The sequence below is a fragment of the Silene latifolia genome, chromosome 1 (assembly GCF_048544455.1).
Source record: "Silene latifolia isolate original U9 population chromosome 1, ASM4854445v1, whole genome shotgun sequence".
In the NCBI taxonomy this organism is placed as follows: domain Eukaryota; kingdom Viridiplantae; phylum Streptophyta; class Magnoliopsida; order Caryophyllales; family Caryophyllaceae; genus Silene; species Silene latifolia.
This window is the reverse complement of record NC_133526.1, coordinates 98,215,785-98,279,589: the sequence shown is the minus strand read 5'-3', so window position 1 is coordinate 98,279,589 and position 63,805 is coordinate 98,215,785. Positions and strand designations below refer to the sequence as shown.

At 36.7% G+C, this 63,805-nt stretch overlaps 2 long non-coding RNA genes across 3 annotated transcripts; one reads left to right on the top strand and one right to left on the bottom strand.

The window, feature by feature from the left end:
• The first annotated feature begins 4,579 nt into the window (after nt 1-4,579).
• Nucleotides 4,580-41,860, top strand: LOC141598854 (uncharacterized). Its single transcript, XR_012523654.1, has 3 exons — nt 4,580-4,711; nt 4,787-4,929; nt 41,778-41,860. It is a non-coding gene; the product is annotated as an uncharacterized LOC141598854 (long non-coding RNA).
• On the bottom strand, nt 41,257-43,397 carry LOC141598777 (uncharacterized). 2 transcript variants are annotated; one of them, XR_012523633.1, is made up of 4 exons: nt 42,849-43,397; nt 42,438-42,568; nt 41,989-42,349; nt 41,257-41,518 (listed from the first exon to the last, which is right to left on the bottom strand). It is a non-coding gene; the product is annotated as an uncharacterized LOC141598777 (long non-coding RNA). The 2 variants fall into 2 exon arrangements; XR_012523630.1 differs by lacking the exon at nt 41,257-41,518 and having other exon boundaries at nt 41,669-42,349; nt 42,849-43,390.
• Between the last annotated feature and the right edge of the window lie 20,408 nt (nt 43,398-63,805).

The following is a 63,805-nucleotide window of genomic DNA, read 5'->3' as shown; positions in this document are numbered from 1 at the left end:
ACAAGGGTAACTTTGATGTTTTATGTGTGTAATTTTGATTTTTTTATGAGAGAAAATTTGAATTTATATAATTTTAACATTTTACGAGTGTAACTTTGATGTTTTACGAGTGTAAATGTAATATTTTAAGAGTGTAAATTTGGTTTTTTTTAGGTAATTTTCTATATAAAAATTGAAATTTATATAATCTTAATATGCTACGACTGTAAATTTGATGCTTTATGAGTGTAAATGTAGTATTTTAAGTATAAATTTGAAGGTCTACGAGTGTAAATTTGAAGTTTTACGAATGTAAATTTAATGTTTTACAAGTGTAACTTTGCTCCTTTACGAGTGTAACTTTGGTCCTTTATGATGTAATTGTAGTCCGACCACCGACAAACTCAGCCACCGTCCTCCACCACCAACCCACCCTCATAAAAAGGTAGACCTTTTATAAAAAAAAACCCGAAAAATAAAGCCAAAAAACTAGATCTGAAACCAAAAAAAGTAGAATACAAGTGTAACTATGAGGAAATACGAGTGTAACTCTGATGAAATATGAGTGTAAATCTTAAAAAAATATATATAGCAAGATGAATTTAAACAAGTTTAAAAAAAATATAATACAAAAAGAGATTTGAAAAAAATATAAAACTAGTTAACTTTAAGGAAATACGAGTGTAAATGTGAGGAAATACAAGTGTAAATTTAAAGAAATACGAGTGTAAATGTGAAAGAACACAAAAAAAAAAAAAAAAAAAAAAAAAAAAAAAAAAAACCAGATTTGAAACCACCACAGTGTAACATTATAGATCTAGAAAAAAAAAAAGACGAGTGTAAATGTGAGGAAATACAAGTGTAAATTTAAAGAAATACGAGTGTAATTGTAAAAGAACAAAAAAAAAACAGATCTGAAACCACAACAATAACAAGACGAAATTTAAATACAAAATCTAAAAAAAAAAATGAATATATACTGACACGAGCCACCAACTAAATCAAATCTGAACACATAACTGGTCGTACTCACTTAGGAGGTTTAGTTTTCGGCACTTGTCGTTAGGAGTACCTAGACCAAAACAATATTTATATGTTCACAAACAACTCTACTATTAGTAAAGGGGCAAGTAAAGGTCGGATCCCAAGGGACGGGTATTGAAGTAAGATTTTCAATTGTAAGTAGCGGTGTCTAGGGGTGTCACAATTTGGGGTTGGAATAGAAGATCACTAAACTAAATAGCAATAAAAGTAAACAAGCAAGATGATTAAAAAGGGATGTAAACAATTGATAAAAGGCACTAGGGTGTCATGGGGTCATAGGGGATTCATGGGAATTGATCATGCAAACATATTCTCAAATAATAAGCAAGCAATTGTTGTTGTGATGGATCGAGTTGGTTTATATCTTACAATCCTAGGAAAGTTTGGGTCCCGGAGTCGAATCGATTAGATTGTACAACACCTACAAGTCGACTTAATCTTCCCTACTCAACGATATGCATGGTCTAATGAGACTCGAGTTGGTTTATGTCTTACAAGTCTCATTGAAAAGGTAAGTGATGGGTAAAAAAAAATGCAAGAATTCATAGGCTCGCATTTCATCAAACATAACATGTGCATAAGTTGAGATCACAACAAGCAAGCAAATAAACTATGAAAACATATTAAATTAAGCATGAATCATTCCTCATGTTGGTTTCCCCTAAATACCCATTAACCCTAGTTAAGGAAACTACTCACTCATTATCAAGTTTAGGATGTTAACAAGGTTGTCAATCACATTAACAAAGCAAGACATGATGAATAAATGAAGATGATTAACAATAATTAAAAAGGGATTAAGAGAATTATACCTACTAATGATTCCAATAATAAATCAAAGAATAATAGAAGTACTTGATGATTGATTGGAAGGTTGTCAATCTCCCAATAATAACCCAAATAATCTTCAATTACCCAAAATAAAAGATGAACAAAAGAGAGATTGAGGAAATGAGATTTGTATTAAGACTTGATTCAAAGTTGATTACAAGATTAAAGAGAGATTAGATTGATATAAACTACACTAAAGATTGATAAAGAGAACATGATTATCTAATTAGACTAATGGGGTATTTATAGTGGGGATTAGGTACACAAATTAGGGTTTACTAAGGGCTTAAATGACGATTAAGTCCTTGAGGAATCGTTGTACTCAAAAGATATGCGAGTCTCCTTTTTGCCGGTCTTTCCGAGATATGCGCATCCTTCATAGAACAAGGAGAAAACGGAATGGCTGTAACACAATCCGGGCGTCCAAGGCACGGGACGAGCGGATTCTCTGGCTGTTGGACGAGCGAATTCATTGGCTGGACGGGCGGATTGTGGTGCTTTTGGACGAGCGTCCCACTGAAGAAGACACTCGTATTCCTGGTCTTGGACGGGCGTCCAAAGGGCAATCCGCTTGGATTCTGAGTCAGCTTCTTCCTTTCTTCTTTTCTTCCTCTTTCTTCCAACAATCCTCGGGGATCTTGTCGGAGATGCAAGGATCTTTTCTCATCATTTCCCAACTACTATAATATGTACAAAGGCCTTCTAGTCTTGTCTTCTCTTTGATACTTGGTCATTGAATTCAATCAATTTAGCTCTATTTTGCCATGAAAATGCAAGGTTTGCACTCATTTCCTACCAAGGGAACAAAACCTCAAAGAATATGCAAAACAAAGGACTAAAGACAATAAATGACCCAAATATGCACTAAAAAGTATGGGAACAAGGCTAATTCGAGAACTAAATATGCTCAAATAATGGTCACATCAATAACCATCCCCCCTTTTTTATAAAAAATTAAAATTAAAATCAGAAACTTAAAAAAAAAAGAAAAAAAAAAGCTAAAACAAATCTGAACACGACACCGACAATACCAAAACGACCACATCCACCACCACTCCCTAAAGCCGCGGCAGAGGAGGAGGCGTGCTCTGGTGGTTGTGGGTGACGGAAAAGGAGGGCGGCAAGGGTCAGTTTTTTGGTGGTGATTGTGGGTGACGGAAAAGGAGGAAGGACCAAGGTGAAAACGTAGATCTGATTTTGGTGGCGGTTGTGGGTGACGGAAAAGGAGGAAGATGGTGATATAGATCTGATTTTGGTGGTGGTTGGTGAGATATGGTGGTTGTGCCGGCTGATTTGGGGTGAGTGGGGGGATTTGGGTGGGTGGCATGGTTGTGTGAGAGAATTGGTTTCGTGGTGGCAAGTGGGGAAGGTGGGGGACGGTGTCGGGGTGATGGTGGAGTGGTGGTGGTGGCGACGCAGTAGTGGAGGAAAGAAAGGAGGGTGGTCGGGTGGTGGTGGTGTCGGGTGGCATTGAAGTGGAGGGTGGTCGGGTGGTGGAAGAGAGGGAGGGTAGATTTATTGGGATTTTTTTTGGATTTATTTGTGTTTTTTTTTTTTGGAGGATTTTTTTTTGGGATTTTAGAAAGAAGAAATGAAATGAAATTGTGTGGGATGAGAGAGAAATGGGTGAGGGGAAACTATATATACTAGATTAGTGGTTAATTAGGTTGAATTAGTAATTAATGGTGTGATTATGAGAAAGATGATTAAAATACTAATGACCATGAGTGTAAATGTAACCTTAGCCCTCCATCTTCCTCATCCAATGGCTTGGATGCGGACTTATGGACTTAAGGATTGTAGGTGGACTCATTAGATCTCATTTATATATATATATATATATATATATATATATATAATAAATTATTATAATATACCGCAAGCACTAGGTAGTATCCCGCACTTCGTGCGGCCTGTTTTAAAATTATATTATTATAATTGAAGAAAGATAATATAATTTATATATGACCTTTAATATTTTTACTTATAAATAAAAATAAAATATTTTTTCTCAAATCTAATTTTCTTAGGTTAACTTCAATACATTAAAATAAAATACATACAATTTTAATTAAAACTACAAAGTGATAACTAATTATGCATGATCAACGTTTTATAAATAAATTTGTGACTGATCAAATATCATATTAATTAAAATAAAATTTATTCGAATAATGCATCAATCAACATTAAGTTCTCACATTATATCATTTTACGATACGTTAATGTTTCAAATCAATTAATATTTGTTCAAAATAATGTGAATATAATTTTATCTAATTTTTAAATTTTTATTTATAACGTGTGATATTTATGTATCAAACATATAAAGTTTAAACTCAACTTATTCAAATGTTTTAATTGTGTCTGTATGCGCTATGTGTCAAACATATCTATAACCATTTTTTGGTATTTAAACAACTATATATAATGATGTTTAAGAGTTTACCTGTAAATAAAATTATAATAATATAATAATATAATAATATAATTATATATATATATATATATATATATATATATATATATATATATATATATAGGATCATATAAGTATAGCTCATATATTTGAGGATTGAGGATCAATGTAGGCCGTCAGATCTAAGAGATCCAATGGTCATCATATCGCGCTTGTCATTAAGGGTATTCCCGTCATTTTGGTTCTAACATATACAACTCCATCTCATCTTTTTTTTTTTTGTTCATTTTCTCTTCTTCCATTTATCTCTCTAACGTCTCTCTTCAGTCAAATGCTCCAAATTTCCCCCAAATTTTTGTCCTACTTCAGCTTTGGATCATTATTGCTCTTATTGATCTTCAACTCTGGGTCATATTTCACCAATTCAAGATTTAAATGGTTAGTTTCATATGCTTATATGTAATTATGCTATAATTTTTTTAGGTTTATGATTCATTTGTATTTTTGCTTTAGTCGATCTGTTCGAGGTGATCAATTAAAATATGATTTGCGAAGTATAATTAATCTTCAGAGTCGAACTTATAAAGATCCTCGTCTGTCGCGGTTGTGATACTCTGATATATGATTAATATCCTCTTCATACTCCGACATGTAAGGTGCATTTTCTTCACTTCAATATTTTTTCGCCTTTTCAATTTCGATTTTTAAGGTTTATGTGTTCATAAGGCTTTGATTGCAAACGATTGTGACGCCTGGCATGATTCGATGTCAAATAAGTGAACAATTGTAGAATTTGTTCGTAATTAACTTTTAAGGATCAATAAACTTAACTAATTAAGATGTTGGCTTATAAAAGTTTTTATGACTATCAACCTAAAGATGAATATTATTCATACGATATACATAACGATATGATAATTTTACAATATTGGTCAATCTGTCTTACTTTTTCGGCTGTGGTGGTGGTGTTATGGCGGGTGGTGAAGGGAAGTCAAGGGTCAGAGGGTTTTTTTGGTGAGATTTTACGGTTTACGGTGGTGGTTGGTGGCGACGGGGGCGGGGTTGTTCTTAGTGTTGGTGTCGTGGAGGCGGTTGTGGATCTGTTTTTTTATTTTTTTAATTTACGGTTGGTGGTGGCGGTCACAGGTGGTTTCACGACGGGTTGGGTGCTAGTGGTCGTTATTCATTAAATTTACAACGCTAAATGACTAAAGTTACGCTTATATGGACTGGAGTTACACTCGTAACACGATAAAATTACACCTATATTGACTAAACTTCCACCCCCTAGCTAAAGTTACATTCTTGAAGGACAAAAGTTACACTTGAAAGGACTAAAGTTACAATAATAATGTATATTAATTCAAGTTTCTACATACAAACCACTATATAACTAAAGTTACGGCTCCAACGACTAAAGTTACACTTGAAAGGGGTAAAGTTACACTCGTAAAAGTAATTCAAATTTATGTATAAAAATCATAATACGACTAAAGTTACACCCAAAACAACTAAAGTTACACTTGTAGGGCAGTAAAGTTACACTCCTAAAATTAGATAAATTCAAATTTATTTATTTAAAATTACATTTTTATAACATAAATAAAAAAATTTTTAAATAAAATGGCCTGAAAAGGTTAAAGTTACACTCCAAAAGTTAAAGTTACACTAAAAAGTCATTAAATGAATAAAGTTACACTCATAATGCAGTAGAGTTACCCTTAAAAAATGTGTGGCTGAGAATAGGACTTAGGGACTCAACCAAAATGAAGGATATACAACCATATATATATATATATATATATATATATATATATATATATATATATATATATATATATATATATATATATATATATATATGGTTGAGATCCTATGAGAATCCTCTTTTTATGAGAACCTCATGTTCAGAATCTCTGTACTAAAAGTTTAGAATTTATATACCATAGGTTCATAACCTTTGTACTAAAGGTACTAAAAAACTATGGAGTCAAAATAGTAGATGTAAAATGATACAGTTACCAGGTTATATTACAGAGTATGTAATTCACTCAACTGAGTTTGACAATACTATTCTTAACATTTTGGTTTGATTATATTTATTTTAAGTTGTATCAAAATTAACGTGGTTCATAGTATACTTGCATGCTTTACATGCAAACACACTATTGGTTCTTAACATGTGCAAACAATGGTGAGCACCGCACATGTAATTAGGGATGGCAGTGGGTCGGGGACCCGACCCAGACCCTGAGGGTCGGATCCTAATGGGTCAGATATTGGTCTCATTTTTTCAGATCCAATGGGTATTGGCCGGGTATGGGTCTTAAGAAAATATTTCGGGTCCGGGTCCGGGTCTAAGTTATGAGACCCATACCCGACCCTTAGACCCTTTATTAAAAAAAAAAAATCACAACTTCTCTGAATTCATACTGACAGACCGTAGAAACCAAAGCAACTAAAGTTTCTTCCTCTTCCCTCATCCCAAAAGTGATAAAACCCAACCAAACTCTTCTGACAATACCACCACTCCACCACTGACACAGGGAAACCACCACCACAGCACTGATACGCCACTGGCAACCATCTCTCTAATAGACGGCGACCGGCAACCACTATTAACGGCAACCAGTGACGGTCAGATGGAGACGGCTATCAAGTACGGTATTGATTTTAGGGTTCCGAGCATTGTTGTCAGAATCGCGATTCGATCCAACGATTTTACGATCCAAAAATGCTCGACCGATCCTGGATCCTACGATTTTATCATAGTTGTAGAATCTTTCGATCCTATTAATTTGAAAATTTCTAGAGATGGGATCATAATACGATCCTACGATTTTACGATCCTACGATCCGATTCTATAATAAAAAAAATTAATATATATTTATATATAATGACACCGTAAAACTCAAATTTCGTGTAAGTTGTTCATACAATGATACTAAAATCATTAATTACCAATATTTGATGAATAAATATTAATAAATAAGTGTTTTGATTTTCAATTATATGTTTTTACCAAATAAAAAATTATATGTAGTGAGTTTGTAGAATCTTGCGATTCTATGATCCGATTCTACCGATTCGATCCTACTCTCCCCATCGATCCAAAGTAGAATCCCGATCCTGACAACAGTGGTTCCGAGTTTGATTCTTTCACATGTATATGGAGGTAAAATTAATTTAGGTCTTCTTTGTCTTTCTTAATCTCTTTGGTATGTATATTGGATTTGGTAGTGTACAATAGAGATTAATAAACTCATAATGTTAAAGTAGTATGAATTTTATTTTTTTTAATATTATAGACTCCATAACTGTTAATTCTGCTATTTAAGTGGCTAAAACTCAGACCCGCGGGTAGACCCAGACCCTACCCTTACCCATAGGGTCCGGGTATGGGTCCTCAAATTTTAGACCCTTGCGGGTCTGGGTCAGGTACGGGTCCAAATGGAAAATCTCGGGTCCGGATTTGGGTGGACCTTATCCAGACCCTACCCATTGCCATCCCTACATGTAATCATTGTACTTATCATATCACTTCACTGCTGGAATATTCGACTTGAAGCCACAAAACTTAATAAGTGCTCTGTAATGGTAGTCTCACAGTTATCAGAAGTACTGATATATTTTGACAGAAGTTGGCGATCGAGACAAGGTTGATAGTTCTTTGATGTATACAGCAGTATGCATTTTAAGCAGTTTTGAGTTGAGATAATAAAATGATATAAATGTATAAGAGATGAATGTGAAGTTTTGAGCTGAGATAATAAATAAAGTAATGTCTATTACTTACACGCTTCAATATGCATTTTAAGAAGTTAGAATTCCTGTATTGCAAAGCAATATTTTGAGTACAATGTTGTTCAATTAGTTTCAATAAAAAAAATATATACATCAAGATATAAAACTAAACTTACATGGCTTTCATGTGAACATTTATACCAAATGTTCTCAACCTTTGGTATAAAGGTTCTGAACCTTCGGTATAAAAGTTCTCAACCTTTGGTATAAAGGTTCTGAACCTTCGGTATAAAATTCATGTAGGCATTCTAACTTACCTAGGGGGGCCTAGGTAAGCAACTTCCTCCATTGTGGAGAAATTGGAATTCATGGGAACTTCCAATTCATGTGAATTGGGGTAACCAAACAACATACCCATTTTGCAATTCACATGAATTTAAGTTCCTGCATTATTTAGTGGGAAAAAATGATATATATATATATATATATATATATATATATATATATATATATATATATATATATATATATATATATATATATATATATATATATATATATATATATAGAGAGAGAGAGAGAGAGAGAGAGAGAGAGAGAGAGAGAGAGAGAGATAGGTTCAGGTAAGTCCTTCATTTTGGTTGAGTCCCTAAGTCCTATTCGCAGCCACACATTTTTTGAGTGTAACTCTACTGCATTATGAGTGTAACTTTAATCATTTAATGACTTTTGAGTGTAACTTTAACTTTTATAGTGTAACTTCAACCTTTTCAAGCCTTTTTTTTTTACAAAAATTTTAATTTATGGTATAAAAATGTAATTTTAAATAAATAAATTTGAATTTATGTAATTTTAGGAGTGTAACTTCACTGCCTTATAAGTGTAACTTTAGTCGTTTTAATTGTAACTTTAGTCGTATGATGGTTTCTATGCATAAATTTGAATTTATATACTTTTACCAGTGTAACTTTACCCCTTTCAAGTGTAACTGTAGTCGTTGGAGTCGTAACTTTAGTTTTTCAAGATTGTAACTTTAGTCTGGAGGTGAAAAGTTTAGTCAATAGAGATGTAATTTTATTGGCCTACGAGTGTAACTCTAGTCCTTGAATTTGTAACTTTAGTCTCCGGAATTGAAACTTTATACTAATAAAACTTACTTTTATCAACCACCTCCTACCCCAACTACGACTGCACCACCACCACGGTCCCACCACTACCAAAAAAACACGACAACCAATACTAACCACTTATTATCTCAGAACTGAAATAAACAAAAAAAGAGAGAGAGAGAGAGAGAAGGAGAGGAAGGCGGCAGACCCACCGCGCACCACCAGCCGCATCTCCCACATACCGCAACAACCAACCCCAACCACTAATTTTCTCAGATCCGATTTAAAAAAAAAAAAAGGGAGGCGGCAGACCCACCGACCGCATTTCCCACATCCACCACTACCACCAAAATGCAACAACCAAAAACAACACCAAACTCTTAGATCTGGAAAAAAAAAATGAGAAAGGAGAAGGGGACAGAGGCAGCATAGAAGGAAGGTGTGGCGTGGTGCGGCAGAGGAAAGGAGGTGGAGGAAAGGAGGCGCGGCAGAGGTGGTAGAAAGGAGGGCGGTGGAGGAAAGGAGGTGCAGCAGAGGTGTGGCATGGTGCGGCAGGGGCGGACGAGGGAGGCGGCAAGGGATGGGTTTTTTCAGATCTGAAAAAAAAAAAGGATGGTGGCGGCGGTGGTGATGCGGTGTGGGCGACAGGAGAAGAAGAGGTGGTGGTGGTGGTTGATTTAGGGTTTGTTTAGAGAGAGAAGAGGAAGAGAGAAATTAGGGTTGGTGTGTTGTGAGAGGAGTGAAATGAGAAAAAATGAGAGGAATTAGGGTTTATATTCAATTCATTCTCAGCCACATATTTTAATCTAATCTCAACCCTTCATTCCTTCATTTTGATCTAATCTCAGCCCTTCCTTTTTCCCATCCAACGGCTTAGATTAGAACTTATGAACTCAACCAAAAAAAGGTGAACTTACATGATCCTCTCTCTCTCTCTCTCTCTCTCTCTCTCTCTCTCTCTCTCTCTCTCTCTCTCTATCTATCTATCTATATATATATATATATATATATATATATATATATATATATATATATATATATATATATATATATATATATATATATATATATAGGCGGGATCTCATGAGTTTGGTTCTTACGGTGAGTTGTGAGTTTGGAAAATCTCAACCATTAGATAAAAGAAAATAGATGGCTGAGATTGAATCTAATATAGTAATAGAAAAACAAAAAATTACTCCACTGACATCTTGACGAAACAAATCCACAATTAAAGATTCAAAGCTACCCAAGTACACTACTCTCTCTAAACCCAAAAAAAATCCCCAAATCATACAATTAAACCCTATAATTGCAATTTAATTTGCAGCAACGACAATTTAATTGTCCTAAAAGTTTAGAATTAAATGATGAAATAGTTCGTTCCAATGAAATCTCGCCTATTTGTCTTCGAATTTATATCCATTTTTCATCCTAATTGTTCTAAGGAATCACAGTAAATATTCCTCAAAATTCTAGAGATTTAGCCTAAAGTTTGTGCAAAATAGTAATAAAGTTTCAGCCAAGGTATTTAGATAAAAAAAATAAATGGAATAACTAGTGATGTTGATGAGAAAGCTATCGTAGACCTCCTAGGATCTTCTCGCCATTAAATTTGTTGTTTTGTTAAGTTCTCTTATGTGATTTCTCTCCTTTTCATCTTCACATTTTTCTATCGTCTTGCATGTAATTTTATTAGCCAATGAAATCTTGTGGCATTAAGATCGCTGGTTTTGATTATACTTTTTGTTAATCTAGGGAAAATAAGAAGAGTGTGAAAAATTTGCAGTCGGTATCGAATTCGGCGATTATTGAAACGAAGTCGTCATTTGAGTTGACTTCGTCTCAGCCGAGTTTTGTTAATTTGGCTCTGTGATGATGATGGTCGCATTAATTGATGTGGTGGAGCATAGGAGGTGCGGAATGAACGGTTGCTGATCGAATTAGTGGTGGTTTGTGTGGTGAGCTTGATAATGGATGGTGAATGGTGATAATGGAGGTGTGCGAGATGCCAAATGATGATATTTTAGTTTATATTGGATTTTTTCTTAGGCTTTGACCCTGTTTATGATGTTTTTGTCGATGATGATGCTCAATTCAAACATACGTATATGAAGAAGAAGGACGGACGAATTGATTCAGTCTTAACATCGACGACTCTGAAGTGGGAACAAAACGGTCGCCTCGGAGGTGACAATGACCAAGGTGGTGGTTGCAGTCTATTTAGTGGAGAAGAAGGACGGACGAATTGGTGAGAACTAGGTGGTGCTTGGTTGCTGCGCTGATTGGAGTGAATTGGTTTCAAGTTCGCCGCCGCATCGAGGCTAGTTCTCTGCTTGAGTGAGATGCTGCCATGGTACCATGTAACATTCAGGTTTAACAGCACAATAACAATAGAATAACAACACAATAACACGTGGTAAAAAAAAGAAAAAAAAAATCAAAGTCGTAAAAAAAATCAATGTGGCACCGGAATAACATCACAATAACATCACAATAACAGCACAATAACACGTGGTAAAAAACATCAAAGTCGTAAAAAAATCAAAGTTGCACCGGAATAACATCACAATAACACCAGAATAACAGCACAATAACATGCGGTAAAAATAAGAGTAAAAAAATCAAAGTAGTAAAAAAAATCAAAGTAGTAAAAAAATCAAAGTGACACCGGAATAACATCACAATAAATGTTAGAATAAAAAGAGAATAAAATGAGAATAACACGTGGTAAAAAAAAAAAAATCAAAGTCGTAAAAAAATTCAAAGTGACAGCAGAATAACATCACAATAACAGCGGAATAACAATAAGCACAATAACATGTGGTAAAAAAAAAGAGAAAAAAAAAATCAAAGTCGTAAAAAAAATCAGTATAAAAAAAGTACAATAACAGCATAATAACACGAGGTAAAAAAAATAAGAGTAAAAACATTTCAAGTAAAAAAAATCTGGTACAAAAAGAAAAAAAAAATGTAACATAATGAGAAAATTAGAGAAAAACATAAGAGGAAAAAAAAAATCAAAGTTGTAAAAAAAAAGCATAATAATACGAGGTAAAAAAAAGGAGAAAAAAAATTAAAGTAAAAAAAAAAAAGAGTAGCACTAGAAAAAATAGAAAATAAGTAAATGACAGTGATTTTATGTGACAGGTAATATTAGATCTTGGTCATTCATCTCTAATATAATCTAGTGGCTGAGATTTTCAAGCACAAACTCACGACTCACCATAAGAAACAAAACTCACAAGAACCTAACTCTATCTCTCTCTCTCTCTATATATATATATATATATATATATATATATATATATATATATATATATATATATATATATATATATATATATATATATGCAAGATCCGGTGAGTCCACCTAAATATTTGAGTCTCGTGAGTCCACTTATGTATCACAGTGTATACACAAGAATATCAAACACTACACGAAACAATATCACTGCTTATACTGAACAATATCACGCAAAATATACAACGAAAACAGTAAAGAGAAGGCTTAAAACTATAGTCAGTGACACTAATCGTCGACGGCAACAACCCACGGCCCACCACCACCCCTTCACCTCCCCAACAACCACTACCCACGACCCACCACCACACGTTCACCTCCACAACAACCACCACCACGGCGCACAAGTCCGTCTCACGACCATCGCTACCACCCCTCACTAACATACAATCAACGATCCTTCTTCCATTAACCTCCATCAAAGAACAACGCCGCCGCTGTTAAATTAGGGGTCTCATCGCCGGCGATGAAGGAAATAGGCAAATATAAAGAGAACAAGAGAGGAAAAAATATAAAAGAAGTAATATGCAATAACTCCGACGAACACGCCGCCAAAATCGACTCACCGGCGGGAAAGTGCGTGAGGATGGTATTTGTTGGAGCTCCGACCCTAGCACTGATGGGTGTAAGAAAAAGTATGAGAAAAGAAGTTAATAACGGATGACGAACGGTTCAAAGAAGAGTGATATTGTTTAATATGACGCGTGATCGTTTAGTATAACTTGTGATATTGTTTATTTGGACTCACGGACTCAAAGAGATAGGGTAGACTCATGTGATCCTAATTCATATATATATATATATATATATATATATATATATATATATATATATATATATATATATACAGTATTAGGATCAATAGAGTCCTCTTACATACTTGAAGTCCATAAGTCCTCATCCAAGCCCTTGGATGACGGAAATAAAGGGCTGAGATTAGATCCTAGTAAGTGAATGAAAGGCTAAGATTAGAATAGAAGATGTGGACTAGAATGAGCCTTTAAAAAGAAAAAACTCACCCCTTTGTCTCATTCTCAGCCTCCCTCTCTCTCACTCCTCCCTCTCTTAAAACACACTTCCCCCTACTCTCTCAAAAAATTTCCCCTACCGCCCCATCATCCTGTCACCGCACCACCGCACCACCGCACGACGTCCACAACACCTTCCCACACACCCACACACCCTCTCTCCCTCCCCTGCCTACCACACCACCTCCACCGCACCACCCGAGCTTCACAACATCACCACCTCCACCACCAAACTCCGACCAAACACCTAAACTAAAACCTAGATCTACACAAAAAACCATCACCGCCACCCATAAAAAAACCACGCACCACCTCCTTCCTCCTCCCGCCGGCCTTTATTTTCCTCCATTTCGCCTTTACCATTCCTCTTGTCCTTTTTTAAATATACCACATGCCGCAACCACTGCCCACGCCGCCACCGCCGTTCTCTTTTTTTTTTTCAGATCTATTTGTTGTACTTTTTTCAGATCTCATGTGGAGAATGGTGGTGATGTGGTGGTCGTGCCTAGTTGCCGATGGTGGCGATGATGTCGTGGCTACTAGTTGTTGGTGGATGTAGTATTTGTTGGTGTTGTCGTTTGGAGGAGGTCGATGGTGGTAGTGTGGTGAGTGAAGGATGAAAGGGGGGATGTTGTGGGGACGATTCCAGGCTAGATCTACAATATTTTGATATAAAAAAACTAGGTAGTGGGTCTTGGGTGGAGGTAATGGCGGTTGGTGGTAGTTGTGGTTGTCTGGGTTTGCCTGACGGTGGTGAATGGAGATGGAGGCTCGTGGTGTTCCGGGGGGGACTGATATGGTTGTGCCGGTGGTGATGTATGGTGGTCGGGGGCTGACATGGTGGTCGGAGGACATTAGGGGGTAGTTAAATATGATTAACAACTAAAGTTACACTATTAAGGATTAAAGTTACAACGTCAAGGGTTAAAGTTACATCCGTCAAAGACTAAAGTTGCATAAAATTAGACTAAAGTTACATCCTTAAGGATTAAAGTTACACTCGTAAATGACTAAAATTACATAAAATTGGACTAAAGTTTTATAAACTTATCCTAAAATTGCCAAAATTTAAATTAATATTAAAAAAACACATTATATAACTCCAAAATTCAAATTATTGTCTTTATTAAAATAAAGTTACACCCTTAAGTAACTAAAGTTACATAAAATTGGATAAAAATTTTATAAACTTCTTTAAAAATTGTATAAATTCAAATTAACATATTCAAAAACATATTGTATAACTCCAAATGGCCATGTAACTTCAATTCTGAAAATGTGTAACTTTAACTGTTCATATGTACCTTCTGTAACTTCTTAACTGTTCATGTGTATCTTCTGTAACTTCAAGACAATCCCGTGTAACTTCAAGACAATCCCGTGTAACTTCAAGTCTGTGTGGCTAAGAGAAGGACTCATGGACTCAAAAAAAGTTAGGGACTCATTTGAACCTTGCTATATATATATATATATATATATATATATATATATATATATATATACATATATATATATATGTACATATATATATATATATGTACATATATATATATGTACATATATATATATATGTACATATATATATATATGTAATATATATATATATACATATATATATATATATATGGGTTAATTGATAATCACTACCAACTTTAACCCTCTTTTTCATAATCACTACCAAGATAAAAAAAAGTTTCAAAATCACTACCCTAAAATCATCTCCGATCTAAAAACACTACCAAATAGCCGAAAAATCTCAATAAACTCGTGTTTTTCAAATTTCCAGCCCAAAATCTTCTTTTGTATTCCCATTCTACCCCTCCCCTTCTTAATTAAAGCTTCCATAACTTTCCCTTCATTCCTCTTTTTTTTATCTCAATTTGCTATTCCCGACCAGCAACAAGCCAACAAATCAACCATACATCATCTCACAAGGTTTTATAATCGAGCCATAACACAAACTCGTTTTTGAAGACTCGGATTTAACCACTAGACTTCACCATTACGCGGGGCAGGACAATCTCACTCTTTCTGATAATCTTCAACCTTAACATTGCCGCCATTGTTGTCTCACCTTCCAAAAACCATATGTATCAATCCATTCCTCCAGATCAACCAATGCGGTATTACTACAATACTACCTCGAATTGACAAAATGATATTGGTAATGTAGTTCTGAAAACCGCATTAATGGCATCCAGAAATCAGGCGATCTTATTTAAGAAGCATACAGAAGAGTGTTCGTGCTCCTACGTCAAGTATTGAATTAGCTGCGACGTCGTTGATTCGTCCTTCTTATACTCCTCTTAGTACTCATGATCCCGCTACTTCGTCCATGTTTCCCCTAATTCAATTGATTTTTTAGGTTTTTTTTATCTCAATTTGTTATTCCCTCCTTTGCGCCTCCGACCACCATTATGCACCGCCAGAAATTCCTACACGCCACCATTACACTTCTCTTTGTCGCCTTCGATTACCATAAACGGAGCTCCGGGGCATTATGGTGAAAAGAAAGGAAAAAATATGGGAGGAGAAGAGGACATCACGATCGTCGGCGAAGATAAGACGTGCAGACGCGTTTGGTGTATTATCGGCTTAATCGGGACGGCGGTTTCGATCGGCTTGTGAGAATGGGAATAGAAAAGAAGTCATTATCTTGGTAGATTGAGAGTACAGTATCAAAGTAATACAATTAATGAAAAAGAGGAATAAGAAATGGAGTAGAAAAGAGTTGAAGAGTTGTAGAAGTAAGGGGCAAATTGGTCATTATTTTCTTAAATTTGACGGAAAGGGACAATTGGTAGTGTTTTTAGATCGGAGATGATTTTAGGGTAGTGATTTTGAAACTTTTTTTATCTTGGTAGTGATTATGAAAAAGAGTGTTAAAGTTGGTAGTGATTATCAATTAACCCTATATATATATATATATATATATATATATATATATATATATATATATATATATACATATATATGAAGGAAATGTAGATTCATATACATAAATAACATACTCATATATGCTAAACTAATTTGTCATAAAATTAAAACGGATTTTATGCATGCAAACAATAATATAAATAGAGGAGAAATCATGTCCTTACATTGTATATTTCGGCTATTAGGGCACAAGAGAGATCACCTTTCTCTTCTTGTTCTTGAGCTTTTCCAATGGAAGAACAAAGATCTAAGTGTAAGATCTCTCCCTATGCTTTATACCCAAGGCTTTCACTTAATCTAATTATTATTATGAATACTAGTATAATATTAATCTTATGAAAATTGAACCAAAATAGTTGGTATTTTAGCTCCTAAAACCGGGTAGAGGAGAAGAGATTTGGAGTAAATAATCTCTCTAATTTATCATAAAATGTAGAGAGGAAATTATCTTTCTAACTCTAGAAAAATAAAAATGTGAATTGAATGAATAAAAATTAGAGAGAAAACTCTCTAAAAGCCCCTAGGAAAACCGGTGGGTGGGGTGCTTTTTGGGGAGCCAATGCATGCCCATATTGGTCTTCACAAGGAGAATAGGGTTGCATGGCTACTTAGCTATTTCATCATTATGTTTTCTATTAAGATTTATTAACACAATTCTAGCTAATGCACCTCCAATATTTCGGCACTTTACATATTATGGTGTCCATATTATTTTTGTCAATTGTCTATATGTTACATGTCACATGTCACATATATTTGATATGTAATTTTTATCATATTAAAAATCAACGTATTAATAAAATACGTCACATACAAAAATTGACTTAGTAATCTCATAATTACTTGTGCCAAAAATTTTACCAATTTATAAATCACAATTGATTGTATTTATAACAATTCATTCAATTTAATTGTTACATTAAACAATTATTTCATCCGAGTAATGATACAATTCAATTACTCAGACCGTATCTTATTTAATCACATTTCAATATGATACGTAAATTTTACTTCCAAAATCGTCCGTCAATTTTCAAGTAATTTAATTAACTCGCAACATTATACGATCAATTAAATAATCAATTAAGTGTATTGCCCTTTAGGTATGACCTAGGGGGTCAACTGATCACCACCGTCACACGACAGTAATGTCAAACTCTAGTCAGCCAATCATTACCGATATATGTTGACCGGTTGGCGGTAAGAATAATATTACTTCCCAATTGTATTCTTTAGAATGAGATTTAATGATGATATTAAAATCACATGATCGCACTATTGTTGAGGACACATTTCCCAACAATCTCCCACTTGTCCTCGACAAGTGTGCGTCACCAATTCTCTTGTCATATTACTATCTCCCACTCAATGCAAGGTGTCTTTCAGGTCGTACTTGCAAGTGATCATATCGAGAGTGGTTTCCTCGATCTGGAGAATAACTGATTGACCGGATTTATCCACTCTGGATACCTTCCGAGCGTGGCCACGCATTTCCAGTTCATTGCTCCTCGAGTGGCCCTGAGATATTGTTATAACCCCGACAAGGGGTGGACAATTCCTATCGCACTTATTCCCTTCGACTAGCCCACGACCATCATAACCCAAAATATGCCCATTTGACCCCATTTACGAAGGTCGTAGTAACACAAATCAAAGTTAATCAAACTGTGCCATCTTAGGTGAATAGTCTTTAGTCAAAAGAATCGACTCATTTGAATACTATAGTAGCTCTCGCCACGACCAGGCTATATAAATTTGCGAGAACTCTATAAGCGGTCATTAGGCCCGACAAAAAGTTCCTTGATCCGCCTATGTGATCGACTAGTCATCTCACATGACTCTATGGCATTTGAACTTGCCATCAATCGCATCACACTCTAGTCACTTCGAGACGTCACCTCATACAAGTAACTATGGGCAAAACAATGTTAATCCATGTTCACTTTAACGGGGTTCAATTGTCTCTACAACCCGTTTGGATGTAACAAAGTATAAATTAAGGATAAAAGACAAATGCGATTATGAACATGAACAAAAACAACACTTTTATTTCATTTCAAAATCTAACAAAAATTTGGTACACGTTTAAGTCCCATGGACGCAACATGCCCATCATGCTAAGCCTGCGATAAAGGCTTGGTGAGCGGATCGGCTATGTTGTCATCCGTCCCAACCTTACAAATCGCAATTTCCTTTCTTTCAATGAAATCTCTTATTACATGATACTTTCTAAGTACATGTCTAGATCTATTACTAGACTTTGGCTCCTTAGCTTGGAAGATCGTCCCACTATTATCACAATAGAGAGTGATGGGATCATCGGCGGTAGGTACTACTTTTAGACCTTCCGTGAATTGCTTGATCCACATAGCTTCCTTGGCGCCTTTCCGATTCGCTATGTACTCACCTCCGTTGTCGAATCCATGATTCTGACTTCCTTGAAGCTTCTCCATTTACGGCACCACCATTGAGCATGAAAACAAAACCACTTGTGATTTCATGTCATCTCTATCTGTTTGAAAACTTGAGTCCGTGTATCCTGTAACACGCAACTCGGTGTCTCCTCCAAACACAAGGATAGAGTCCTTAGTTCTTCTCAAGTACTTAAGGATGTTCTTGACAACAATCCAGTGACTCTCACTTGGATTTCCTTGATATCTACTCGTCATACTCAAGGCATACGAGACATCGGGACGTGTGCATATCATGGCGTACATGATTGATCCAACAATGGAAGCGTAAGGGATCAACTTCATGCGTTCAACATCATGGGGTTCGGAGGGACATTGAGTCCTGCTCAATATCGTTCCGGTTACCATAGGTACCAAACCCCTTTTGGATTTGTCCATCTTTGAATCGTCGAAGAATCTTATCAACATAAGACTCTTGACTTAGTGCCAATATCCTCTTGGGTCTATCTCTATAGATCCAGATACCTAATATGCGTTGTGCCTCTTCTAAATCCTTCATTTGGAAGTGGTTACCTAACCACTTCTTAACAGAAGACAACATTGGAATATCATTTCCAATGAGTAGTATGTCATCGACATACAAGATTAGGAACACAACATTGCTCCCATAGAATTTCATGTATAAACATGGTTCCTCAACATTTCGAGTGAAACCATTTTCTTTTATAACATGATTGAATCGATGATTCCAACTTCTAGATGCTTGCTTAAGACCATAAATGGATCTCTTAAGCTTGCACACTTTGTTAGGATTTTTAGAATCAACAAAACCTTCGGGTTGTATCATGTACACCTCCTCTTCTAAATGCCCATTTAGAAAAGCGGTTTTGACATCCATTTGCCAAATTTCATAATCATGAAATGCGGCGATCGCTAACAAAATCCGTATGGATCTTAGCATGGCTACGGGGCGAAGGTCTCATCATAATGGAGACCTTGGACTTGGGTAAATCCTTTTGCCACTAGCCTAGCTTTGTAGACATCGTCATGTCCTTCTATGCCATTTTTGACCTTGAATATCCATTTGCATTGGAGGGTCTTGCCCCTTTAGGCAAATCTACCAAGTCCCAAACTTGGTTTTCAAGCATAGAATCCATTTCGGATTTCATGGCTTCAAGCCATAAGGTGGAATTAGGACTAGAGATTGCGGCCTTGTAGGTGGCGGGCTCGTCACTTTCCATAAGTAACACATCGAGTGTTCCATCTTCTTCGATAAGTCCCACATATCGATCGGGATGGCGAATTACTCGGCCCGTCCTTCTTAGTGGAGGAGGTACAACCGCGTTAGACGACGAAGGAACATCTTCTTGCGTCTCTATCTCGGTTTGTGGCTCTTGAACTTCATCAAGTTCAAAATTTCTCCCACTCTGTCTTTTAGAAATAAATTCTCTTTCTAAGAAGACAGCCTCGCAAGACACAAACACTTTATGATCTTGAGGTTTGTAGAAGTAATACCCTCGAGAGGTCGAGGGATAACCTACAAAGATGCATTTTTCGGATCTTGGGGCTAGCTTGTTGTCGTTCTTAGTTTTGACGTAAGCATCACATCCCCAAATCTTCATATAGGATATATTTGGGATCTTACCCGTCCACATCTCACATGGAGTCTTTTCGGTGGACTTTGTGGGACTATTATTCAAAGATCGAATTGCGGTTTGTATCGCAAATCCCCAAAACGAGTTCGGTAACTCGGTTTGACTCATCATGGATCGAACCATATCTAGTAAGGTTCGATTTCTCCTTTCGGCAACACCATTAAGTTGAGGTGTTACGGGTGGAGAAAGTTGTGATATAATACCACGACTTTTCAAGTGTGAATCAAATTCAAGGCTAAGGTATTCACCACCACGATCGGATCGTAGTGCCTTAATCCTTTTGTTCAATTGGTTCTCTACTTCGTTTTGGAATTCCTTGAATTTCTCAAATGCTTCACTCTTATGTTTCATTAAATAGATATACCCATATCTACTTAAGTCATCGGTGAAGGTTATAAAGTAGTCATAATTACCACGAGCGGTGATACTCATTGGTCCGCATACATCGGTGTGTATGAGTCCTAATAGCTCACTAGCTCGTGTCCCTTTACCGCTAAAAGGATTACGAGTCATTTTGCCAAGTAGGCAATATTCGCATGTACCAAATGATTGATAATCAAATGGTGTAATCACATTAGTAGAAATTAATCTTTTGATGTGATTCTCGTTTATGTGACCTAATCGACAATGCCAAATGAACGCTTCACTTGGGTCACTTGTTTTGAGTTTCTTTGATTGAATGTTATAAATATCATTAGTCGGTTTTGAGGTCTCTAAAATGTAAATGCCATTTATGGAAGAAGCTTGGCCAATAACCAAATCATTCCTAGAAATAGAGCAACGATTGTTCTTAATGACAAAACAAAAACCGTCCATGTCTAGCATGGCGATTGAGATAATGTTTTTAGAGAGCGTAGGAACATAAAAACAATTATGCAAATACAACTCAAAACCGTTTGGCAAAGCTAGAACATAAGTTCCTTTGGATTCGGCCGCTACCCGAGCTCCATTTCCAAGTCGAAGATCCACATCTCCCTTGCTAAGCTTCTCCACATCTCTTAAACCCTGTAAATGATTACAAAGGTGAGAACCACAACCGGTATCTAGTACCCATGTCGTAGTGGAAGTATAATTTATATCAATAACATAAATTTCTTTAGGAATTGTACCTTTTGGAGTAATGAGTCCTTCCCTTATATTTCGCAAATACATAGGGCAATTCCTAAGCCAATGTCCCATGCCATAGCAATAATGGCACTCATCATTAACTTGCTTGAAGTTTTTGACTTTCTTTGCTTTCTTCTTGAACCTCTTGCCCTTTGAAGCAAGAACTTGATTGCTAGAGCTCCCACTAGCTTTGGCATCTTTATCTTCCAGAGACAAAGACCCTATAGATCGTATGAGGTAGTCTTCCAGAGACGGACTCACACGAGGTCTAGTAGTAGTGGGTGGTTTAGAAGAAGTGATGAAATTTAGGTTTCCATCCGAACCTATCCCGAAATGAAGTTCTCTAGTTGTATCGAAATTATTGTTGGAGCATACGTCGTCAAGAACATGGTGATATGACTCAATAGTAATTGGTGCGGTAGCATTTGTTGGATTCATTGTAATGTACTACAAATATGGAGGAAAGGAAATATTAACATTTGTCTTTTTAAATCATACTTGCAAATTTAACAAGATATGAACATTTATATAGTGACCTCTACCCAACTATAATAAATGATTCCAAGACCCAAATTCATATCGACTTAGGCACGGTGGGGCCGATACATCCTTTATCAATATAACTCGGTGGATTAACGTTTAATCGATTCTACTTTTAGAACTCTTGGTCGATAATATTACATTAACAATTATCTATAGCCCAAAACACATCGACAGGGGCACGGTGGGGCCGATACATCCCTTATCAAATACTTTTGTTGAGTTCAATCCAAATTTCGAATAAATGTGTCCATGATCCAAACCCACATTAACTTGGGCACGGTGGGGCCGATACATCCCTCATCAACATGAATTCGGTGGATTAACATTCATCACCCACTTCCCCTACGTAACAAGGTTTGTACCCCGGTGGGGCCGAGCGCACTCCCTCGCGAAATAGGTTTTCATGGTTTCTACTATTTGGTAAGGCTATGTCTCAATTGATAGTTTTAGCGAGAGGTCATGTCAAATTATTATCTATCACGTTTTAAGTGAACTAAAGCGGTGAACTATGATAATTATATTTGACACGGTCGATAAACTCGATAAAATAAGACAATGCATGTTTAGTTATGGCGATTTAGCGATGCATGTGACATAAAATAAAATGCAAGCATAAAGATAATAACTATTAATCTATTACATATTCGGAAACCAACTCCATTGGTCCCTTGAACTTCGGTTGTGGCACACATCTCGAGGTAACACCGTCTTTATGTATCGCCATTCTTGAAGAAATCCGTCTTTTGGAACTCCGGAATGAATAAAATTACATAATAAATTACATAATTTCCTATTATACATTTGTAACTAAAATAAAATAAATCTATTAAATTACAAAACGGTGATACGAGATCACAATAAAAATTACAACCGAATCGATATTCCCATACATTTCGGGAAATACCAATTAAAAATCTAAGGCCATACTAAGTAAAATTACATAATAAATTACATAAATTAAAAATATGACAATCATAAAGAAAAATGCAGCATTATAATATGTATGAACATGCTCAATTTTTATGCTAAATCGCCTTTAATTAGCCAATATCATATATTACTCGGTTTTTACGGATTTGCGTGATTTCAACATTTTATAATCACAAAAATACATAAACTCATATTTATGCATAAGTTAATTACCCTAACCTCTTAGGACTCAAAATATAGTCTTCACTAATAATTTTGACCATAATTAACTTTTATTTACAAAATTGTTCATAAATGGACCAAAATTACAAAAATAAGCTATTAAACTTCAAATAAATCCAAAAATTTCAAATAAATTCAAAATTTGAAATTTAAATTCATGAACATTCTGGAAAAATTCCATGACACTCATAATGTTCAAAATCTTAGTGTTCCGGGTGTAATTCCAGAGCAAGTATCGTTACCACCCGTGGCTTGTAGAATGATGTCTTGAGTTGGATTCTCCTTTGGTCTTATTCGTTCCTCTCGGCCTCTCCGCAACAATGAACGAGGCGAGGGCTTGGCTCGTGCCAAGCGTACTCACCCGACGCCCAAGTCGAGAAACTTAAACGTATATGTTGTATGCTAATTGGCTAGGAATATATTGTAGAGAGATAAGGAAGATTATCTAGGATGAATAGTGTATTTAGGTTAAGTTGTGTATTTACGGATTGGATCCCTTCCTCAATGAAGGTTGAGGAGTATTTATAGACTTCACCTTTTGTCACGTAGTGGCCAAGTGGCCAAGTGGCTAGCGGTGGAAAGATCGATCTACCCCTCGGCCGAGGGACCTATGGCGGCCGGCGGGCCCGTTGACTCACCGCCGAGGGGTCTTGGATATGAGTACGCGGGTATGTGTCCATTTGGCGGGTTGTCATGCCGAGACCCAGCCGACAGCCGATGGGCCGCATCGGCTATTTGTCTAAGTCGTTGACTTCTTGTGGATATCTTTGACCTTGCTCAATATGTTGACTTGCTCTCGGTGCGAGAATATGCCCCATCAATTTGCCCCAGCGTAGTCATGCCGTGGTATGGGCTCCGATGTACGTTTGAGCGTATATTCTGCGCAAGTAATTTGTAAAAAATTTTCTCAGATCGGCTTCTTCTGCGGCGGCTTCTTCTTCGCTCTCCGCCTAGTCTTTCTTAGGCCGTACCATATCCCCCCTCCACATGGATGTGTTTTGGGCATCCGATGTGGAAAAGAAAGGGACGCTGGCCGAGACCGAGGTTGAGATTGCCGGTTATTTATGATCGCCCCCGGCCGGCGGTGTCTAGCTTGGTCGGTTCGTGGCCGGCGGAGAAAAGGTGCATGGGAATTTGTTGAGGAAGGTGAATAGGCGGAGAGATTTGAATAGGCGTGTTGAAGACGTTTGGTCACTTTGCATTGCATTGATTGACACAAGCTGCAACGATTGACATCCCGTGGTTGCATGTCCGACACGTGTCCGCACGCTGATTGGTTGACGCTTCATGGGTGTTTTTTGATTGGTCCCGCTTCATGGGCTTTTCCCTATAAATAGGGCAATTGCTCGAAAAATTGGCCACCAATTTCATTCTCCAAAATTTCCTTCTCTCTAAACTTCCAAGGGTTTCTTTTTCTAATTTCCAGAGTTGTTACTCCGGCGAGCGTTTTCTTCAAGGTAAACAAACAAACTTTCCAATTTTTAATTTTGTAATTTCATTGTAAACATGTCTTTCGCCGACGTCGGGCCTAGTAAGCGGGCCGTAGGTCACCTTCTCCCGAGGTCGATCCTCGAATTACGGAGGAATGGGAGGATGATTCGATGTCGATGATGACGAGAAGATTTTGGTGACGATCTTTGAGGAGGCTCGTCCTAACAACGTGAGGAAGTACGTTATGGATCACGGCCTTGCTTGTAAAGTCCGTCTTGACCGTATACTTGGACCCATAAGTTAGCCCATTTGTTCGGTGAGATATTTTTCGAGAAACATTTCTTCTTCGGTGAGGGCTACGAAATCGTTATCCCGGAGGAGGGTCGGTTGTCTGTTGCCCTCCACCGGCCACACCGGCGTATATATGCGACATTTGGAGTTTGGGCTCCGGTTTTTTGAATGGGTACGTTGTGGCCATCCTTAAGGCCATGAACGTTGCCGTTGCCCAATTGCACCCGTTGGCCATGAGGACCATAATCGGGTTTGTCTGGCTTTGTCTCTTCAAGGGGGAGGCCCCAACGGTGAACTTATTTCGCCGACTTCACTACCTCCACCGTCATTCTCGGCCGCGCCGGTGGTTCAGCGTGCACACGGAGAAGGGTTATATTATCACGACAAACTTTCCTCTTGCAAGGGTGGCGGGGTCGGTGGGTGTACGTTAAGGTCCGAACGACTATCCGCTTCCCTCGCTCCTTTCAAAGCATCAAGTTAACTTGCGGTGTGAGACTAAGGCGGAGCATGACGGATGGGTCTCCGGAAGAAACTCAAAATGGATCTTTGGCGGGGGTTCTTCTCTCGGAGGACGAGAGGTTGGCAATGCGGCTTTTTGAGGTAGACAAGGGTGGGCTGCCGAAAAGGTGGATTCCTCCAACGCGAGATCATTCTTCGGATGAGCCGCTTTGCCATGTCGGCCTCATACCGGCCCTAGCGCAGGGTGAGTGGGGTCGGTGTGAGGCCCATCACTGTTCTCGTTGTGTCTTTAAACTTTGATTTATTTCTTCTACTTAACTATTGCTTCGTTTCCTTCGCAGGCCATTTTGGACCGGACTGTCGAGGATATCCTCAGGAGAATGGGGTGAACAAAGATAAAACCGTTGCTAACTTACATCCCAAAGCTCTCCCCAATGACCGCAGGAGGTCGCCGACCGATCTCATAGAGCGGCGGTGAAAAGCTTGAGTGCGGTGGAGACCCGGGCGAAGGTTGTTAGTAACGTGTCGCGTCATACGCGCAAAACGAAGTCCTCGGCGGTGGTGGCGTCGACACCGGCCCCGCCTTCCATCCCCCCTGTTCAGAAGGAGACGGTGGAGGTCATTTGTATCTCCAACGGGGATGACTCCGACGAGGAGGAGGGCTCGCCCCTCGTCCGTAAAAAGAAAACAGACGCCTATACCGCGACCGTTGATTCGATGTCGACGAGGAGACGCGTTTCGGCCAAGAGGGCCAAGCACGGTATTGTTCTTTCTGTGGCTTTAGATTTAGCCGGTTCCTTAGGCGCTTCGGCATGTCTGCGTATGTCGATACTTATGCTTGCTTTAAATTTTGTAGATCGGCCCCGATCGTCCGCCGCCGCTCTGTTGGGCGGCGGTGGAGGGGAGCTCTGTCGGGCCGGTGATCAACACGTCACCGTGAACTCTTCATCCTGAATGTTTCCTTCCCGCTATGGGGCCGGCGATAAAAATGTCGCCACTTTGTCCCTTCATCCCGGAAGGTTTCCTTCTCCCGGCTCATAGATGAAGGCACGGAGTCGATCAAAGAGTCGGCGAGGTGGAACAGTCTTACCGGTGCTCGTATCGTAGAGCAGGAGAAGGTCGTGGCTCAATCCACCTTGGAGCTAAATGCCACTAAGAGGGTGGCCGCGAAGGCTAAGCAGGATCTTCTCAATGAGCAGAGGCTTAGGGGAGAGGCCGAGAGGGCGCTCTTGGCTGAAAGAAAACTCAGCGGGGACGTTGAGAAAGAGGTCCTTGCTAAGAGAGCCAAGGCGAGGTCGCGGCGTGAATCTGCGCTAAGTCTTTGGAGAAGTGTACACTCGTTCGAGGCACGCCGACCTCTACCTCAAGCGAGAGGAATGAATCCGGGGACTGTTTAAGGCCCGGCGGAGGTGGTTCGGATCGGAGATGCCGTCATTAGGCAAAAGGATAAGGACATTGAGATGCTCCAAACCGTCATGCTCCCTAACATGTGTCTTTGAATTCCGGATTTAGCCGAAGGAGCCGCTAGGGAAGTGATTGAGGAGCTCTTCCCTCTTGATGGTTCCTTTCCGTGGGACAGATATGACAAGTCGCTTGATGACAAGCTCGAAGCCAAGGAGCAAGCCGTGGCGGAGAAGGCTAAAGAGGCGGTGAGGGCGGCGAGAGAAGGAGGCGGTCACGAGAAGGCGGCTACGGGCCGAGAAGGCTAAGGAGGCCCAAGAGGAAGCCAAGCGGGCAAAGGCGGCCGAGGTCGCCGAGGCTAAAAAGCCGAGGTCGTCAAGCCGAGGCCGCTAAGGAGCCGCGGGGTACTCATCGAGGAAAGTGCCATTTGCCGCCGCCGCGATGGCGAGCAACAACGGACATAGGGGGATAGCATTTGTAATTTTTGGTCTTTTGGCTTATCCTTGTAATTTCTTGTGATTCGTTGAATATATTTAATAAGAGTTCGTTTTTACTTCACTTCTTTTCCTTGTGCTAGTATTCGAGCTTCGATTTGTCCTTTTAGCGTCTCCGTCTTTGTCCGGGTTGTCTCTTTCCGTTATTAATTGAGTCTCTTATGTTCCCGCCTCGGCTTGGCCGAGGCAGTCTAGAGTGCGTGTCTCGGTGTGTTAACGCTTCCAAGGCATCTTGATCGTTTAACAGTATTAACCGCGCTGGTTATAACCGTCGCAGATGTCGCTTCCTTAGGGTGCATGCCGCTCTTGTCGATACGACAGTGTGAGTGTCGTGCCGTGGCGTCTACTACTTGGAGGATGCGACGGCGTCACACCTCTTGGGGTGGCTCGCCGTGGCGTCTACTACTTGGAGTGGCTGCGACGGTGCCTGTTTCTTGAAGGAGACTCCTGTGGCGTCTACTACTTGGAGGATCTGCGACGACGTCACACCTCTTGGGGTGGCTCGCAGTGGCGTCTACTACTTGGAGTGAGCTGCGACGGTGCTGTTTCTTGAAGGAGACTCCGTGGCGTCTACTACTTGAGGATGCGACGGCGTCACACCTCTTGGGGTGCTGCCGTGGCGTCTACTACTTGGAGTGGCTGCGACGGTGCACATTTCTTGAAGGAGACTCCGTGGCGTCTACTACTTGGAGGATTGTGACGGCGTCACAACTCTTGGGGTGATCGCCGTGGCGTCTACTACTTGGAGTGGCTGCGACGGTGCCTGTTTCTTGAAGGAGACTCCTGTGGCGTCTACTACTTGGAGTGACTGCGACGGCGTCACAACTCTTGGGGTGACTCGCGTGGCGTCTACTACTTGGAGTGATCGCGACGGTGCCCATGTCTTGAAGGAGATCCCCGCTCTTGTCGATATGACAGTGTGAGTCGGCTCGCTCCTTCCTAGTGATTATGGGAAGAGCGTACATTCGATGGAAGACTTGGATGATTTTTCATTTAGGTAAAAACATGCGCGGGCGCCCACGCCTATTTTGGACACCTCCGACGTTACATGGAGTATTCCCGAGATTTTTCGGCGTCCTAATGGCCCGTTGAAGGCGTACCTCCCGGTTAGACGCTAGTTACATCCATGAGGTCGCTCTCTGTTGTAAGGATAGACCTTTCCCTTTCTCCGATTTCTTTGCCACCTTAAGGGATTGCATGTTGCATCCTCGGCGCCTATCCGGGCGTTCACCACCTCGTCATTCTCGTCTTTGGAGACGAGCTTATGCGCTTCCCCCAGGTCCGAGACGTACATCAATGTTAGGGCCCGGATGGACATCACTGCGTCGGCCTCGCTCAGAGTGACGCGGCCTATGAGAACGTTGTAGGCGGATGAGCCGTCGATGACCACGAACTCGGCTAGGACATTCTTGGCCGCATTCCTTTCGCCGAACGTTCACGGAGTCCGATTGATCCCGGTGGTACCGGTCCGGCCCCCGAGAAACCGTATAGTGGGTTGGTGCGGGGGCTTAAATCCTTGACCTTCGTGCCGAGGCCGAGAAGCACTCCCGAACATGACATTCGTGTATGCGCTTTGTGTCAATCGGCACCTTTTGACCAGGTGGTTGGATATGTCCAAATTGACTACAAGTGGGTCATTTGTGAGGAGCGATGACTCCTTCGTAGTCCTTTCTTCCGATAGTTATGTCGGGGATGTTGGAAGAGGGGGTGGTTTGTGTTGGGCACAAAGTTGATGGCCCGATAGAGCTCGTTCGGTGTCGTTTGTACCCATGAGCGGACCCTCCGTTCTCGTGGCCCCCGATGACAACGTGGATCACTCCTATCCGTTCGAAGACGGATTTCTTCTCGAAGCGCCGGCGTCGGTCTTTTGGCTTTTGGCAACGTACTTGCCGAGGCTCCCCTTCCCGATCGGCTCTTCAATGGCATTCTTGGATGCGCGAGCCGTTGGTTAGATGGCGGTGTGTGGCCGTGGTACTCACGATCTTGGCTCGTGTCACCGTCACTCTTTGGTTTTGGGGTCTCTCCCACTTCGGCCCTCGCTTTCTCGGGCGAAGACTTGGCGGGCGATACGACGAGAGGGGTTTTATCGTTATACCGCCCGGTGGTACGTTCCCGAACTCCACCGGCGCCCGCCGAGTCCATTTCTGGCAGATTTTGTCGCCGTGACCTATTATTGTCACGGCGTCTTTCTTCGGACCGTGACCCGTTGTTGACACGGCGTCTTTCCTGCGGGTTGTCCTCCTGGCGCTCTTCTTTTTCGAGCGCTCGGCCTCGCTCGGGCCTAGCCACGTCTTGTGATAGTCTTCTACCTTGATGGCTTGGTCGGCCTTCTTCTTCTGGCGGCATCAAGCCCAGGCCTCCGCACTTGATGAGCTCATTTTTCAAATCTCCCCTTGGGAGGCCTTTCATCGCTGAAGGCCGCCGGTTCGGGATTAATCTCCGAATCTGTTGGACCTTTCCGTCGAACCTCTTCATGTAGCTTCGTAGAGACTCGCCCCTTCTTGTTTGATAGTTAGGAGGTCCGATGTCTCCACGGCCCTTCTCTTGTTGCAAGAGTATTGGGCTAGAAAGGCGTCCCTTAGGTCGGCGTAGTAGTACACCGAGCCGTCGGGGAGCCCTTTGTACCAACTTTGAGCCATCCCATGCAATGTCGTTGGGAAGACTCGGCACCATACTTCATCGGTGCTCCCATGCGACATGTGAGACTCGAAAGCCTCGGCGTGGTCGGGTGGATCACCCTCCCCTTTGTATGATATGGGTGGCAACTTGAGCTTAGTTGGCACTTGGACTTCTAGGACGAGGCGCGAGGGGTCGTCTCGATCACATGTCGGACGACACGTGGCGATCGGCTCCTCGCATTCCTAGCTCGACTCCTCTCCTCGTAGCGGGAGGGACTCCTTCCCCGACTCGCGAGTCGGGCTTCTTCTTCTCCGACTACGATGGGTCGGACTTCTTTCATTCCTCCGGAGTGGGCCTCGTGGGCTGGCTGCGGTGACGCTGTATCCCCGCGAGTGCGGTCGGGACTTATGTCCATCACCGGCGATTCAGGCTCCTCCGGTGTTTCAACGGGGCCAACCTCTTCCAGTGCTCCGTTCAAGTCTCTTGGAGTCACGTTCGGGCCCCTGGTCTCCGGACGGGTCCCGCCGCTCTTGTCGGTGTGACGGTGTGAGTCGACGTCCCCTACCGATGAGGTCCGGATTTGCTTTAGCAATGCCACGTCGACCACATGTCCCATGAGGGTGACTTGGTTGGCGGGCGGCGTCGCATCTGGTGTTATTGGCATCCCGAACTCCGGTTGGATTACTCACGGCGGAGGGTCAGTATGACTCGAATTGTTGAAGGTATCATCTGGGTGGAGGGGCTCGTCGGTTACGAACACCTCTTGTTCTTTTGACATCTTCTTAGCTTTTTGGGTGGGTTTTTGTTGTTTTTTTGTTTTGTTTTGGGAATGAATGTGACTAGCTTCTAGTGTCTTTCCCCACAGACGGCGCCAATTGTTCCGGGTGTAATTCCAGAGCAAGTATCGTTACCACCCGTGGCTTGTAGAATGATGTCTTGAGTTGGATTCTCCTTTGGTCTTATTCGTTCCTCTCGGCCTCTCTGCAACAATGAACGAGGCGAGGGCTTGGCTCGTGCAAGCGTACTCACTCCGACGCCCAAGTCAGTAAACTTAAACGTATATGTTGTATGCTAATTGGCTAGGAATATATTGTAGAGAGATAAGGAAGATTATACCGGATGAATAGTGTATTTAGGTTAAGTTGTGTATTTATGGATTGGATCCCTTCCTCAATGAAGGTTGAGGAGTATTTATAGACTTCACCTTTTGTCACGTAGTGGCCAAGTGGCTAGCAGGTGGAAAGACTGATCTACCCCTCGGCCGAGGGACCTATGGCAGGCCGGCGGGCCATGTTGTTGACTCACCACCGAGGGGTCTTGGATATGAGTACGCGGGTATGTGTCCCATTTGGCGAGGTTGTCATGCCGAGACCAGCCGACAGCCGATGGGCGACGCATCGGCTAAATTTGTCTAAGTCGTTGACTTGCTGTGGATATCTTTGACCTTGCTCAATATGTTGACTTGGTCAGCGGTGCAGAATATGCCCCATCACTTAGGTTAAAAATTTCGAAATTTTTCCGGAAAAACAATGTTGCGGTTTATCGATTTATAATAAAATAATCATAAAAACATGGAAAAATTATTTTCACTAACTTTTCAATTTTAGACCTGAAAAATATAATAAAATGCAACATTATACGTTTTTCCTAAGTCATAGATTATATTTTATTAATTTTCACTAATAATGTCACTATTTATGCCATTTTTCTTCAAAAATTCATAAATCATGCTAAAAGACTTCTTTATAGCCAATTATTTTACACACATCTTGTAAAATTGCATGTGACAACATATAAATTTTCTATGACCAGATTCGAAATTTAACTCATATTAACCTATTTTTTCTCTTAAATCCGAATTTAATAATGAAAAATTCATTTTTCGAGCATAACAAGTGCAAAAATTATGAAAATTTACAGGTTATCTCAAAATAATATATGTGATAACATATCCAAAAATCAACTTAAAATTCGAAGTATAGCTAATTTTAGACCAAAAATGACATTTTTACTCATAAAATCACATTTAAATGCCATTATTGTTAAATATGAACAATAAAAATCCGAAAAATTAACCAAAAATCCTAAAACACTTTAGGACCAGAAATATTAACATGCATGTAATAATTTCGTGATATATCATAATAACACAAATTTTACAAGTTTTATTTTGTTATTCATATAACTCGGAAAAACTTTTAACCAATTTGCATGCAAACAACCGTGGCTCATGATACCGATTGAAGGAAATGTAGATTCATATACATAAATAACATACTCATATATGCTAAACTAATTTGTCATAAAATTAAAACGGATTTTATGTATGCAAACAATAATATAAATAGAGGAGAAATCATGTCCTTACATTGTATATTTCGGCTATTAGGGCACAAGAGAGATCATCTTTCTCTTCTTGTTCTTGAGCTTTTCCAATGGAAGAACAAAGATCTAAGTGTAAGATCTCTCCCTATGCTTTATACCCAAGGCTTTCACTTAATCTAATTAATATTATGAATACTAGTATAATATTAATCTTATGAAAATTGAACCAAAATAGTTGGTATTTTAGCTCCTAAAACCGGGTAGAGGAGAAGAGATTTGGAGTAAATAATCTCTCTAATTTATCATAAAATGTAGAGAGGAAATTATCTTTCTAACTCTAGAAAAATAAAAATGTGAATTGAATGAATAAAAATTAGAGAGAAAACTCTCTAAAAGCCCCTAGGAAAACCGGTGGGTGGGGTGCTTTTTGGGGAGCCAATGCATGCCCATATTGGTCTTCACAAGGAGAATAGGGTTGCATGGCTACTTAGCTATTTCATCATTATGTTTTCTATTAAGATTTATTAACACAATTCTAGCTAATGCACCTCCAATATTTCGGCACTTTACATATTATGGTGTCCATATTATTTTTGTCAATTGTCTATATGTTACATGTCACATGTCACATATATTTGATATGTAATTTTTATCATATTAAAAATCAACGTATTAATAAAATACGTCACATACAAAAATTGACTTAGTAATCTCATAATTACTTGTGCCAAAAATTTTACCAATTTATAAATCACAACTGATTGTATTTATAACAATTCATTCAATTTAATTGTTACATTAAACAATTATTTCATCCGAGTAATGATACAATTCAATTACTCAGACCGTATCTTATTTAATCACATTTCAATATGATACGTAAATTTTACTTCCAAAATCGTCCGTCAATTTTCAAGTAATTTAATTAACTCGCAACATTATACGATCAATTAAATAATCAATTAAGTGTATTGCCCTTTAGGTATGACCTAGGGGGTCAACTGATCACCACCGTCACACGACAGTAATGTCAAACTCTAGTCAGCCAATCATTACCGATATATGTTGACCGAGTTGTGAAGAACAATATTACTTCCCAATTGTATTCTTTAGAATGAGATTTAATGATGATATTAAAATCACATGATCGCACTATTGTTGAGGACACATTTCCCAACAATATATTATAGTGTTGAGATCATATAAGTCCCCCTCCTAAGTCTGAGTCCATAAGTCCTCCTTAGAGCCCTTGGATGAGCACTATGGAAGGCTGAGATTAAAGACAAAAGACAAGGGATTAATGCCTAATTAAGCCCACTCTCTCACTACCTTACTAATCCACATTAATCAAATACTAATCAACTATATATAATTTATTTTTCCACCCACTTATCTCTCATTCACACAATTCATTCACCACCCCTCTCAAAACCCCAATTTAATTCTCTCAAAAAAAACCCAAATAATTTCCCTCTCCTCTCTAACAAATCTGAAAAAAAAAAAACCACCACCACCACATTGCCGCCCTCCTTTCTCTCTTCCGCTTCCGTCCTTCCTACCTCCCCCTACAACCACCACACCCACCAGCCTCCTGCCACCACCGTCACCTCACCACCACACTGCCGTCACCTCAGCACCCCACTACCGCCTTCTTCCGCCTCACCCTCATGACCCAGCCTCCACGCCTTCCCCCACCTTCTCTTTTCCGACCATCCACAAAACCACCTCACCCCTCATCACCACCCACAACAAACAACACCACTCACGGCAGCTCAGCCGCCCCCTCACCTCTCGCTTCTTGCTGCTGCAGCCAGATCTACCATCTACCATGGTTGTGGACGGTGGTAGTATGGTGGCCGTGTGTGGAGGATGGTGTTGGGTGTTGGTTTTATGTGTTGTGGGTGTATGGACGGGACGGCAGATCTCGTTTTCTCTTTTTGTTTTTGGTTTTGAAATTTCCTTCCTTTTTAAGGATTTTGAGATGTCATGTTACTGTTTGTGTGTTGGTAGGAGTTCACGTGTGTTGGTCTTTTTTTATTTTTTTTATTTTTTTTAGATCTCCTTTAATTGTTAAATAGATGTTTGATTATTTTTTTATCATATTTAGTATTTCTAACATTGTCTTGTATTATATTTTTTAAAATCTCGTCTTTTTTAAATTCGTTTTTTGGATCTAGTTATGAAAAAGAAATTGTGATTTTTGTTTTAATAGTTCAATTACTTTTTAAATTTTTTAAATTGTGATCTGTTTTACCATTTTTCAGATTTGTTACACTTCTCACTATTAAAGTTATTCTTATTAAAATTACAGTTTTCTCTATTAAAATTACATTTTCTCTATTAAAGTTACACTTATTAAAGTTACACTTTTCTCCAGTAAAATTACAGTTTTTTCTATTAAAATTACACTTTTCTCTGTTAAAGTTACATTTTTTTCTTTTATTAAAGTTACACTTTTCTCCATTAAAATTACACTTTTTTCTATTAAAATTACACTTTTTTCTATTAAAATTATACTTATCTCTATTAAAGTTAAAGTTACACTTATTTCTATTAAAATTACACTTATTTCTATTAAAATTACACTTATCTCTATTAAAATTACACTTATCTCTATTAAAGTTAAAGTTACACTTATTTCTATTAAAATTACATTTTTCTTTATTAAAATTACACATTTCTCTATTAAAATTACACTTACTCTCTTTTAAAGTTAAAGTTACAGCTATCTCTATTAAAGTTACACTTATTTCTATTAGAATTACACTTTTTTATATTAAAATTACACATTTTTCTACTAAAGTTACAGCTATCTCTATTAAAGTTACATTTTTTCTACTAAAGTTACACTTATCTCTATTAAAGTTACACTCTCAAGGAGTACAGTTATACTCTCAATGGACTCATGTTGCATGTTTAATATGGACTAAAGTTACAATCTCAATGGACTAAAGTTACACTCTTAATGGACTGAAATTACACTTTAATGTACTAAAGTTACACTTTTAATATGGACTAAAGATACACTCTCAATTGACTAAAAATACCTTTTAATGGATTAAAATTACACTTTAATGGACTAAAATTATACTTTAATTGACTAAAGTTACACTTTTAAAAAACTAAAGTTACACTTATAAGTCACTCAATTTACAATGAGTTGTGTTAAAATTGGAAAAATTCAAAATAATATTTGTCGTAAAAACTGATTTACACTCGTAAAACGCAAAATATATTGTAAACTTGCTTCCAATTTTCAAATTTCAAAATAAAATCCATCAAACCGCTTTTTTTTTGTTAAAGTTACAATTTTTTCTGTTGAAATTACACTTTTAAAACAGTGAAAATGTCGTAACATTTGTATAAAGTTTCAGTAAAAAAAAATGTGCTCAAAATTTTTTTCTGTATAATAATCCATTAGTGAATGTATAATTAAAACTAGAGAGAGAAAGTGGATTAATTAGTGTATAGAAACCTAATTAGTGTTAAGTATGCTTTTTGGCTTTCAATCTCAACCATCCTTAGTGGGATATCTAAGGGATGTAGTGAGGACTTGTGGACTCAAATATATAGGTGGATTCATTAGAACTTCACTCTATATATATATATATATATATATATATATATATATATATATATATATATATATATATATATAGAGAGAGAGAGAGAGAGAGAGAGAGAGAGAGAGAGAGAGAAGGGTTCTCATAAGTCCATTACATCTTATGAGGTCCTAAGTCCTTATAAGGACCATAGGATGGAGGGGATGGGAGGTTGGGATTAGATCTCAATGGATGGCCAGAAATTCATCTCCCCTAATTAGCTCCTCATTGCAATTAAAATCCTCACTAATCTATTCTTCACTCATTATTAATATCTCCTTCCTCACTAAACATTCATCCCTCATTATCACAAACTCCTCATATCTCTCTACATCTCTCCCATTTTCCTCTCAATCTGTAAAAAAAAAACCAAATAAAAAAAAACTACTCATATTAATCCCAACAAAAAACCCAAAAAACAACCACCTTTCTCCCTCACCACCAGGTCCACCACCCGACACCACGCAATAAAAAACCAAAAAAAAAACCTCCTCCGACACCACGCCTACCCACCGCACAACCATCACCGTCTGACCATCTTCGTCTTCCTCTACCTCACCGCCCATCACCGTCTCACCTCACCTCACCTCACCTCAGCAACCGTCACACAACCACTACGACAGCAAACCCACGACCACCCCCACGCTGACCCACGACCATCACGACAACTACCACGCCAACAACAAACAGCACGGCGACAACCATCACCCCACAACCTGCACGTCAGATCTTGTTTTGACGGATTTTTTCAGATCTTCTTTCCAGATCCCGTCTGCCTCGGCGGCCTCCACGACAGCCTCTGCCGCCTTCCTCCTCCTCTCCCCTTTGTCGCGGCAGCCTCCTCTTCTTCTCCTCAGTTCTTGTTTTTTTTGGTTGGTTGTTATCGTGTGGTGGCGGTTGTTGTTGATGGAGGTGTTTGTCGTGTCTCCCTCTACTTCTTCTATCTTTTTCAGTTTTTTTTTTGGGTTGTTTGTATCGTGTTGTTGTTGTTGTGTTTGTTTTTTTTTTTTTTTTGTATTGTTATATATTTTTTAGATCTTGTAACCAATAAAAATATTTTTTCATATCTATTGTTGATTTTTTGTTAACAAATAAAAATATTTGTTATACAATAATAAAAAATAGAGTTATACAATAATAAAAAATATTTGTTATACAATAAAAATATTTGTTATACAATATTTTTTAGATCTTGTAACCAATAAAAATATTTTGGGCTAAAGTTAGACAATAATCAAAATAGAGTTATACTGTTAATGTCTAAAGTTATACATTGTATAAATTGAAGTTACACAAATTTTGGACTAAAGTTATACATCTTGTCTATTAAAGTTATACACTGCGTGCATTAAAGTTATACACACGATATATAAATTTTTCAAATTTAAATATTTAAATGTTTAGATCTGACGTTTTTTAGTTTAATTATTGTTATTGTATTGTATTTCATTGTTAATTTTTTTTTTATGAATCATGATTTACTTCTAGGGTTTTTTTTTGTTATTGTTATTTGGTTTTTTGTTTATATTTGGTTTTTTTGTTAGATTTATGGGTTTTTTGATAGATTAACGGGTTTTTGTTATTATGGGTTTTTTTGGTTTTTGTTATTATGGGTTTTTTTTGTTATTGTTATTTGTTTTTTTTTATTATTAGTTTTCATATCTAGTTTTCTTCTTCTCAACTTTCATCACTTTTTTTATTTTGAATTTTCAAAACTATATGTAAATACAACTAAAGTTATACTATTTACGACTAAAGTTATACCCTTAAAACATTAAAGTTATACTATTTATGACTAAAGTTATACCCTTAAAACATTAAAGTTATACTATTTACGACTAAAGTTATATTCTTCAAAAATTAAAGTTATACAATTTATACTATTTTGTTGTGTGTTGTTATTTACTTATTATGTTGTTATTTACTTATTTTATATTTTTTGATTTCAATTATGTCTTATATTACATTTTGATATTTAGATAATGGTTTTTTTTCCAGATCTAGTATTGTTGGTTTAAAGTTAGTATTGATGGTTTTTAGGATTTCGGTTATATATTGGACTAAAGTTATACGATTTTGGACTAAAGTTATACGATTTTGGACTAAAGTTATGCGATTTTGTAGTAAAGTTACACAATTTTGGACTAAAGTTATACAAATATAGACTAAAATTATACATATGAAGGACTAAAGTTATACATATGAAGGACTAAAGTTATACAAAAATGGACTAAAGTTATACAAATATGGACTAAAGTTATACAAATAAGGCCTAGTGTTATACAAAAATTACCTAAAGTTATACAAAAATTACCTAAAGTTATACAAATATGGACTAAAGTTATACAAATATGGACTAAAGTTATACAAATAAGGACTAAAGTTATACAAAAATGGACTAAAGTTATACAAAAATTGACTAAAGTTATACAAATATGGACTAAAAGTTATACAAATATGGACTAAATTTATACAAACAGTACTTATATAAATTCAAATTTATAGTGTTGGTTTTTATTTGTAATTTTTTGTTGTTATAATTATATTTTTTTTCATTTGTCAACAAAGAAAATGAGAAAACAAAAGTTATACAAATACTTTCATTGAAGTTACACACATTTCTACTGGAGTTATACATTCGTTGAGTAGAAGTTATTCATATCGTTACTAGAGTTATATATTCATTGAGTAGAAGTTCAACACATTCCTAATGTAGATATTTGTATAACTTTAGTCAATTTTTGTATAACTTTAATCCTTATTTGTATAACTTTAGGCAATTTTTGTATAACTTTAGTCCATTTTTGTATAACTTTAGTCCTTATTTGTATAATTTTAGTCCATATTTGTATAACTTTAGTCCATTTTTGTATAACTTTAGTCCTTATTTGTATAACTTTAGTCCTTATTTGTATAACTTTAATCCATATTTGTATAACTTTAGTCCTTATTTGTATAAATTTAGTCAATTTTTGTATAACTTTAGACCATTTTTGTATAACTTTAGTCCATAACAGTATAACTTTTGTCCATAACTATGTATACTTTAGTCATTTTATATCATTTTTTTATAAAAATGTGAAATATAAGATTAAAAATCAACAAATTATAAGAATTTTAATATAGCTAAGATTAAAACAACAAATTTTATGAAAAATATTTTAGTTGATCTTAGATGAAAAAAAGTATATCACAAAAAAAAACGATATTTAAAACCCGAAATTAAAAAAAAAAACGTATAACAAGAAGAGATTTGAAAAGAATAAATAACAACAAAAACCAACAAAAATTAACAAATAAAATAAACCGACCTCAAACAACAAATTTAACACAAAATCTGAAAAAAAAAAGTGACGAAAAAAACCGAGAGGAATGAATGATTTATTTGGATTTTTTTGGTTTTTTGATTTATTTGGATTTTTTGGGTTTTATTTATTTATTTGGGTTTTTGGGGTTTTTTATTTATTTGAATTTTTTAGGTTTTTTATTTTTTGGGGTTTGAGAGAGGAGATGAGTTGTGTGATATGTGAGAGAAGTGGATGAGAGGAAAGGAAGTTATAGTGAATTAGTGATTAATTAGAAGGATTAGTGAGGGAGGAGAGAATGAGTGATATTAGTCCATAAACACACTTTTTGGAGGTTGATCTTGGCCATCCATTTTCACCATCCAAGGGTCCTTAATAGAACTTATGGACTCAAATACATATGGTGGACTTACATGATCTCTTCTATATATATATATATATATATATATATATATATATATATATATATATATATATATATATATATATATATATATACACAAGTGGTATATTTGACCCGTCATAAACTTAAGACGATATTGTTATCTTAAGAAAGACTTCCTAAAATAGTAATGACACGAGATAAACTAAAGAACATTCGAAAAATTTAACTTAAAAATTTCGAATTATTTCAATGTCTAGCAAAGACCAGCAACCCTATTAGTAAATACTAACCAACTTATAATAGATGAGTTATTTTTCTAATAATGTCAAAAATGAGATGTACTCGGTTGATTTTTACGTAAAAATATCTTTTTAAGATTTGTTTTTTTTCTAGAGTTTTTTTTCTATGATAAAGTGTATTTTAGTATGGCTTATGATAACCATTTTTTTTAAAGTTTTGAGTGTCAAGGCGTGATTGAATTCGTTATATAAACCTCATTTGATGATAAGAAGTTGAACATTTAAAAGGTTGTGTCATATACATAACAAAAAAAACCGGCCTTATATGGAAATTGTGCACATATATTCGTATAATTTTTCTCGCTCATAAGGTAAAAGACTCGTCGAAATAATAGTAAACTACATAGTAAAAGTTAAAATTAGTGCAATATATACCAATGTTAAGAGTAGTAACTCATATGAAGTACTTATTTTATTAGCTCAAAGAAAGTCTCATTCTAAAACCAATTAAAAACATTAATACATGTATAAAATTGTCTCATATATAAAATACAAGCATAAAATATTAAATTTAGAAGATAATCCATCTTATTATTAGGTCATCTTCTTTTGGGTTGAATATAACTGAGCTGAAGTTGATTGAACTTAATTGAAATAAGCTGAATAGAACTTAACTGACTCGAAATTTGTTGAGAAAAATAAAGATGAAATAAGCTGAGCTAAACTGAATTAAAATTCACGGGATTGTCTCTAATTTTTTTAAACTAAATCTACTTACTAATTTTGTGAATTTAATGTAGTATAGGAATACGGTATTTCTAATACTGTTTTTTTCTTTACTAATCTTGCTGTCACTATTACTAATTTTACGACTCACGCCGCTATTATTGTTCCTTTTGTTACCATTTTAGTATGAGCTAAAATATGAGTTATAGAGTTATTCACTCGAGAAGAAAACGACCAATAAATCGAAAAAAAAAGAGGTACATAAGGAAAAAAATATGAGCTACAGAGTTATACACTCTTAAAATACTTTTTACTAACCCTCCGTTATTCAATCTAGGAAGGTTTTACTAAGCCTACGTCCTTCATTATTTAGAATTGAGCCTTATTTTGGTTATGTTATTACAAATTCTAGAATAAGACGGTCTTTCTAGAAAAAAATCATCAATTGTTGCTATCAATTGAAAAGTAATCTTTTATATAAATGGACCATCTTATACTATAAGACCGTCTCACATAATAACTTTTGTATTGTTATTTATTGTTGAGCACTATATTGAAAATAATATCCCTTCTTATATTAAGAGAGCTAGGCAACAATTCTGATACAAAATTTTCTACTGTGGCGATTAGAGGAAAAAAGAAATATATCGTCAATTTTGTAAATCATCCCCGTTTACTTTAAATTTATTAGAGTTCTACGACGGAACTTTAAAAGTAGTTTTCGACATATAAATGCTACTTTTTTTACTTCACTTGAAAAATTCACTCGTACAATAACTAATCTCAATTGATTAGTTTGCTTTCTTATTGATTGAACTTTTCATTGGAGCCAAATACGTTTTTGGAAATTGGAAATTGTGTCTATTACTGGGCACTTTAGATAGCTAAAAAATCTAACGCCTTTTGACCTACCATTTCCCATCTTCATCTCTACTGGCGTCCCCAATCTGGTTGGTCACTGCCGTCGCCATCTGCGGTAACTGACATAGCGACATGTCGAGTTTGTTAGCAATAATATCAGTGTAACTCATATTAGGCAATAATCAATCTACCATGATAATTTACTATGTCCGTTATTGTAATTGATATTCTCTTTTAACTTCAATTAGTGATGGCTTTTCACACTCATATACGAAGTACTATATATGTCCATAATGTGTATATAAAGGCTGCTACTGTACATTAATCTTTAAGCTAATACAATACATTCTTACATACTCTTTACAAATTAACTCGCAGGAGATGTGACAAATTGTTGAGATAGAAGTACCGACTCAACTCGGGAGAATCGACTCAAGACAAAACATGTTCTCACCAAAAACTGCGAAAACCGATTGAAGTAAAAAAACTGATCAATATCAATCACCCACTCCACCCTCCTCCAAAAGCAGACAAAAAGATGCCAACATCCATCCTACTCTTCATTCAATAATATTGTAAATTGAATTACCTCATTTCTTGTTATAAAGGCTCAAAAGCCCTTATTCGCAGACGCAGATGAAATATGCCGTCATCAAAATCGCCGCCAAAAAAAACGTTGATGATTCTGATGGTATGAACTATGAAGGTTTGCATCGGTAACCCATGATTGGAAAAGCGTCGATAACAACACCCCAAATACGTCACACGATCCACGATTGTGTATTTTTTTAAGTAGAGGTTGTTGTGGTTGTGAGGTGGGTTTTTGTTTTGAAGGAGATGAATTGTCATGCTAGTAGGAGCTCTTGGTAAAGACTACTAAAGCAATAAAAGTGTTGAATATATTGAAACTGAAAATACGCGTTTGTTGGAAGTTGAAATTCTGCAATTACCTAGCATTATTATCGAAGCACAAACAAAACGTATCAACAATCATGAAATGAAAAGAGAACCAAGGAGTAACTATTGAATTAAACATACATGTCCTTGATGTGGTAATATCCATCAGAACCAACTTTATCAAAACACCAAACACCCGTCCACTGCAACACATCTATCAGAACCAACTTCACAGCCTGCAATAGTGCAATGCATCCCGTCTTGTGTTGTTCCTCCAACATTCAAATCAAAGTCAGTCACATAATTCACAAAATCTACTCATAAACAACTATTGCATTTAGAGCCTTATTTTCAAATAAAATTGATAAAAATGACTCATTCCAACATTTGTAAACTGCCATATTCTATTAAACTAATAATCACAAAGAGTAGTAACGGAAAAGCAAAAATTCCGTATACTTAGAAAATGCAAAACTATAATACAACAAAACTGCAATAAAACAGAATTTGGAAGACAAAATTATCAAGGGAAAGCAATAGTTCAATACTAACTTTGGGGTTTGATTTCTTTGCTTAAAGCAAGCTCCAAGTTTCTCCATTGATGGTTTCAATCGATGTTTCTGGTTCAATCTCCATTTTCTCTTGGATTTCTATCTCTCTCGTGGTGGTCGACCATTATCTCTAACATCGGCAATCACTTCCTTCTCCGGCGAATCAATCAGGCGCACTCCCATCTCCACCGCGCCGCCTCCAACATGTGTTTCCCCGACGACCTTCTTTTTCGTCCCATTTACCAATTTCCATCCCCAAATTTCTCGATGATGGCGCTGGCACTATTAGTTTTTTTGGAATATTTGAGATCTATGATTTAAATATATGGTGAGACTGATAGGTGATGTGTGGTGTGGCTGGAGAATGGTGAGATGAGAGAGGATGGAGATGAATATATTAATAGCCAGGAGTAAAGATGAATGTATCTAAATTCTAATCTCTGTCAATGCATTGTGATTTGGGAAAAGAGGAGAAATTATTGTGGTACAGTATTGAGTAAAATGTTGAAAATGTACTTTATTATTTAATTGGACGTCAGATTTAATTGGGCTTTGTTTTTTTTTTTTTTTTTTTTTTTTTGTGGTGATGTGACCATATTGTAAAACCGTGATTGGCTCAAATAAAACTGATTTTGTGAGGTTGAATGTGAGGGCTGCATTACCTTAATTCTCAAAGGAGATTGTGCCACCTCAGTAATTTTACAAGATTCTTTTATATATATAATGATAATGATATTATGTCGAAAGAATATAACTTTATAAAATATCCCATATCAACCGTAGTGATTATGAACATAAATTAATAAAATTAATACTAGTGATTATTCTTTCACGGTCCAATAATTTTCTGGAATATTCTTGTAAGATAAGGTCAACAATTTTAAAATCAAGGTTGGTAGAATATAATTGATTCAACTTAAGATTAAGATACTCTTATGCTTTACGTAATGCGATTGGTACGTTGGTCACTTGGTCCAACTAAAACAACCATTCATTTTACACTTTTGGCATTAGCTTTTTGTTTCTTGTTAATTATACATTAATTAATACATACGTTGTGTAATTTAATTGGATGATTGGAAGCTTCTATGATAGTTAGTTCTAAAGTAGTTTAAGTTGAATAGAAATTGATTGAAAAAGGTCATGAAGACTTAAAAAGTATCGGCTAGTCTTGAAAAGGTTCATGAAGACTTAAAAGTATTAACTAAAGACGGGTTAAATAGCTTGAATGTGATGACATTTTTTGTTTCCACCGCCTCACTTGTTGTTTGTTCTATTAGAAATGTGATATTTTATTTGGCCCGCCTTTAATTATAAACGGATATGTGCCGTCTATAATGATATTTTGTGTAAAAGTATAGGTAGACCAAGTTAGTTCATAAGGGTAAAGTTTAGTAGTTAAAGATTGGGTGAAATTTAAAGGACTTAAACTTTTGAAGAGCAGTCATTTGAAATACTTGTCACCCGAGTCTATGCGTAAACTTCGAGACATGTTGGACTTTTTTTTTTATAAGGTAAGAAAACTAGGTTGATCCTCTAGGGTAGGACCAACCTATCTCATCCTTTCGAATGAGTGAGGTAAGTTGAAGCCACCGGCTTTCAAACTACCTCGAAAGAATTGGACGTGAATGTCCAATAGCAGCTATGAAGTCAGCAACCTCGTTGGCTTCACGAAAGCAATGTTTAATTATCACTTCATCGAACAAATGAAGGTCTAATTTCACATCCTTGATAATACTAGAGATTTCTCAAGGAATTTGCCAAGTACTACGAAGCGAGTTTATAACACATAAATTATCACCCTCCACAATTAACTTTGAGATTCCTAACTGTTTAGCGGCTAAAACACCTTCTTTTAAAGCGAGAGGCTCCGCAACAAGAATACTATTAGATCCGCACTTTTTTGCTCCTTAAACAAGGACTTTACCATTATGATCTCTTATACAATATCCGAAAGCAACTTTATTGTCTTCTATTCTCGAACCGTCAAAATTTAGCTTTAAAAAATCGTTTCTTGGTTTTCGAGACATGATGGACTTGTTTTCAAAATAAGGAGAAGGTAGATTGAGAGGAAGCATCTCCAATCATAGGGAACCTAAAACCTGGTCAATTTCTGTCAATTTGTTGATCTTGTCAGAATCGAGGTGCACATAGTTTTAGAATTGAAGTCAGTTGTAGTTTCAAATTTGCGTCACTATCAAATGGGTCGAAATCACCTCTAGTTTTTGTAGTCAAATACTCGAGTATTGAATGGATTTATTATGTTTATTAACCCAAATTCTTATTTATTAGGTAGTATTCTGTGCTTCGCGTGACATGTTTAAAAATTTAATTATTATAATTGAAGAAAAATAATATAATTCATATATGACATTTAATATCTTTACTTATAAATAAAAATAAATTAACTTTCTCAACTTTTATTTTCTTAGATTTAACTTCAATGTTTTAAAATAAAATACATATAGTTTTAATGATAACTAATACTCCCTCCATTATTCTTTATATATGTCGTTTTAGGTGATTAAAAATTTTACTCTTTATATTTCGTTTTATACACTCCCCCTCCCCCCCCTCTCTCTCTCTCTCTCTCTCTCTCTCTCTCTCTCTTATTGGAATTATAAGTTAATTATGGGTTCTTAATTATATCCCATGCAAACCTTTTTTTTTTTCATTGGTTTACAATAAAGAAATTCACTATAAGTTGTAAAATTCTCATTTTGCTCATTACTAAGCTCTATTGAAATGCTTAATTAATGTCATTATCACACTTAATCCATTTTCTTAATAGTTGTGCTTTTTCCTAAAACGACATATAATGAATAATGAAGGGAGTAAGTGATAGTTCTATTCATGATAAACATTATTATATAAATAATTCTATGATTTATCAAATATCATATTAATTAAAATAAATATATTCGAATAATGCAGCAATCAACATTAAGTTCTTAAATTAGATCATTTCACATTTCACTATACGTTATGCTCCAAATCATTTAATATTCGTTCCAAACGATGTGAATATAATTTGATGTATTTTTCAATTTTTAATGTATAACGTGTGATATTTTATGTATCAAACATATAGGGTCAAAGCTCAACTTATTCGAATGTTTTGGTTGTATATGTCTTTCATATGCTTTGTGTCAAACAACATATTTATAATAAATTTGCACCTTTTGTTTTTTAATACAACTACAAATAAAATAGGGTTAATTGATAAACAACCCAATATAAGGAGCCTTTTTTCATAATCAGTACCAACATAATCAATAATTAGCAATCACTAATCAGTACAAAATATTACTCCCTCCATTTTCCTATTTTCACCCCATTTCATTAAAATATACCTCACATATAATAGAGAAATAGGGTGAAAATAGAAAAATGGAGGGAGTAACTTTTTTCTACGATAGGGATCAAGTCACCTGAAAATCTCATCTTAACCTACACGAAAAAGTCCAAAAAGCCATCATTCATGTACAAATCTCTACTCGTTATCACATTATTTAAAACTTCTTAAATCTCAAATATATTTAATTTGTCCAATATAATTTTTTCATTTATGACGGACATTATCCGTCACAAATTTGTGACGGGTCAAGTATTACTAAGTAGGTAGATAATATAAAAGTAGAGTGGTTAGGGAGTAGAAATTTATTTTACCTTATCTACCCACATGAGTACTACTTCACCCGTCGCAAGCTTATGACGGATATGTCCCTCACAGAGGAGACATGCTGGTTTATTAATTCAGTATCCTTTTTGTGAATTCATCCCTTAGATTCCTAATAATGTTTTAATATTTAGATTATTAAAAGAAAAATGATGATTGAAAATGAAAAATATTATTTGGCAAAATAGACCTATTATTTAAGTTATTTTTGAAAAATAAACTAATTTTTGTTCCCGTGTAATTGATGTCAAATTGTTTTCTTTGACTTGTATTCAGGGGCGGATTTAGGGGCCCCGAATGGGCAGGTGGCCACCATGAAATTCTGGAAATCTATAATAAGTATTAAACACAGACTATAATTTGAACAATGAAACATGGCACAACGGTAAGAGCTACATTTTTTTTGATAAATTATCAAAGAGGGTAGCATTATAGGTAGACCTGGCAAACAGATTGGGTCGTGTCGGGTTCGTGTTCGTGTCACATGTAAACGGATCACAGACCCTCTAACACAAACCCGACCCAATTAAATTTCGTGTCGTGTTTGTGTCGACCCACTTACATAAATGGGTCATCAAGCCTCAACCCTAACCCAATAATTTCGTGTCGGGTTCGGGTCGTGTTTTCGTGTCTTGTCCATATTTGGAAAGTTTAAGTATATTTATGTGATGAAAGATCAAGAAAAATTAGGATTAATTTAGTAAACGGATCTTTCGTGTCGGGTTCGTGTTTAGAGAGCTCAACCCAAACCCAACCCAATTAAATACCGTGTCGTGTTCGTGTCGACCCACTTATATAAATGGGTCATTAAGCCTCAACCCAAACCCGTTAATTTCGTGTCGGGTTCGTGTCGTGTCATTGTTTGCCAGCTCTAATTATAGGGATGAGCAAAAAATATCCGATCCGAATTTTTTTCCGAATCCGATCCGAAATTCGAAAAAAAAAAACCGAATATATGGATACCCTTTAAATTGGATATCCGATCCGGTTTTTTCCGAATAAACTGGATCGGATGTTGATTGTGATTCTCTTAAAACCGGATATCCGAATCCGATCCGAATTCTAAAAATTTATATATATAAAAAAAAGGAAAACTTTATGTTTAGTTTCTGCGATTTTTAGACTAGTTTTGAAATTTGTAATAAAGACTTGTAATTTATGCGATAGAGACTTGTAATTTATGCGATCGAACACGTTACGTTTTTTAGTGGGTTGTAAAATGCGAAATGGACCGAAATTGCCTTTAGTTTTAGTCTGCCAATAGCCCAATACCACCTGCCTTGGTGAAAGTTTTACTGTACATTTAAATCCGGATTGAATCCGGTTTCCGAAATATGGATCTCCGAATTTTCGGATTCCAGATTTTCGGATATCCGAATTATTCGGATCGGATGTGGATCAGGAAAAATTATAATTGCAAATTCGGATATCCGATCCGGTTTTGAAATCCGGATCGGATATTCAGTTTTGCTCAGCCCTAAGTAGGGGGTAACATAAAATTAAATATTTATAAATTTATGTGGTTGGTGGGATTTGAACCCCACCATCTTAGTAATAATTTCAAGATACGACCACTTTGATAACACTCATTCTTGTTTATATGAGGAACAAAAAATTATTATAAACCAGAAATTAAGGTTATTCTTATCATACTTTTAAATGATAACTTCCATTCGAATTTGTACCCTAATACATGTCTATAAGATTGTTTTTTTTAAATTACATTAATTATTAATTATTTTTTGTTTTCGAAAATTCATTCAAAATTTACTAATTTGCATCAAGGATTTTAAAAATAGACTGTGAAATTCATTGTTCGAGTTTATCGCAACCATATTTCAAATGCCGCGACGGAAAAAAAATGGTGCCCTTTAAAGGAAAATCCTGCATCCGCCCCTATTTGTATCATTGTACTACACCCTGTAAAAAAATTTAAAGTATGGTTTCCGTTGTCTTGTAAGTTCAAGTGTTGCTCATCTATAGTGTTTTAAAATCAATTATCATTTCATCAGTTAGCTTGTTACGGTTGAAGTTTCTTTTCTTAGAACACACCAATCTAATATTAAAGGATATATTAAAGGATATAAATGATAAACCCGTTAATACTGAGACGGAGTCAACCGCACAACTAACAATAACAAGCAAATAGCACATGTTCCTATTTCTGCTCCTCTGTTTAGTCGAGAGTTTTAGTCAATTGTATACTCCTTGTTAATAGCTCTTGTTAGGCCCCGTTTGGTAAAACTAGCTGAAAAGCTACCTGAAACCTGAAAAGGTAGCTGAAACCTAAAAAGGTAACTGAAAAGGTAGCTGAAATTATGACCTGAAAATGTACCTGATTTTTATTAAAACTGTTTGGAAGACTAGCTGAAAAGGTAGCTGATATTTGGTCAAATGACGTAAAAGGACATGGCTTATTATTGTTATCATTTATGTTTTTATTATTATTATTATTATTGTGTTATTGTCGTTGGCATTGTTAGTAATTAGAAGAAAATGCAATTTTTTTCACTATAATTGCACAAGTCTTCAACATGTTTCAAAATGACGGAAACAATAATTAAAGTATCACGATAACGTAAAAAAAAATATCAAACAGTATATCAAAAAAATGTATTTTATGTATACGAAGTAAGTTTTCTATTAAACCATACATAAAAATAGTTAATTAAATTGCACCCTAAATTAAAGTATTGATATTATCACGGACGCTTTTCATTTTCGTAAAAACTATTTAATTGGGTTTATTTGAGATCATAATATAAAAAATAATAATATTGGAGTAATATATAAAAAGTTGAAGGGTAAAAAAGGTAAGCAAAATACAATCAGGTACCTGAAATCCCAAATGCTACCCTAGGTAGCATTTCATTTCAGGTACCTTTTTTGCTATAAAATGCTACTTGCCAAACGCGTTCAAGAAAATAAGCTACCTGAAATTTTTGTGAAAAAAGCTACTTCGATGGAAAAAAGGTACCTGAAATGCGCTACCAAACAGAGCCTTAGCTTAAAAGTAGGTTTTTGTTATCTATAACCTAGCTATTAATTAGACTAATTTAGTATATATATGTATCTCCTGTATTACGTTTTAATCATCAATTCAATTACTATTCTCATCTCATCCTTCACATCTAAAGTGTTAGGTTAGAAGTATTATTTTTATACAAGGTTTTAAAATAAATTTTCAAAATTGGGTTACATTGAAAATGATTATAAAAGCCGAAGGTGAGATGCATACCGAGATCACCAATTTCCAATTAACATTTGCTAACAAATCAGCATTTACAATACAATATTCAAATTAAAAAGAAGTAAATTATACGAGTGCTTAAAATTCTCAACTTAAATCCTTTTATTTACAAATTCATGTAATAAGTGGTCGTCAGAAGAATTTGCAAAATGGATCTTGTACGTAAATAACTTTTCATTTAAGTGGATTTGTTTTTCCACAAATTCTCATTATAGACGGACACTATCCGTCAATAGTTATAGACGAATAATGTCCCTCTCACAAATGAAAGTGGGTGGAAATGGATACCCCCAGTTGCCCTCCTACTTTAATTTTGGGAGAGGGCCATTATTCGTCTATAGTTATAAACGGATAGAGGCCGTCTATAATGAGACGAATTGTTTTTTTGTTTGATAGATTTTTTTTAAGTAATTTTGTGTAAGACGGCTTTATAAGAGAATAACAACTTCATTTGATTAATATTTTTATTAACCGTGTATTTACATCGATAAAAATTACATATAGACTTCAAAATTATTCGCTCACATAAATCCTAAAAGAAATCACGATAAGTGATCATATATCCAAATTGAATCTCCATTATAATACCCTTGTTCTAAAATCCCCACAATGCAAAAACTTTTTCTCTTTATATGTCTCGAGAATCTATACTACCAAAGTGAAAAAGTGATTAATAAAAATCAATTAGGATTCTCTCCATTTCCTAAAAGAAATGGAGAGGCCATTTTCTATAAACGGTCTAGATTTCATCTTGCAACGATTTAACGGACCCGATTTTAGCATTAAAATAAAGGTAAAAGTAAGTGGAATCAAAACAACAATATTAAATTGTGTTGTGAGAGGGAAATAGACTCTCCATTTCTTTTAGGAAATGGAGATGATCTTTGCTCAATAAAAACTATAACGCCAACGTCTCGACCAGAACGAATATTGACTATCGCATCATAATTGACAACAATAGTAAAATAATTTACTCCATACGCACATGATAATTGACATACGACTAAGAATAATTTTCTCCGGATAAATACTAAAGCCTACATATTGCTCATGTAGAATATCGAGATAAGTGTCAATAGGCGTGTGTAACACCATCATCTACCAAACCGCCTTACCAAGATCTACCTTAACACATAGGAGCATTTCCATCTTGGTTGCCCAAGGTAAAGTATATCAAATAGACCATAAAAAAATGTTTATTGAAAAGAATAAAGTTTAATCAATAAAAAGCCAAAACTCAAAATCCAAAGCTGAAATACATCTCCGAAATAAAGTGGTTCGCTAAAGTCTAAACATGACAGCGGAAGCTAGCTAAATGAATCGTCGGTGTCCCATTCGTGCCCGCAACTAAACTCAACATATCACACATGCTCAATTCATTGCTCCCCATTTGCCGGAAATATCAAATTGTTCACCATTGTTTTGAAAACATTACAAGGTCAGTCAACTATACAATCAATCATAAGTTCATAATAAATAGCTAATCTAAAACAATCCAATCATGTAACAATCATCAATCCCCAACTGCAAAGATCAAAATCATTTGTTATAAGATGAAATTTTAAGAGATTTGGACACCCTTTTAAGATAAAATTGCGATTCGAGATGATACATGCCGTCACTAACAAGGTTAGTGGTCTCGTTAGTCAATTATACTAAGTTTTTAAACACGGAAATCAAAACTTACACATGAACATTATAGTTTCAAAATTTTCGGGATAAAATTTCCAAGACAAGATTTCACGTATATGACAAGAGTAAGTAATAACACCAAAACTTTAGTCCTTGTTAAACAACCAACCATGCAACACACACCAAATCAATTACTGACTCGAGAATGCATATTTCCGGATTCATAAAATTTTCGGGCCAAAATTCAATATAAAATTTTATACTTGACATCAGAAATGATGTAAAATGATGATTAATATCATGAATTAAACAAAACATGCAATTATCTGACAAAATTTGAAGGGAATAGCGTGGATTTAAAAGAAACTAAATTGGAACAATTAAGGGCAATGAGAAAGCCACTCACATTGTTTAATTAGCAAGAATTAAGAAAATAAAATGGAGTAGAAAGTTTAAGTCCAAGCAATAAGCATCAACAATGGAGTTTTGGAAAAATTTTAAAGATATTTTGGTATTTTCATTATAAGAAATGATGAAGAAATGTAAGAAATAAGGTAATAATGCTTATCTCGCGAATTTCACAACCCAGAAATAGACACTCGGTCGAGTGACAGTCCACTCGGTCGAGTGACTCACTTCCAGAAATTTTCAAGTTTCTGAAAATTGGTCCACTCGGTCGAGTGGTAGGGTTCACTCGGTCGAGTGACTGGTACTCGGTCGAGTGCTAGCCCGCACTCGGTTAGGTGCCTCTCTATAGTTTGCAGTTTCCGACTAAGGATTAGTTCTTATACCAGCGACTACTTTACTAACAAGTATTACTAATCACACTCTAACTATAGCATTAGTGAAATTCAAACATATATGCGATATTAACATGCCAAATGACGGGGCTAGTGCCCCTCACACACTAACTCGTAATAACCATTTTCAAAACATGTTATACACATTACTCTTTTCATCCACTTTTCACATATTAACATATATCAAAAGAATAACTACGTCATGTAAGCTATCAACTATAAAAATTACGGTTTCAAAACTCATCATACTCAAACACATAACACTCATAAAAATGAATGCATTTCACATGAAACAATTCTCTACTCGTATCACATATATCTCACTCAAGTAAACATTTCAATTCCATCATTTCAACTATCATATTATCATTTACCACACAACCTCTATATCACGCAAGGAATTTAGAAAAATTATAACACACATGTAATCACACAACATTTTACTTCACGTTTCCCGACTCATAACCACCCACGTAGTGACCAACCGAAACAATAGGATCTAGTTTTGAAATAGGGGATTCTACTCACCCAAAACCGACCTCCTAATGTACTCATAGTAGGGTTCATTTTATTAGACACTCCTAGATTCATTTTAGTTCATTGGTGTAGGTTCCAAAATCGTCGCTCTGATACCACTTGTAACACCCCCTTCTTACCCGGCCAACGTAATTAGGAAATGTTACCGTCTCGGTTTCCCGAGGCAGTGAAATCGGAATTACAATTAAGAAAATTCATTAAATAAATAACAAGTTTAGTTATTACAAACATAAACTAATGAATAAAGTGAATTATACAAATTACAAGTCGACTACCATCTATGTCGTCTATGCTACGCTACTCGACTCTGAGTCCAAGGCGCGGCCCAAATCCCGATCACGTAAACAAGTAAAACCTGTACTCAAGCTGCTCCCAATATGATCGGAAATATCATATGGATCGACATAGGCCACCCCGGAAATAAGTGACATTTACACAGACACACAATTGTCAGTTTCAATAAATAAAGTGTGACACAACTCAAAGTGTGTGAGTATGCAACATGACTATAATATGAATGAGACACTATCAAACAACCCCCACCACGGTACCGGGACACGCCTAGACATACCGACAACCACACTGGTACCGGGACACGTCCAGACATACCAACAACCACAAACAGGTACTAGGACACGCCCAGACGTACTGGGTCCGGAAGCCAACCAGATCCCCTGCCAGACGTCATGTCTCAACCACACGAGTCCCTCCGTAACTCAAGCCATTAATGTGCATATCCCTTTTGGAGTGGGAAGCTCCAAGAGGCGACTCAAGCGTAAGATGGTCTCCCAACCGCCTTACGTCTCTATAACAACAAGTAAGCCACCACATCCTCCGACATACAAGACAATATAATAAATTTAAGATACCATACATTATGCCATTTACCGACTCATCAAGTTGTCTTAACCAATATCATGTTATAATGCAGTCCAACCAACATACTTATCTCCTTAGTGATGCTATTATCCACAAAACATGTTATAATGCAATCACTCTAATTATGTGACACTAATTACAACATTAACCACAATATATGTAATGACCAAATTATTGAAACCGAGTTTTTAAGGATTAACTTACCTTTTTGCATACTCCATAAGCAAATCGGAAACCACCAAGCCTCCATATCATAAAACCGTCTCATCCTACATAATTCCATAACAACTATCACAAAGCATCATACAACAACAACTAATACCACTAATTAACCCTTCATTATTACCCATTAATTACTCCTAATACTAATTAAAACTCTAATTAAAAATACCCATAAAAAACCCCAAATTCTAGGGTTTGAGTCTTAAAACGAATTATCCAAATTAAAGGAAAAAAGGTAGTATAATACTCACGAAGTGATAAGAAACAAGAATATGTGAATGAATCTCCCAAATTCTTCACCCATAGTTGTAGATCTAGTATTTAGAGAAGGAGGGATTGTAGAGAGAGGTAGGAGGGGTTTAGAGAGAAGGAATTAGGGTTTAGAAATGGGAAAAATCAGAAAATAGGGTATATATATATGTCAAGGCCCATCAATAGAAAAGCCCACGCGTGAAAACTCAGCGGCTCCCGCAGTACTCGTTCGAGTTCTCGGTTCACTCGGTCGGGTGAGGCTCCACTTGGTCGAGTGAACCTCCACTCGGTCGAGTGACCTACGAATCAGGAGCTTTAACAAATTTGAAGACTCACTTGGTCCCTCACTCGGTCGAGTGAGGTTTACTCTGTCGAGTCCACTCGACCAAGTACTAGCTCTAAAATTTACTAGGTATTACAGTTCTAAAGGAAGTAACTACGGTGTTGGAGGCAACGAAAGCATTGTCATTGAACGTTCTTAATTTCGACACTTGCCTCACTGCATAACCTAATCATGTTCGATCTTGTTTTGATCGTCTTGATTCCCTCGAGTTTCGTACCTGTCCTAGCTACGTGAACTCGAATGTGGTGAACCACATCATTCCTTGAACCTTTCCTAGTTTTACCCTATGTTATGCCCCATCTATTTTGCTCCAAATAAGACTTTGTTTATGTTATGTTAATTCGGCCCATTTTGGCATAAACATCTATTTAGCCCATTGGCATATTACTTCTTATGTTGGTTTGTATTAGACATAATATATTTTTCGTGCTTTTGTTGGACTATTTCTCATTTTATAATATGTGTTTGTCTTAATATTTCTCTCCTCGTTTTATATTATTCTAGTCATTTTATGTTTGTTCTCGTCTTTTCGATGATGTCAAGAGGGGGAAGACATGACCATAATTTAAGTATTTGCCCAAACTTCCTCCATGTAAAGACCTTTAATCTCTTAAGGTCCTTAAGTTCTATAACATTGAATATAAATGGCTTGTTCTTGCGTTCAACTTACTATAACTTTGATAGTGTTTTGTTGAGGGGGGACTTAACCTTGGTAACAAATCATAAAGGCTTGTCATCACAAAAGGGGGAATTTGTTGGACCATATGAGTTATATGTCTTTGTGTTTTTTTTAATGACAAGTTTACTTTATAATATATATGTCTGTTACTCGTAATTGTTTGTTAGTCTTAATTAGATTGAATATGGTTACATTATAAGCAAGCGATGTTATAGTCGTCATGACTATAAGCTTGAAGATTTGTGAAGTAAGTTGAAGTAAAGTTATAGTTTTTTGAACTATAACTTTGAAGAATCATAAAGCAACCTTGATGATCACTTCTAGATAAGACAAGTACAAGCGCTTGGAAGCTCAAAAGAAAGAGCTTATGATCAAGATGAAGAGTTGATCCATATACTGAAGATCTCCAGGAAGATTAGCTAGTATAGGTCATCATTCAATAAGGGTATTTATAGAAGTAGTATTGGCAAAGTAAAGTTATAGTTATTTTACCTATAACTTTACTTACCAAGCTTAGAGTTATAGTTGTCTCACCTATAACTTTGAGCTGCTATTTGAAGTACATGGCTTAGGGTTTTAAAATCGATATTTTTGTATCCTATGTTTAAAATCTTTCAAAAGAAAAGTGATTATAGTAGAGTGAGGTTTGAGCCAAGTTAGATCGAATGAATTTGTGATTATCCTATTGATTAGTAAAAGAACTTATGAGTTGTTATGCTATCTAGGGTTTCTAGGACATCCATATATATCTAAACCCTAATCTATCCAATACAATATAATATTCTAGTAAGGGTTTTTCGCTAAAATGGACATGGGCTTATGAGCCGTTGTCTTCTACACGAAATCCCTTGTACAAGTTAAAGATTCGATTAAATCTTAGATAATATTTAATTTGAGATTTGTTATCTCTTTTATATTATTAATATTTATTCTTTCTTATCTTATAGAATATTGTTATAAAGATACAAAGATAATATTTGTTTCTTGCGTAGCATTCTACACGAGATCTCACGGCTCCTTAGGGTTTTGTATAAAACAACCTAGTTCTTCTCTCTACTAATATATACACGAGTGCTTCATGCTATAAAATTCTTTTGCAAACAAATCAAGTAAACTTTACATTTAATCGAGTAAACATATTTTGTTTTGCATACATAAATTATTTATAAAAGTCGTGCTTTCATATTGCTATTATTTTCAAGAATTAGTTTGTTGGATAATAGTGCTTGGATCCGTTCTCATACGTTCAAGTGCGTGAACATCAAAAGAACAATCAAACACTTTCTTATTAGCGTAAGATAAGTCGAAAATTTAACGATACTCAAAGTGAGTTACAACTAAAGTTAGTTGTATGAGTGGGTTAATAATTTTGTAATCCGTAGAAAGGTACTTTATTTATTAATCGAGAATAGTGGACGGAGGTTTCGACTTGTGAAACTGAACCACTTCAAAACCCTCGTGTCTCTTGCATTCTTTCTTTGTCTCATTTCGTTTTGCAACGTTAGTTGATTAGTTGAGTTTAATTCTTAATCATCGAATAATCTATTGACACACACGCTACATACGGACAATAGAAAAAGTGGGCATACTTTAATATACTCAATTTACCCCACCCCTCTTGAGTATTTCGGAACGATAAACTCTTCAACAGTCCAGATATATCAGGTTACCCATCACAACAGGTCCAACACCGACAGTGGGAGACCTGAGCCTTGCCACCTAAGCCCTGTTTATCGCAATGAGAGATCCCAGATCATTAATGTCTACATACCCCTTGTGACGGGAGCCACAAGGGGCGAACATGGGGGTGAAGACCATCTCCCGACAATGGTTCCACAATCAACACCAATAATGCCAATAATACCAAGTCACCACAATACTATCACAATAGGAAATCATACAACATCACATCACTGAAAAACAATCGTACAAAGGACCGAGTAAGGAAACCTTACCTTATTCGCAAATCCGAAAGACAACAATCAAGCTAGCTAAAACTGCTCCTCTACGAAATTGTCACCTAACAATGATAACTAAACAATAATAATCAAAACCATCACTAATTAACCATTTCCCAAAGACCAACCCAAATCTAGGGTATGCAACAAAATCGACTTAAAGCAAAATTTAGAAATCTAGGACTTAACAAACTGATAAACGCGCGAACTACAAAATCCGAACATCGAAATGATAGATCCTTACTTGATAGTTGATTAGAGTGATAGAGGAGGGAATTAGGTTGTAAAAATGATTATGAAATGTTAATGACGATGGAAGCATTTAATATATACTCCTTAATCATTCTAATCAAAACCGCGGAATATAACCTGTCAAACCGGGTACTCGGTCAAGTACCAGACATACTCGAACAAGTACGTCCTACTCGGTTGAGTGCCTTACGTACTCGGCCGAGTTCACTCAAGACAGTAGCCTGCCTCAAAACACTCGACAACCTACTCGGTCGAGTATAGCCTACTAGACCGAGTTCACTATGCCCAGAAATCCATGGTATTACAGTCTTCCCTCCTTAAAACGAACTTCGTCCCCGATGTTGACACCCATACCTATTACAACCATGCATAGGCCAACTACTAACCATGCAACTCGAAAAGAACACACAACTCGAAAGAAACACTAACCGTACTCTTAACAATAACCATATGACAACAGAACTCGAATCACAACCAAACAGAACTCAAAACTACCCAAAACACATGTGATTATCTCCTAAGCCCCCCTTAAAGGTATGTTTGGTTATGACCTCGTAACCAAACATACCTGCTCAATGAGATGTGGATAATGCTCCCTCATTACCTCTTTCTACTTCCAAGTAGTTTCTTCAACATTATGGTTAGACCATAATACCTTAAGCAAGATGGTTTCACCATTCCTTGTCATGCGCACCCTACGATCCAATATCTCCTTTGGCACCTGCACATAGGTAAGAGCTTCATCTAGCTCAATATTCTCCATCTCAAGTACATGAGATGGATCACTCACATGCTTTCGAAGTTGCGACACATGAAAAACATTATGCACCCGATCAAGAGCTGGTGGCAAAGCTAGGCTATAAGTACTTCACCTATTCGATCCAAAATCTCATATGGCCCTATAAATTTTTGGCTTAACTTCCCTCTCTTTCCAAACCTCATAACGCGCACATAGGTGACTCTTTCAAAAGAACCGTGTCACCCACCTCGAACTTGATATCTCTGCGATGCAAATCTGCATAACACTTTTTTCGATCCTAGGCCGCTTTCATCTTTTGTCGAATCAAATGTACCTGCTCAATCATATCTCGTACCATTTTCGGTCCTAAAACCACAGCTTCGGCGCTATCATCCTACCACACAGGACTCCCACACTTCCTCCCGTAAAATGCCTCGAATGGTGCTATCCCAATACTTGTGTGATAGCTGTTGTTATATGAAAACTCAATCAAATCAAGTATGTCTTCCCAACTCCCACTAAACTCCATCACAAAAGCTCGTAACATGTCTTCTAAGGTTTTGATGGTCCTTTCGATTTGACCATTTATCGAAGGATAGAACGCCGTGCTCATCTTTAAGGTAGTCCATATCAAATCTTGCAACTCTTGCCAAAACCTCGACATAAATCTCGCAACTCTATCCGACACAATATCCTTTGGTACTCCGTGTTGTCGTACGATATGCTTCTTGTATCCATTAGCTAGCTGAATCTTACTTCAAGTATCTTTAATTAGAATAAAATGAGATGACTGTCATACGATCAAAAATTACTCAAAGCATGTTATTACCTTGCTGAGTTCTTGGTAACCCCACAATGAAGTCCATAGAAATCGATTCCCATTTCTATTCGGGCACCTCAAGTGACCGAATCTTACCTTGTGGTCTCTGTTGCTCTTCTTTGATTCTTTGGCAAGTCAAATAGCTTTCCACAAACTCCGCTACCTCTTTCTTCATACCGAGCCACCAAAACGTCTTCTTCAAGTCCTTATAGAGCTTGTCACCTCCCGGATGTACCGAATAAGGAGTGCAATGAGCCTCCGTCATAATCACTTTCTTCAACTCAACATTAATAGGTACACACCATCTCCCATCAAATCGGACACTCCCATATGTATGGATCGAAAATCTTGAAACAATAATATTCTCTACCCTTGTCTTTCACTCCCGAATCTTGGGATTAAGTACCTGTTTCATTTTAATGTCATCATAAAGTTCGGGCTCGATAGTCAAATCCCCAATGGCATCTCCTTTGCGAATCATATGAATCCCCATCTTAGTCATTTTATCTTTCAATTTCATCAATGACATGGCAGTGTATAACGAATGCACACTCTTCCTACTCAAGGCATCTGCAACCACATTAGCCTTACCCTCATGATAGATGATCTCCATATCATAGTCCCCAATCAGCTCCATCCACCTTCTCTGATGCATATTCAGCTCCTTTTGAGTGTAGATGTACTTCAAACTCTTATGATCTGAAAACACTTTAAAGCTTGCGCCGTATAGATAATGCTTCCAAATCTACAGAGTAAATATAACCGCACCCAATTCCAAATCATGAGTAGGATAGTTCTCTTCATACAGATTCAACTGCCTTGAAAAATAGGCAATAACATTTCTATTTTGCATCAAGACACACTCCAACCCATTTTTCGAAGCATCAGTATAGACTTCGAAGTTCTCACTACCCTCCGGCAAAGCTAGGACGAGATCTGTAGTCAAACACTTTTTTAATGTTTGGAACGCCATCTCACAACTCTCATCCAAATGAAATATGATCTCTTTCCTCAACAAAGCTGTCATAGGCCTAGCAATCTTTGAAAAATCCTTCATGAACCTCTTGTAAAATCCAACCAAACCCAAGAAACTCTGAATTTCAGCAACATTCTTTGGTGCTTCCCAGTTTGATACCGCCTCGATTTTACTAGGATCCACAGCTATACCATCCTTTGAAATCACATTGGCCAGAAAGGTCACCTTCTCCAACCAGATCTCACATTTAGACAAATTAGCATATAGCTGGTTGTCTCGTAAAATTTGCAATACCAACCTCAAATGCTCCTCATGCTCTTCTTTAATCTTGGAATAGACTAGTATATCATCGATGAAATCCACCACGAAACTATCTAGAAACGGACTAAAGATCCGGTTCATAAGATCTATAAGCATTGCCGGTGCATTTGTCAACCCAAATGGCATCACCACATACTCATAATAGACATACCGCGATGGAAAAGCTGTCTTGGGAATATCTTCATCCGCAATCCTCAATTGGTGATAACCCTATCTTAGATCAATCTTTGAAAGTACCCCAGCTTCACTCAACTGGTAAAAAAGATCATTAATCCTCATTAAAGTATACATGTTCTTCACAATAACATGATTTAGCTCTCTGTAGTCAATGCACAACCTCATACTACCATCCTTCTTTTTCACGAATAAAACTGGCGCACCTTAAGGCGATACACTAGGTCGAGTGTATCCCTTATCCAACAAATCGTTCAGATGTTTCTTCAACTCTTCCAACTTCTTGGGTCCTGATGTGGCTCATGATTATGCACATTTAGTCCCCTAATATAGCATTTCATAGCCATTTAATCCGTCAATTGCTTCCTATTTGCATTCCTAGTGTATTTCATATGTCTTAAAGGAAAGAAGATAATGAGGCGGAATTCCCGTCTCTCGCGCATATTCGGAAGCTTGTTGATGATCTTGGATGGACTAGTATGAAGAGGAGGCAAGAATGATGACCAAGTATGATAGGAATAAGGAATATATGAAGGCATCATAGGCGTAGAAGCAAGTGAAGAAGGTCTGCTCCCCAACCCGCTCGAGTTGGAAGCAACCCGCTCGAGTTGGCTCTCTAACCCGCTTGAGTCGAGTTCAACCCGCTCAAGTTGATGCCCAAACTGCCTCCCACAGATCCTCATGAAACGTGCTAGGCTTCTTCGACACTTAAGCATATTATTTCCTAATATACCCTTGATTAACCTAATGTTATACCCACTATATATACTCCATTTATAATAATAATCAAGAGATTAAGTCCTCTAAGTGGAAATTAAGCCCTCTTAGTGTAGGCAAAGCTTTATTAGATTAGATTAAGCTCTCATTAGGAGTAGATTAGAATAGATGAACCTTTAATCATTCCACAAAATGCAGTTTAATCTTTCTTTAATTATTATTCAAGATCTATTTGGGTAATTGAAGATTATTGGGTTATTACTTGGGGAATTGACAACTCTTCATCAATCAATCAAGTTCTCTTCTATTATTCTTTCCTTTCCATTTGTTCATTTTAAGATTGGTATAATTTCTTCACTCTTTATTTAATTATAGCTTATTGTTTCACTCTTCCATCATATTTATACTTGTTAAGATGATTGACACCATTGTTAACATATTTTCCATGATAATGAGTGAGTAGTTCCCTAACTAGGGATTAGTGGTGGATTAGGGGAGTTAATCATGGGATGGATCTATGCTTAATGAGTTCACATGAATGCTTGCTTATTGTATTTTCAACTTATGCACATGTTATATTTGATGAAATGCTTGATTGACAACCTAGCATATTTCTCTTATCCTTTCAACAAGATTTGTAAGACATAAATCAACTTAAGGCTTGTTAGACCATGCATATAGTTGAATAGGAAGAATTAAGTCGATTGTAGGTATTGTAAAGTCGTGACCAACTCGGCTCCGAGACCCAAACCTTCCTAGGACTCATTTATGTTATCTCACCATGAATAGGGAAAACCAAGTCGACTTGTAGGTGTTGTAAAGTCTTGTGCGACTCGGCTCCGAGACCTAAGTTTCCCTAGGAATTGTAAGATATACACTAACTTGATTCCAACAATAATAATTGCTTGCATCTATATGATTCATTTATGCTATTTCACCATGATTCCCCTATGACCCCATGATTCCCTAGTATTGTTAAATCATTTATTCACATCCTTGTTTTATTGCATGTTTTATACATTGCTTTTTATTGCTTTCATTAGTTTAGAACTATCAACCTCAAACCCAAACCAATTATGACACTAGCATAAATTGAGATAGATAGACTTAGAACCCGAAGCACACTATCCCGTGGATCGACCTCGACTTAACCACTATCTAGTTGTTTTTTGAGAATATAAATTTGTTTGATTGAGCGTACGACGACAACGTTCATCAAAATGGCGCCGTTGCCGGGGACGGTGTTATGTGATTAAGTTCTTGTTTGTTTGTCTATTTTAATTATGCTTTAACCTTGAGGAACTTGTTCCTCAAGGTCGTTCTTACTGTTTTTGTGTAGTTTCCTTGCTTGTAGTTTTTTCCCTGTCTTAATTATGATGATATGTAGTGGATCTTTTGAGTATGACTATGGGTATGAGGAGTTTGAGGAGCAAGTCAACACAAACCTACGTTACAACTCATACAATAGAAATCCTAACTACTACCCCAACTTTCCCCACCAAAATCACCACATCCAATATCCGCAACAACCACCCACCAAAGACTCACTTTACAACCAATTTCAAATGCCATAATATGACCACTTTCACACCCACACACAACAGGAAGATGGGCCAAACTTTGACATTCAAAATGTGATTCTCCAAATGATGGGAGATCAACAAAATTTCTTCAAACAAGTTCTAGATGAGAGCCAAAATAGGAACAATGTTCTTCAAAGCATTGCTACCTATGGTGAGGAGTTGACAATTCGAATTGCCCAAATGAAGGCAACATAAGCAAACACCCAACCAACCACTCCTTACCAATTCTTGAGCATTGATCATGAATGCAAATTTGAGGTAATGATCTTTGATGAAGAAGATGTGAAGTGGGAAGAGCCAATCTCCTTGAGCTCTTGTGAGTATGAAAGTGTGGTATTTGATGAAGAATATATGAGGCTGAGTAAGCCAAATACTCTTAGGCTTTGTGAGTATAAGGGTGTGTCATTTTATGTGAACATTGAGGTGTTGGAGAAAGAGTTAACGAGGAGGAGTGAAGCCCCCATTTATAATTCGTATGAAGATAACAAGGATGACAAGCCTATGGAAGAAGCTTATGCGGAACATGTGTCTTGCAATGACTTATGGAATGAAGAAGAGGAATGGAGTTGTGAGATTGCCTCACTTAAGGAGCCCATCCTTGAAAAGTTTGAGGTATGCTTCCATGGAGAAGATGAATGTCTCTTTCCTAGTGACTATGAAGACCTTTTCGCACCCTCCATGGAATCTATGATTGTAGGAGATGATATGGTAAACCTTCTCCAAGAGGCCAAATTGTCATATAAAAGGTACTTGGTGGAAAAGCTCAAGAAAAAAAGTTACGAATGAGCTTACTTGTGGAGACTTGGCACCCACAATTTCAATTCCTAAGCTATCCCCTCATCAGTGCGATGAGAATTCTCCTTCTATTCTTGAAGGATTGATAAATCCAAATAATATCATCACCACCATATTTGAGGGGGACGGGAGAGAATGGAAGCCTCACGATGACAAGAATTTTAAGCTTGCTAGTTTGGAGAGACAAAAAGGCTATGGTGAAAAGGCCAAAGTGAAGGGGAGAAATTTCAATAAGAAGCCCCTTGTGGAGGATTGGCTCTATTCTATTTTAAAGTGGACAAGGTCCTACTTGTGCTTATTTGAGGCCTATTAAAAAGCCTTTGATCGCCTACTAAGAGCATTAAGCTCCA